This window comes from Haemorhous mexicanus, chromosome 14 (assembly GCF_027477595.1).
Source record: "Haemorhous mexicanus isolate bHaeMex1 chromosome 14, bHaeMex1.pri, whole genome shotgun sequence".
NCBI classification, from domain to species: Eukaryota; Metazoa; Chordata; class Aves; order Passeriformes; family Fringillidae; genus Haemorhous; species Haemorhous mexicanus.
The window spans coordinates 12,004,340-12,075,800 of NC_082354.1; the positions used below are offsets into that span (position 1 = coordinate 12,004,340).

Consider the following 71,461-nt stretch of genomic DNA (forward strand, 5'->3'; position numbering starts at 1 on the left):
CTTCTGGAAGAGGTGAAGAAGAAAGAAAACATAAATCCACATGTGATTCTTGCAGTGTAAGAGTCTTAGTATCCCTAGGAAGCACACTCATTGACACTGAAAGAGTAAATTAAATCCCTGACTTCCTGAAAACAACTTGGATTTCCTTCCAGGTCTAATAAGCCAGAAGGATTTTATATATCAGAAGTAGCTGGATGTTGTGAAGGAAAATTGGTGCATGCCCAGATCAGGTCAAACCAGTAGCACTGTTAGAGGGATTAGGAAATGTTGTCTCTGCTCCATTAGTGTTGGATATGGAAATGCTATTCATGGCATGTACACGTGTTGTTCACAAGCACCTGTTTTTATTTACACTGGAGACATTCACTTTGCATTTTGGAACACATGAGCTGTTTTCACTTGTGTCACTGCATCCCTGAAGGAGGGTCTGTTACTTCTGTGCCAGTTCTGCAACAGAGCAGGTCAGTCTGTTTCAATGGGAATTGGTCACCAACTTCAACATAGATTCAAAGGTTAGAAGGCGGGAGTTATCAATAAACTCTGCATTTTTCCAGGTGTAACCTTGCAGCATTCTAGTTGCAGAAATGCAACAAGATGGATGGATTCTCATCTCAGTTTATTTAGCTGAAATCAGTTTAGTCACCAAATTTGATTTGACACAAACGAAGACACTACATAGTGATCCAGTAGAATCCAGTTTTCACCAGGTTAAGGAAGCATTTCATTGATTTCCCAGCCTGATGCATTTTTAGTTATACAATGCCCTCAGTGGGAAAATCTTTCAGACCCTCAAAGTCATCCCACAGCCTGAACAATGTTACCTGAATCATGTTGCTGAGAGGATGCCTCTCACTGTGCCTTGAGCCGTCCAGGTAATGCGCTGAGTGCTGACTTAGGTCAAGCTGAATGTTTTCCTGAGACATTGTGTCTCAGGAGCTGAGTCCCAAAAACTGTCACTACCATCGCATGAAGCTGAGTCGGGGAAGGTTTAGGTTAGATACCAGGAAAAGGTTTTCCAGCCAGAGAGTGATTGGGCCCTAGAACAGGCTCTCCGAGGAAGTGGTTACAGGACCAAGCCTCTCTGAGCTCAGGGAGTGTTTGGACAATGCTCTCAGGCACATGATGTGATTCTTGGGGTGTCTTGTGCAGGGCCAGGAGTTGGACCTGATGATCTTGATGGGTCCTTTCCAACTCAGCACATTCTGTGATTCTGTAATCACGCCACGGTTGTGCCTTCACAGCTGGGTTGTTACAGGTGTCTCAGACTGGAGCCTGTACGATTCCATGGACAACAAACCAGTAGGAAGCCTTGGAGGCGGCAGGGACTTGCCAGGCCACAAAGGTTTGAGAAAGAGCCAAAATTCTTTCAGTGTCAAAGTATTTTGTGTAAGGTGCTCTCCCAGACCAGCGCAGGCTTCGGGTGGAGGCAGCGCGTCCCGGCGGGGCTGTCCACCGAGCAGAGCCGCTCTCAGAGGGGTTCGGGCCGGCCCGGGGTGTGTGTGCTCCCGCGGTGCGCGGGACGTGGGGCCGGTGCCCGGTGCCCAGTGGGAGGCGGCGGGAGGTGGGGCCGGTGCCCGGTGCCCGGTGGGAGGCGGCGGGAGGTGGTGCCGGTGCCCGGTGCCCGGTGCCCGGTGGGAGGCGGCGGGAGGTGGTGCCGGTGCCCGGTGCCCGGTGCCCGGTGGGAGGCGGCGGGAGGTGGGGCCGGTGCCCGGTGGGAGGCGGCGGGAGGTGGTGCCGGTGCCCGGTGCCCGGTGCCCGCTGGGCTGCGGCGGGAGGTGGTGCCGGTGCCCGGTGCCCGGTGGGAGGCGGCGGGAGGTGGTGCCGGTGCCCGGTGCCCGCTGGGCGGGCGGGGCCGCCGGGGGCGGCGGGCGCGGCGCGGGGCGCGGGCGGCGGCCGGTGAGTGGCGGCGGGGCCGAGGGCCGGGCAGGGCGGGCGGGCACCGGGACGGGCACGGGCCCAACTCCCGGCACGGGCAAGGCTCCAGCCCGGCCGGCCCCTCGGCAGCCGCCGTGCCGGGGCAGCTCCAGGGCGGGCGCTGCCCCCGCGGAGCCCCGGGCCGGCGGCGGGGCCGGGATAACTCCGGCGGCTGTTCCCGGCGGAGCAGAGCGGCGGAGCTTTCCGTGGGACACTCTTGCTTCTAATGCTGTATTCTCGGCTCCCTACGGCTGCGAATGCAGAGGCTGGCGGCTACATGGGCATCCTCATCCCGAACTTACAGCCTTGCAGTCTTCCAGTGTCGGACCTCTACGTTTTATGCTCCAAATCAGGTTTCTGACCTATGATAGGTAGCTGGAGTTAGATAGCTGGTTGTTAATATGAGCTGGACTTTATTTTGTCTCTTACCGTCGGTAGTAGAATTGCTGGAGTTGGTGGCTGTCTCTCAGGTGTGAGGTCTTAGCACTGGTGTGGGGGACTGGGAGAATCCCTGTGATCTCAGAGCTTCTGTGCAGGAGTGACGTGAGAGAAGTAGCAGGGTCTTGTAAAGGGTCAGATCTACAAAGTGATGTAGAATGAAAAGACATTGTGTCATTTCTTTAGTGATTATTTTACTGATATACTTAATTGCTTGATCTTAACGAACAGCAGGAATAAAGCCTTAATCGCGTTACAACTTTGATGAATTTTCTGTGATACCTGTGCTTGTACAAGTCAGAGTGGCTGAGGTAAGGGCGAGTGCTTTCACCCAGGTGACAAGCTGCAGACTGGCTACGAGCACAAAATACCTGAGAACCCCAGCAAATCACCTGCAGTCTTTTCCATTTTCTAGTTCAACTCCTCTTTTGAAAATGCCATTCAAAGGGACCCTTTTCCCTTCCAGCCCTTGTGCTGTCCTTACACCACATCCTGTGGAGAGCTGTCTGAGTGGAGTTCTCTGCCTAGAGCTGTGTACTGAGCAGAGCTTGCCTGATGCACGTTTGGATGGAGTCTTACTCATTTCAGACCTGGTGTAGCAGACTGGAGAAATTAAGAGTTAGCTTAGCACACACACATTTGGTCCACTTGGTATTACAGTCACTGTGGATCTTTTACACTTCATGCTGTCTTTCTGGTATTTGACAGACACTGAAAGCAGTTACAGGTAACTTGAAGTGTACTGTTTGAAACCTTTAAAACAGAAAGGCAAGCTTGGTGGCCTTATCTTTTATTAACAGCTTCATGAATGTGAGTTTACTATTTCTTTTTCTCTCACACGATATAATAGATGATAATTAGAACTCCAGTACCTTTGCAGATCCATTGTAAGACAGAAAATGCAAATATATATTTATCTTGCTGCTGAACAACAAATACAATGAAAGCTTAATCCAGCATGGCATAAATTTTTGCACTGCTTGTTCAGGTGGTTGTTTATAGTTTGGACCTCGAGCTCTATAATACATGGACCAGTACATTGCTAAGGCTTCAGGCCAATTCCTGAAGAATATTGTACCAGCAAATTTATGTTGACTTAGTGAAATTGCTCATCTGTTTCCAAAGGATGTCAGCAGAAGACCTATCATAAGTAGATGACTTATCAAGATTAGCACACTACATAAAAGAAGCTACACTTCTCCAGACTGAGCTCCTATTTAGTCACAAGGAAATGCAGCCTTATCACATGGGCAGCGTGAGGTTTGCAAGGATTCCAGAACTGTCCAGTCCAATGTAGAATTTGAGTACATACTGCAAAATTAAAAGTTGACTTGGTTCTCACTACAGTATAAGAAAGTGCAAAGCACTTTTTACCTTGGACTTGACCTGACTTGACTCAAGTTTAGAATATATTTAGATATTTAGGGGATTTACTTATGTATATAAATGCTTTTTCTAATATGCAAACCCAAATTACTTGGATGTTATATGGACAAAAAATAAATCCCTCAATTTTTTCCAGATCACTGTGAGTTGGAAGGCTTTTCCACATAAGCTGTTTGCTTATCATTCTGTCAAAGATTTAATGGAAGTTTTCAGAAAATGAAATGTCAGATTCCTGTGAGCACAGAAATGGAGACATGCCTAATGCAGATTGATGATTCAAAACTCTTTGTCCTTTGGAACCTGTAGTGCAGGGTTTTTGACTGCATTCAGACATTTGGGAAGTAGATCCTCTTTTAGACTTCTTTTTAGCTTTTCTGGGAGCAATTAAGTGCAGAAAACTATCAAAAGTTAAATTTTATCACTTAAGAAGTTTTATTTGCACTGGTTTCTGTTTCAAAGTTAATATTTTTTCTACTTGTAATGGTTCTAAATTTGCTGGTCAGGGAATTTACTTCACACAAATGCACAGCTATGTTTTCTTTCTCCAGAAGACAATGTATGGCAGTCAGAGAAGAAACCAGAAGTTGTACTTGGTCCAAAGACTTGCTCAATACAGACCCATTAATTTAAATCCTAAGTACATTTATTTGGAGATCAGTGGGTACTTAGAATATTTCACAAGAAAGCAGTAGCTGCAAGTGCAAATACTGGAATCTTGCATAAGCATTAAGAAAAGGGCTAAGATGTTACTTAGTTTTGAACAGCTGTGAAAATGGGTACTCAGGGAACAATAATTTGTGTGTGTGTGTGAGTTTGATAAATTTAATACAAACAATCACATCTTTAGCTGTTCCTGCTAAAATCCTCCAGAACTTTGACTGGAATGTTTCCTGTATCTGATACTGTTGAAGTGTGTTAGGCGTTCATTCGTAGGTATTTATTGATTTGTATGAAGTCTCTCTATATATAAATGAAAAGGAAGTACACATGGTATATGTTAAACTGGGGAGCTGATTTTTTTTTTCTGCTGAGGATTTTCAGTAATCCTTATGTTTGTGCTGTGGACAGTGTGCGTGGTGTGGTTGGTCTCAATATCTTTAGTTATGTAACATAAACATCAAGCTGTGCTGTAAGTCAAACAGGGGACAAAGCAGTGGGACTGCAGCCTCTGTGGTACATCAGTCTGCAAGCTGACAGCTGTGATCTGAAGAGCTGAACTTAGTGGAAAGGGTGTCATTGATTTTAATGAGCTCTGGATATGGCCCAAACTCGGGAATCAGTGGCTTGGTTTTATTGGAGTGGCACCAGCATCATGTTGAGTCATGTGTGCACAGGTACATAGACATCCTCTTAAAGTTGAAAAGGAGTGCCAATGCCACAAGCAGTGATGCCATTTGTATTTCATCATTTTCTTCTAAGTGAATCCAAACACACTGCATGAGATTTTGGTACTTGACACTGGGTTTAGTGGAAATGGCAATTCTCATCATTCCCTCAGATGGGTTTCTATGCCAGTTCTTCTGTCTAAGTTCAATCTATTGTGTAGTTTAAACATAAACAGATTTCTCTCCATTTGGAGAGGTTTATCTCCGTGTCTTCAGCTTCTGTGTGTAATGGGAAGGAGTGCTGCAGGTTAGAACTTGAAACCACCTCTTTGGCGAGCAGCAGACACTCACTGATGTTATTAACAAGGATTGTTTCAACTGCTACTCATCCCTGACTGCTGCTGACTGTTGCAGCTCTCCCCCAAAGTCTCGTAAGATCTCATCAGGTCGTAGCTCACACAGCCAAGTGATCATGCAAGGCTCTGAACATTATTCTGAGTAACCAAAACTGCAGCAAAACTGCCAAAACACATACTCAGTCACAAAGCTTGAAAGTAGGATCTTTAATGATTCAGAAACTCAAAATGAAGAGAGCACCAAATATTATTTCCAATATACTCACTTGTTTAGGCTGTCTCCCAGTTTAGCTGACTCAGGAATGCTGAAATTGGGGTGGCTGCACTATTTTAAGCTCTTAAAACTGTAGGAAGTAATGAGGATCTTCTTGAAATTGCTGCTTAAAAGCCTGTGGGGGGAAATGGAGCTTAGTGTGCATACTTATTTTGCTTACAGCTTTGACACCCTCTTTAGGGCTAACCTCAGCAAAATGCCATGTCAAGGAATCACACAGCCCATCCTGTCATTTCACTGCCATTCTTGTCATCTGCTGCTCCACTCGTTTTTCTTTCTGCTGAACATGCATTTCTTAGAATTAGCAGATATTTGCCCATAAAAAAGGCAGCCATCATTCACAGGAGTCTGTTAAATGTTATTGGTACAATTGGCAGCAAATCCCATTATAGTGCCTGTAGTGGTCAAATGTGTCCTTTCTTTTCTCCCAGTTAATGCTTCATGAAGCCATTTTTGTATGCCACTAGGTTTAGTGGGAAGGGTAATTGCCAGCAAACAGAGGGTTAATGCTGCTGGATTTGGCTGGTCCATTGCCAGTCTTTGCTCTTTTTTTGTGACTTTTTTTTTTCCTTTTAAAAGATGTGTAGCTTGGTGGAGTTGAGCTGCAGCCCTTGCCAGGAAATATGGGGACATTTGTGTCTCCCAGACTCTTTTCCCAGTTCTGTCACTCACTGCACATGGCTGCAGCCAGGTAACAGAGATCTAAAGGTCTTCCTCACAATGTCAGGATAGATGTTATCCCATTGTTCAAGAAGCTATTTGTATTTTCCGAAGTATTGATAATGACAGGAGGGGGAGGTTTTGGAGAGGATGCATTCTCTGGTCCTGTTGTCTCTCCAAGAGTGTCAGGATTTCTGAACTTTCCTAAATTTACTCTGGTGTTTTATGTGATAATGATTTCATTATCTCAGGAGGAGGAAGTGAAAGGACAAGTGAAAGGAAACAGTAGAGTTAGGCTGTGTGGTTTGCTTGACATTTGAGAAATGATCCAAGAGTTTCTCTATAATTTTAAACTATAGACCTATAGTATAACTTCCCAGAAACCTGTTGGGAGCAGGGAGTGTTTATCTCCAGGCAATATATGGAGTCCCTTGAGGACTTAATCAGTACCATGCCAGGAAGGATCAGTTATATTGGCCTCTGTTATGTCCAAAGCAACTATTTCATGAGAGAAGCTGAGTTTGTGTTCTTGGGTGGGTGTTGATAAAATCTGTAGAAGGGGTAGGTGATGTGTCAGCTCCATGGTGCATGGTGACAACTGCTCCACTTTCTGTTTGGACCTGCAGTGTTGGCTGCATGAATACCTGGGTGGAAAGATCAACTTAGTAGCAAGGATGATTTGCCACCTGATGCCAATACCAGTGGATCTCAAGTATGTTGTGGTGAAAGGTTAGCTATAGAGGCTGGAGTGGTGAGGCTGAGAGTGGCATTTATCCTGGGAAAGCTGTAGGTATTCCCTGAACTCCATGGTAAAGCAGAGAAATCCTACAACAATGAACTTAATTTTGGCATGTCTCTTAGCTGCAGCTCTTTTGGCTACCACTGATCCTGGGCTGGTAGACACATCCATCAGCTCAGCAAATAGCTAAAGTGTGTGCCAGGCTCTGTGGCTGGGAAGGACCAAGCAGAAATTCAGTTTAAACATGTGATGATGTGACTTAGTGACACAGAACTGTGGTTTATTCAACAGTTTAAGGTAAAATTCTTCTGCAATTAGCTTATTTCCTGCCTCTGGGTATATATTAGATATTTTCCCTTCCCACTACTGTGAGGACAGTGCCAGCATATTTAAGAGACAATTGGGAGCACAAGTGGATATTTAAAGATTGCCAGAACTTGTCTGAGTAATGTGTTAGGCTGCTGTGTAAGAACTCTGATGTGCTAAGTGTCTGCTCTGGTGAAATTGGCTCAGTATCAGGTATTTTTTGTTATGTGATGATTTTAAAACTCTCGACATGCGGGGCCAAATTATGTTGTGCAGTCACTGATTTCTAATTGAACTCAGCATTTTGGTGCCAGTATTCCTGTAAAGTTCCCATGGCTGAAGGCTGGCTAGTGAACTTAAAGTTATCTTGGATATTTATAGGGTGGCTCTTCCTGAAGGGTCTTTCTGCCTGTCCTTATTGAGCAAGGAATCATCGGGGAAAGGCTCTAAAATACAGTTTCAGTCACCAGAAACTTTTGAGTTCAGTTGCAGTTTATGGATTCTGGAGCAGTCACTGAATTACTTGTCCTCAGTTCTCCCCATGGTATCTGCAATATGAAATAATAAATACATTTTGTGCAGAGGGGCACAGGTCTGATATCTCACAGATATCAAGTGGTAGGAATAAATTTATTGTTACTCAATATTTTCACCTATTTTGCTGATTGAGGAATGAACCAGGTACTGTATTCATGCCTTTATGCAGAAGAAAGGTAACAGAGAAAACACTGTGTTACCATTGCATACTCATTTGAGTGAAATGTCAGGAGTATGCAGTTCTGAGTTTTATTTTTCTGTTTATTTCCCCTTGGAGAAATAAAGCCTGCAGGCAGGACATTGTGGGACTTCCCTGCCTTTCTCTGAAGGTTAATGGTCACCTTATCTTTAGCCTTGTGTTTGCAGGCATTGGAGTCAGCCAGCCTTTTCCCCAGAGCTGTGCTTCCGTGCTTTCCTGTGTTATTGCTGAGATGGTATCAGAGATGAGCTCTGCTTCTCAAGTTTGATTTCAGTTGCAGCTGGAATCCAGGATGTTGATGGTTTTAGGAATATTATTCCAGATGTGTGAGCCCCTGGTTCTCCTCCTGCTTATACCTGTACAAACAAATAGAAGTAAGTCTGTCGAGGAGGTGGGCCTACATTAGTGTTAAACTAATATACATGGGAAGTCATTAAGCTTGATTGCTGCTCACAGCACAGGCATTAGTGGCAGCCTTGGTCTGATCTGTCTGCAGGGGAGCTTGGCAAGAGTGCTTGGAGGACATTAACTGGATCTATCCCTAGAGGGGAATTTGGGAAGAATGGTGTGTAGAAAACTCATTTCATTACTCACATCATCTCAGGATATTTGTTTAGACTCAGTAACTGTTACCTCTGATGTTTGACACTCAGAGCAGGCAGTGCTCCATGTGCCTGTAGCTACACACTGTGTTCTCACATTTCTTTCCAGATGGTCTCGTGTGTTGGTGCCTGCCTGGACACTGAGAAGGAAAAGTTGTGTTGTTGGAACTTAATATTCTCTAACATGATATTTTTTTAAGTCAGAATGTGCAGAAATAGAGCTCCTTTGTTCAACTTCTGCACCAACCCCACCAGGACAAAAGAACCACAGTTTCCCAGTATATAAAATATTGACCATGCTAGTATTTTCACAGGAAATACCAGCTCTTCCACTGTGTAAAAATAATCTATTTTTCATTCAGATTATTTAAAATCTTAGATTTTAGATTTATGGTCCTGGATAAAAAAAAGCAGAGATGTGAGAGGCCTGGTCTGTGTATACAGGGATTCTGTGACTTATCTAAAAATAAATTGCATATTTATATGCAAATAAGTCCTTGTAGATTGTAAAAGGTCAAACAAACAATTCTATTTCTGGAGCTGTATTATTTGTCAGGCAATTGATATTTTCTGTCACTGAAGTCTGAGGTTACTTCTGTGATCCTGTTGCAAACTAGGGGAAATTACCTTTTGAATGACACATGGCCTGACCTTCATCTCCAGTTAATCCAGGAAGAGCTCAAATTTGGCTGGAGGGACATAAAGGATAGATTTAGAGTGCCAGTATTTTTCTGGCCATATTTGAGAATTCAGTAATTCACTGGATAACCCCATACCAAAGCTTTTCTTCACTTCTTTCTCAAAGGAGAAGACAGTGTGTTTGTGATAAACTGCAAGAAACAAAATTACCAAATACTGGAACAAAATTACCAAATACTGGAATCAAAGAGGTTATATTATTGCTGCAGTCTTTGAAATATTCTTGTTATTGAAGGAGATTGCAGGAAGTCCCTCTAACAGGGAATGACAACAACAAAAATCCCCCAGATCCCACATGTTATACACAAAGTGTGGAAACACACATTATTAGAGCAGCAGAGAGTAATTAGACTCCAGAGCAAGTATCATGGCAAATTCTTCTGGCATGAAGAATTTATTTGTACATTTATAAATAAATGCATGAATAAAAAGCTGAAATAGTGCATATTTGGATGCCTCTGACTGCACTCTTGACTTTCAGTTTCACAGACAGGCTTTGACCCTCATTTTCCTCATAATATTAATCACAGATGGATGTACAAACTCTGCAAGGCAGAAATCCTCTTATCTCCACTTCTTTGTTGTCTGCAGACTATTGTGTTGTTTCCAACCCTGTTTGTTTCAAGCTCTGATAGTGCAGCTTTTAACAGTGATGTGTGTTTAGTTGTTTCTTTACAACTGGAGTGTTTTCACAGAAAATTTCCAAGCCTGGCCAATTTGCCAGCCTGTAAATTTCACTTGTAGGAAAGCTGAATCCCTTTCTCCTTCAGCAAAGTGCTCTTGAGAGCCACATTTATGCTGGCACATTGCTGCAAAGTGTTGCGTGGGGTACAAATGCAACATGCTTTAAGGAACACACAGAATCCTCATGCCATAAAACCCAGGTGGCTCAAGGATCAGTATATGATGGCTCACCCTATCACAATGTGACATTTACCTTGCTAAGAAGTCAGTCCAGAGACACCCAAATATACTGGAAATCTGAAATGCTACGGTCATCACTTTGGTGTAGGATTTTTACTCCTACCTCTAAATTTGTTTAGTGAAATTCTCAAATGAAAACCTTTAGTCCCTTTCTGAAAATAAATTTTAAAAAATGTAAACCAAACACCCCTGCTTAAACACAGTTTGTGAAATATGTGATTTCCTTACTGTGTGACCTCTGTTTCCTTTCTGCTGCCATGCAAGCTTTGGATGAGCACTTTGCAAATGTGAAGTGTTTGCAGACAGGGAGCTGGGGAGGGGGCTGCCCTTACAGATCCAGTGGCAAGAGGCTGCAAGAAACACAGCAGCTCTGTTGGACATGAAATATATTCAGGATTGCTGGTTGTGTGTGTAGCTCCTCACACCTCAGCTCTCAGGCTGTTGGCATGTACCCTGGGTATTTGTAATATTTGTGTGTTTGAGTTTCCTCCATTGGATGAGTGACTGCTGTTGGTTACTTCAGTTGAAGAGTTGACTCAAGTGCATGTGAAACAAATAGCTTGATGATTTTAGGAGCTGTATTTTGGTGCAGGGATTTCTCAATGGTTGGCTGGCTGGACCTTGCTCAGTCTTGCCTCCCTTGTTCCCTTTAGAGAAATTAAGAAACTTGTTGGGAAGTTTACCAGGCTCTGGGAGCTTGCTGCTGCTACCAGTGTGGGAGGGCAGGTTGCCCCTGGGACTGGTTGTTCTCCCTGCAGGGAAAGTGAGGCAGATTTAGGTGGGCAGTGATTTGGACCTGCAGTGATTTGGACATGCAGTGATTTGGATCTGCAGTGATTTGGATGGGCAGTGATTTGGACATGCATTCATTTGGACATGCAGTGATTTGGATGTTCAGGGGGCTGGTGCAATGTTGGGCTGTTGAGGGAAAGCCATGACAGTGAGTTTGAAGAAAGACATGATTTTCAAATGAAAGTAGGCCTAGACTGGGCTATTTCAATCAAGCCAAGCCACAAAATTTAGAGGAAATCCAGATCTGATTGAAATTTCAGGTGTTTAAACTTGCTGCCTTCCCTATCTTTGAAGAACCATCTTTACTCTGCTGAAGTCTGTGGTTATTTGGTGTTCCTCTGCCCCCAGCTGAAAACAGCTTCAAATAATTAACTGGCAGTAGAGCAGCCCATTCACTTCAGCACTTGACAAGTGAGGAGCAAATGTCAGTGCAGTGATGTCTGGCTCTCAGAGCAGGTACAGCTCATACCTGCTTGCTTGCACTCATTTGCCTGTGGACACAGAGCTGTGATGTTTATCAACATCTAAGATTTCAGGGCTGTACCCAAAATTCTCAGTGTGTAGCCATTTGAAGCTGTGCTGGTGATCAAGAGGCAGAGGAGTGAATAATAAATCTAGCATGATGTGCCTTGGAGGGTGATATGAAGATAGAGAATCAAAAAGTATTAAATCCTGAGGTGGGATAATTATTTTTAATGACTGTTTACTAGTCTGTGCTTCTTAGAAAGTAAGGGGGTTTTGAGATGGTGCAATGTGTGTTGCTAGCTGCTGGTTGCTGAGAACAGGACTATGTCTGACCTGAATGGAAGTCAACAGATGGAGTTTTGCATGTTCAGGTAAGTAACTTCAAGACAAAAATGCATGAAAGAGAAAACAATATTGAAAGGAAGTAAAGACAAGCCATCTGAAGAGGTCTGGAGGCAGGAAATCTGCTTTATGTTAGCAAAAATGCTGATTTTTTAAGCTTCCAGGCTGTGTTCTATGCCAGTTAAAGTGATGAAATTCTTCCAAAGTCATCAGGATTACACCCTCCCACTAGCTTTAGGGACTGTGCCTTCCCACTGGAAGGCCATTTGATCTTTCTTGATTTTAAAAATAAATGTCTCCTTAATTTCTTACTGTAATACAAATGTTTCTGTTGGCAGCATTTTTCTGAACAAAATGCCAGGCAGATTTCAGCTGCAGTCCTACATCCAAGGTTTTGTGCTTTAAGCCAGTCAGAATGTTTCTCCAGTAATCTCCAGGAATTTCTTTCCTGGTGGTTGTTGCCCAACAACTGAAGCCTTGATTTTACTTTTTTTTTTTCCTGTGGGCTTTGTCTGATGGATGGAGATTAATGCTCTCTAGTGATCCTTTTTCTGCTGGGATTAAGGGTTCAGTGTGAAGTCATTGTGACAAGTGCAGTAATTCCCAACAGTGAAACTCCTTCCAGTCCAACTTCCACTAGTGCTACTGTATTTTTACTGCTTTGTCTTTTCCCAGGAGACAGAAAATGTGTTATATCTGCTTGAGGTCAGCTTTGATCTCCAAATACAAATGCACTCTGATGATGACATTGAAGCTGGCTGCTTGTTGAGGCTTTTGCTTTCCAGCTGAGTGGGAAACTAGAGTAGAGAATGATTTGTTTCCTGTTGGTGATGGCCCTTGCACTTGTTGTCATCTGATATTTGTGTGACAGCTTTCCTTTGTCTAGGGGCCTATATAGAAAATTGAGAAATGGAGTTGTCCATTCATAGATGTCAAACTTCTGCACTGTGAGGAAACTGCTGTAGCTGAGCCACTGATGGGACTCCTCACCAGAGGTCCATGTCTCAAGCTACATGTGTCTCTCATGAGAAAGGTGTTAAAGTATTTTTTCCAAGTGTTCAGAAAGGACTTCTCCACTGTAGATCTGGTATTTCTACTAAATATCTTTAAGAAACTCATATAAAAATACCTAATAAAACTCCCTCCTACTGGCTTGCCAGACCCAAGTATTTAAACACTCTGTACCAGCTGAGAAATACAAATAAATGTGGTTTTCTTCTGATCTTCTAGGAATGAATGTAAATCTTTGCTTTGCTGTTATGAGAGTTATGAACCTCCTCCTTTGAAATAGCCATGCAATTTTTAATTAGGAGCTGATATTCTTAGCAGGCCATGTGACTGCAGGAGCAGGCTCAGGCTGCTGCTGCTCCCTCCCTGTGTGCAGGCAGCCCCAGCAATGTCCTGCCTCCTCTTTGCTTTTACCTCAACAGAGGCCATTGACAGCCACGATGCAAATTCATTTCCATATGAATTTAATGCAATGTAATGCTAGAAATGTGTACAGCTATATTGTCCCCAGGACTTGGGTCACCCCTGTGAATGAGGCTCCTTGAGGTTTGTGTTCCCCCAGCATTTGCCTGTTCCCACACCCAGTGAGTGCCTCCTTAGCTGTGACAGTGAGGAACAAGTGTTGGTAAATTGGCAGAGGTCATCACCAGGCAGTAATTCTGCCATATGGGTGTGCTGGCTAATTTCAACTCTAGAGCTTTTTGCCTGGCCTTGCAATATTGCAGGCATGCAGTTGTTTGGGTTTTTTTCCTTTTAATGTGCAGAATAGCTGGTTAGAATAGATTGTGATTTACAGTGAACAGGATAATGCCTGTTTTAAAAGATCCTGTGCCCCCCTTTTGTGCTGGAGAACAACTACAGCTTTTAGTCGTTATTTCAAAGATGTTGCAAGTATTTTCTGTAGCTGTCCTCTGTCTAAAAAATAACAATAACAATTAATCTCCTCAGGGCTTCTTCACATCCTCATTATAACCAAGCCCCTCACTAGTCCCGCAGGGAGACGGAATCCAACGCCATATGGTATTTTACACTTCGGATGCTGTGCGTACCAGTGGCTGGAAGGAGACAGGAAAAGGGGGAGTTAACAATTCATATCCTTTTATGGAGCAGGCACAGCCCTCCTTGGACCCAGTTCAGCAGAGTCTGAGCGCCTCAGATCAGGAACTTTATGTGGCCAGGGCTGCTGCAGCACGCCGGGCTCTGGTGCGCGCCCGTGGGCGAGTGGGGAGCTCTGCACAGAATCCCTGGGCTGGCATCCCCACCCTGGAATGAATTAAATGCACACACACCTCCCTGGAAGCACCATGGCTGGGTTCTACGGGTGCCTGAAAAGTAAAAAGTAAGTGCCACGCTGAGCCCTCCCCTGCACCTTCCCAAAGGGAGCTGAGTCTAGTGGGTACTTTGAAATTCTGTCTTTGTTGTGTTGCAGCTGCAGAGTTGAGCAAAGTGGGTTTGCCTTGGGTCTGAAGTGCCAGCCTGAGCACAAAAGTGCAAAACATAAATCCTGGCTAAACTATTCGTTTGGTGAAAATTGGTCATGGTTTTTTTCTCCTTCAGAGGTATAAACATGAAATATTGGAAAAGGCATTAAGAACTTTTTCCTGTTTAATTATAGCAAGAGGGAAAATTCCCTCTTCCCTAGTGATTAGCTGTATTGTTTCTATATTCACACAAAAAAAGGAGAAATACAGAAATTCACATTGACTTTTAAAAAATGTTCAGCTAGAAGTCTGGCGATAAATGCTCTTTAAGAACTTGATGAGCTCAGTTTTTCTATAAGCAATATGAGGTTTGTTTCTGTAATTGCTCCCTGTTGAGAGATTTGGTTTTAAATAATTTTAAAAAAATTATTTTTTTTATTGCTTCACTGGCATGCTCTGTTGGAGTAGACTATCAAGGGAAAAGAGAATGAGGGAATGCATGTTAGCATTTGTGCTTTAAACCACCATGAAGATGCATTCTGTTTTTCCTTTGACATTCTCCCTGCTGAGGAATGGAACAAAATTTCCTGCTGCCAAACCTGAGCAGTGGTTTGATCTTGTTTTGCACCAGCAGACTGCAGAGGGCTCTATTCTTGCACCCGGTGAGAGATTACAGACAGGGAACATGCACAGTGGAAGACAAGTGAAATTGTGTCTTGAGGCTTAAGATGTGAAAACTGATAGTTAAATGTGTGGGTATGTCCTGGATAGCAGAGGGAGGAAAATAGTTCAAAAGTGGAGCTGGTAGTTGACTCCTTTTCCTTCTCCCAAAGGTTGATCCCTCACACCAACAGTTTGTCTCACATTACTCTGGTGGAAATGTGCATTTTCAAAGGCACACCACTCCTACTGGATTTCTGTCAGCATTTCCATCCCATATTGCCTCCTTTCCTCCTTTGAAATTTGTGACAGGGAATTAATATTTGGCAGAGAAGTTTGATTTAGATAAAGGGAGAATGTGCCATCAGAACTAGAAAAAGGTCTGTGAGTGAGTACTGATGAAGGTAGGTGGATTGGCACTTGAATTGACAAAAAGTAGTAAATTTACATTGTTTGATTCCCCTCCCCCCTCCACGTCCTTCAGAATCTAATGTACTTAAATTTGAAATTCAGAGAGAGGCTATAGAGGCTGGACAGATGAAGCTTTTTTACATGTGGTAAAACATCTCTTCTTTCCTGGTCAATCTCCACTTGACTTATGAGGAACAGGTTTTTTTTATTCAACAGATTCTTCTTTTGATATTTTTCAGTTAGGTCTCTACACTTGATATATATGCACAGGTTATAGTCCTCAGCCTGTTACTTCAGCCCTGTGATGTGTTCCCAGGTGAATTAATGCAACTACTAACCCTTTGCAGTCTTCACAGATTTTATGTGCTGATTTGGCTGTGGTTATTGGCACTTAAAATGAGTTCAAGACACCAGTTGCAGAAATAGTGATGTTTTTAGCCTGAGATTAATTTTCAATGAAATTTGTTTGGAGTTTAACATGAAGTATTTGTCTTTCTGGACAAATGTGTCCTTGGAACCACTTCCCCACATTCTCGCGTGGTCATTTGACCTGCAGGAGTTAATTTGCTTTCTGAATGAAAGTTCTTTTGGAATGAAATTACTTTTATGCTTTAATCAATTGGTTTGGATACCAGTAGGAATTCGGCCAAAGTGACTTGGAGCTCAGTGCTTGCCAGGAAACCTTCCATGGACTTTGGGGAAAGGTTCCCTCCAGGGCTTTGAGCTGCTGAGTCCAGCTAAAGCACCTGGAGTGTTTTAAAATCTGCTTTAGGGAGTGCTCTCCTGTGCTGCTGGCACATTTATCCCACTGCCCCACATTTCACAAGAGGAAGCCAAGGCTCTGCCTTGGTACACTGTAATAAAAAAAAAAAGAACCCAAAGCTTAGTCCAGGTAATTTTTCATCACAGTCCCAATTTTGGCTGCTATTTCACTGAAATAAAACTTCTAAATTGATTTCATATTTCTCTTTAACCAGCATATGCAACCTGAGTAATCTTGAATTGTTCTGCTAAGTTTACCATCACCCTTGTTGCAGAGTTCTGTTTCTTGCTCCGAGCGTGGTGCCAGAAAAAAAATATTAAACCTGAACAAATATGATCAAGTTTCCTAAAGCCTATGGAGGAATCTTTTCATGTGCTCCTCAGTTTTTGGGACTAGCCAAGTATGTTGTTATGAGCTGAAAATGTGGTTGCTTGAATAGCAAGGTTCACTGATGGTCAATGCAAACTGTCAATTTCCAAAGATAAATATAGTGTGTTAGAAGCTATATAAAATATTTGGCTGAAGACTTTATGTGCCAGCTCAGTCTGGTTTCTATAGCAGACTATAAGAAAATGTATTTAACTGTATTTAATGTGGTCACCCAGGATTTCATGGTGCTTTCACAACCAATCCAGAATTATGGACATTTCAGCTTAAGTGTCTTCTGCTTTGCCAAGCTTTGCACTTCCAGTGGGGTATTGTGTTCTTTTCTTATATTCCATAATTGTCAAAAAATGCTGATGTGCACTTCTATCCTGCAAAGAAGTTGAGCATTTGGGTAAAGCAAGTTGGTCAAGGAATGCATCAGTAGGATTTTCAATATATTTCTAGATTGTTTGAGATGAAAGCAATTGCCAATCTAAAATGATGTTATGGCCATGAAATTGAGTAAAATATGTTTTCTGGGTTAGCTGCTGTTGCAGTATTTTGTGTTGTTGCCTGCTCAGATAAGTGTCAGGAGGAGCTTGTGGTGATTGCTGGGTTTATTCTGAAGATGGTACAGAGCTGTCCACCTGATGGATAGGCTGTCTGTTCACTGCCCCTGCACCTTCACCCCAGCCTTCTTGTTGAAGAGGCTCATAGGGGACAGTGGAAATCCCAAAAATCCTTTTGTCCTTGCAGCCAGTTACACTTTGTACAACTTTCACATGTTTGTGTGTTCCTTTGAGCCTTTGGCTCCCCATCCACAGCCAGCAGCTGCTGCTTTAGCTGGGACAGTGACAAGTGGATGGGAAGTGCTTTAAAGCTCCTCCAACTGCTACTGGAGGAGCAACTTGGCCCGGGGCAGGCTGAGCCTGTTGGCTCCTCTCTGTCAGCAGCTCATCGGCCTCCCCTGCCTCCCTCCCTTCTGGAGGCTGCGACTGCTGCAGGGCTGAGGAGCGGCGCTGCTGCCTGCAGGGAGTGAGTGATGCATTGCTGCTGCCTGCAGGGAGTGAGTGATGCATTGCTGCTGCCTGACTGCAAGGAGTGATGACTGGCTGCAGGGAGGGATGCATTGCTGCTGACTGCAGGAAGGGATGCTTTGCTCTTTGGTACTGTTTTAGACATGAAGCATCTCTCCAAGAGTCCAGGGCTGTTTAAAGTGAGACACTGAGTTCCCTGGCCATCCCTGCCTGTGGCATGCCCCAGCTGGCAGAAGGCTGGGCAGCTTTGGAATCATTGCAGGCTTCCTGGGAGCTGTGGCAGAGTCACTGCCCCTGTGATGACCTGGGATCTGTCTGTGTGGCTGATGAATTCAGGAGAGGTGAAATGTTTCCCTTAAACTTTGGTATTCTGAAATATGTTTGTTTCTGTAAATCACTTTAGCATGTTATTTCACAACAAGAGCAAGAATCCCTCATTAACAACCTTTCAGTGTTGGGGGATTTTGAGATGAAAATATCTGAGTATGATAAGTGGTTTCTGCCCAGCAAAGCAAGTTCACCTGTGCAGAGACAATCCTTGGATCAGTTTCAAGAAACTGGTTTTATGGAAGGTGAGAGCTCTCCCCACTAAGCCCAAATCAGGGAGTGTGAGCTGAGGTAGAAAGACTCCTCAGGTGTTGTGAGTCTCTTGGAGGCATCTTTCAGTACTCAAGCCATGAGCATGTTCCTGTATTAGGCAATTACACAGTGTTTGGATACCTGTGAGCATTTTGTCTTCAGCCCACAGGAGTCATTGAGTGCTCTGTCTGGTATGAAATGTATAGAGACTTAAGTCCTGTTTTCTTATTCAAAAATAGCAGAGAGGGTGAACAAAAGCAGTTTGGAGGTGTCAGAGCCATGGCACTGCAGGAAGTTGGGCACTGGTAGTACAATGGTGCTGTATTATTAACCAAAAAATCAACTACTTCTCTTTGTGATTCACTCTGTTTGACTCATCTTTGTGCAAGAAGTTCAGTTCTGCTTTAATACACCAGTGAGTCACTCCCATCTCCTCATTCTCTTCGTGCTCCTCTCTGGATGGTGTTTGTTTTTGCAGCCACAGTGGTACAGTGTGTTTGCTGGCTGTAGGCAGAGGAATTCCAAGCAGGCCTGTTTATTTGGTTTCAGCAGAACAGCCCTTTTGCTACCACCAAGGTTCTGAGTATTTGGCTGATATGCTGTCAAATTGACCTCCCCTGCTGCTTGTCCTGCATCACTTGCAGTGGAGCAGAAGCTTGGGCTGGGACAATCTGCTAAATGTGATTTTCACTCTTCTGCATCCTTTGACCATCAGGGTTTTTTTGTCTACATGATTTTGCCAGACTGAGCCATGAAAACATCTTGTCATAATTTTCCCTTGTGTTCTCTTCTTAGACAGAAACTTCTGCTGCTCCAAGTTTCTAGCTTTGTACCCCTAGAGCCAGTTGGAGAGATTAATTTGTCATTTCCTCCTTGTGCAGAGTTCTACAAAATTTTAGGCTTTCACATCTGCTGTGATGTGAAGGCCTAGAATTGGATGTAAAAGCTGAAATCTGATGATATATGGGACAAAAATGCAGTGGGTTCAGGTTGTGCTTCCAGCAGATAGCCTACCTGAGCTGGTGTAGGGCAGCTGGAGCTGATTACCAGCCAGATTTGAGGAAATCTGAGATAAGTCTGTCCATTGGGAAACAGGAAAAAACCCAAGGTTGATTCCCTTCCACCCCCCATATTTCTCCTGCTGTAAGAAAACAGTTGAGCACAAGGTGTTGTACATTAGTGTGGTTCAAGGTTATAGCTCTGCATTACATCTGTTATAGTCTCCAGGTTTGTAAAACTATTATGGATTAAGTAGTTTTAAATATTATTTTGAATACAGCAAATATTTACTGCAAAATCTCATATTTTTATTTTGCTTATCTTATTATTTTATTCATAATTATTTTTTTCAAGTTTGCAGTTGGCCTCCCACTCCATTGGGGGAGTCACTGTATAAACAAAGAAAAAAAATCCAGTCAGTTGATATCCTGTCTGATTTTGCTTGCAGATGCTGAGCTGTCACTGCTCATCACTGTGCCAGTAGTCAAGGTTGTGCCAACAGCCCAATGTTTCCAACACAATGTGTGTGAAAAAGGCCACACACATAATTATTCATTTCTTTAGCTGTACTGTTACACCTGTGTGTGCTGCTGCATTTGGAGAAGTGTCCAGGTGCCAAGACATTCTGTGCTCTGTTGTGTCCTGTCTCCATGCTGTAGCATGTTGGTATCTTTGTGACTGTTGTGCTTTAGCCCCAGCAACTCAGCCCTACAACAGCCACTCCCTCACTCTCCCCTGCTGGGACTGGAGAGAGAATCCCAGGGTAAATGTGAGAAAACTTTTGGGTTGAAATCAATACAATTTAATAGGTAAAGCAATGTCATGCACACAAGCAAAGCAAAACAAGGAATTTATTCCCCAGGGCAGGCAGGTGTTTAGCACCCCAGAGCAGCAGGGCCCTGTCACATGTAATGGTGACAAGAAGGCAAATGCCATCACTCTGAATGCCCCCCTTCCTCCTTCTGCCCCAGATTTCTGTGCTGAGGATGAGGCCCCATGGTCTGGGACATCCCTGGGGTCAGTTGGGTTCAGCTGCCCTGGCTGTGTCCCCTCCCAGCTCCTTGTGCACCCCCAGCCCCTGGCTGCTGGGGTGGGCTGAGGAGCAGGGAAGGCTCTGGGTAAGACCTGCTCAGTGCTAAAGGAAGCATCTCTGAGTTATCAGCACTGCTTCAAGCACAAATCCAAACCACAGCTCTATAGCAGCTGCTAGGATGAAAATTAACTCTACCTCAGCTCAGAGCAGGGTGCTCTTAGAGGGAATTGTAGCACTCTCAGTCAGAGCAGGGAACCCTGGCTGTGCAGACAAAGCTGCCTGATCTTGCTTTCTAACCACCCATCCAGAGCCAAGGTGGCATTCCAGCTTCAAAATTTTGTGGTGGTTGTTCCTTTTGGCCTCTGAGATTCAAGGATCTGGTGTTAATTAGTGAACTAAATGTCTGACTTGTATTCATGATGAATTCATTCATGCTTATACACTCTCAGGAATATGTAACTGTGCACTTCTGCTGGGGCTTCCAGGTATCACTCATCTAACAAGGCATTTGTGATCCACACAGTAGCTCTGGTGCAAATGAGATGATTTGAGTGGTCTAGCTCAGAGTTAGGATGGAGACACTGTGGTAACCATCAAGCTGTCTATGTACAGACCTGACAGAGGTGTGGAGGAATTGTTTGCTGGTTCACTCCAGCAGCCAAACTGCTTTCCATCATTTCAGTTCAGTGAAAAGAATGTTACAAAAGCTTAAATTAAAAAGATGTCAATCGTCTTCTTGCTTCCTTCCTTGCAGCCTTGGCCTGTGAAGATCTTACAGAATGTCTGTCCTCCTCTGATTCTCTCCCCCACGTGCCTGCTTGTCACCACCCCACCTTGCAGTTCTTGTCTTTGGTGCCAGTTTCTGCTGTCATGAACCATCTCTGCTCCCTGATGCTGCTGGGCCACTGCCTTAAAGTACAGATACTCCATTGGTGCAAAACAGCATTAGCTCAGATAATCTTATTTTAGATGATCCTGTTTTAGAGAGGTATTTGTGTCTGGAATCCCAGAGAAGTAGGATCCCTTTTTAGTAGTTGCTCATGCTAGAGCAAAAGGTCAGGAGTTGCCCTTGGGACAGAAAAGGCTCAGGAACTGCTCTGAGCACAAGGATGATCTCCCTTGGCTCCAAGAGTTCTCCATGTGCTTCAAGACCATCCTAGTTCAGGAGCTGCCTAACTCGAGGCTCTAGAGGGAGCAGAGCAGGAACAGCAGGAGGTTCCTTTAGGATAGAAGAAGGGAGGGAAACCATCAAACTTCACACACAGCTCCCTCTGCAAGCACAGAGGCTGCCTCTGGCCTTCCCTGATCAGGAGTCAGAATTGCAGAATTGCAGAAATGCCCAGGGGCAGTGGGAACTCAGGGTGAGCCAGCCAGACACTGTTTCAACTGGAAAGGAGCTGGCCTTGTTTTTATTTGTTGTGTGTACAGGCAGTAGATACTGACAAATAGGCTTTGGGACTTCACATGAAGAGAGATTTCCTGAGCTCCCTGCCAAAGGCAGCCTCTGAGACCACAAAGCCTGTGTTTTATTTGCTTCTTTATAGCCAAAAGATGGCTGTCTGGCTTTATGGCATTTTGATCTTCAGAGTGAAAAATTGTAACAATTTCTCCCAGAATTTTCTGTTTGCCTCCTCCTTTTTTTTTTTTCTTTTTATTTAAATGCATTTTGAATTCTAGGCCATTAAATGTCTTTATTATCTCTTGTCCTGAGAACTTTCATTGTATCTGAAGATTCTTCCCCACCCCCCCCACTATTTAAGCAGCTCTTTAACCAAAAGTTGAGGGATAAGTGACTGTTTTGGAAAAACCTTGAAAAAAGAGAAAGCTTTAGATATAGGCTAAAGCTCCATGTTTCAGTTCTGGTGTTCAGTTCTCTATTGCTTAACCTCATTTTTCCTGCAATAGTCAGACAGCTTAGTTTGGTGTAAATGCCTCCAGACTCTTTTTTTTCAGGCCCGGGGTGTAATGATCCTTCCCAGTTTCTGAGAATAACCTACTGGCAATCACTGCAACTCAAATATGGGGGCAAGGCAGATATGCAGATTACTCCTGTGACATTTCAGAGTTTTTTTTGTGATTTACCTTCTCTGTGTTTCTAGCGCTTGTGTCAGTCCATACAGCTCCAGCATGCTGGTCCCCTGCAGCAGAGGTGATACTTCACTCTCCCACTGGGCTCATGAAGCTTTGCAGGAGCTCAGTGTGACCATGGTGATTCCACAGGTAAAGAAGCTCATGGCTGATGGATTCATAACCTGGCTCTTGTTAGAAATCCAGTAATTTGCCCTGCTACTCAATGATAGAGCCAGGAGAACCAGTGAATTTACCCAAATCCCAGCCCAACAGTCTCCATCTGCTAGAATGTGTTCAAAAGACAAGCTCGGTCTCATAGATTTTGCTGTCTAAACTAATATTTGTCACCTTCAGAATTTGCAGATATTGGCAATTTCCATGAAGTTTTCTCAGGCTCACAGTCCTTCAAGCCCCTGTAGAGCACGCTGAAGCCAGCTGATGGCAAACCTCTTTCCTTTGCCACCTTCTGCTGATCCCTACAGAGCAGCCCATAGGCTCTGCACACCCCAGGTCAGATCCCAGTCATCTAACTTTATGCTTGAAGGCTCCAGGGGAAACAAAATTAATTAGGAATTTGGAGGGGGGGTAAAAAGCACATACACAGGCTGGAAAACAGTGGCTAAATATGCCCACCTCCCAATCTGGGATGGAAGATTGCACTTACGTGTTGAATTTACCACTTGGAGGGACAGAGACAGTGAGCTTGACTTTTATTCCCATACTTGACTCTCTGACACCTCGACTCTGCTGGCATGAGGCATGTCTGCTGTTCAGTGATAGTGGCTTGACATTTCCTGTTGCTTTGCCTTGAGACCATTTCCAGAGGCTGTGATGCACTCTGGGAGCAGCTCCCAGCTGGCAAAGGCAGCCTTTGGTACATCCCTGATGATCTTTAAATGCATGTTCCTCCTCCTCCACAACTACTTGAAATGTATCCCTGTCAAGTGGATCTGAGGGTGTCTCCTGCTGCTGGCAACTGGTTCCTTTGGTGTGGTTGCTGGAAGGCTTTGCTATTCTTTTTCTTCTTTTTAGGAAGAGTGGGAGAAGAACCTCATTCCAGCTGTTTCCTGAAATTTCCCCAGTGTGTTGGTGTGAAGAGAAAGAATTACTACATGGGAAAAGCTTACTCCTATGCTAATGTCAAGTGGTGGAATTTAGCTGGGTCATTTATTGGCCATTCCTTTAACATGGAGACAGTCTGGGGCCAAAATCTTGCTGTGGCTTAGATCATGGCTATGTTAGAGCCAGTCTTGATTTGGGCAAATTTCTGTCACATTTCTCTGCAAATGCACTGTAAAATCTGTGATAAATTATGATTAGGGATGAGCTATCAAGAACCATTTTTCTTGGCTTTTGGCTAGCAGGTTACAGATATTTGCTGTATGGTCTGAGCTGATGCAAACTTGCAGCAGAGACCTTGCACAGACAGCAGCTACCCAAGATCCTGCAAACAAGCAGAGCAGAGTAACTGGGTGCATGAGGACAGCCTGAAGTGGCACAAAACCAAGTTAATCTGTCTAGTGTGGGTGCCAAGTGTTCCAGAGCTCTGGTAGCTGGGACTTCACTTTGGCCTCCTGAGCTGAGTACAAACCAAAGCTGCCCTGCTGCTGGTACCTGCCTCAGGTTTAAGGCACCAGGTCTGTGCTACAGTCAGTCCCCACATGCAGGGACACCACAGTTCCCCAGTGCTAAAGCAGCAAATGGCAGGAGTGCAGGGAGGGGAGATGGGGCAGCAGGGACAGAGGAATTGACTCTCTCAGTTTCTGGACTGCTAACAGAGAGCATATGAATTTTTCCCATTTACCCTTCCCCCTTCTTATCCTCTTGGCTTCTCACACAATTACAGAATGAGTCTGTGTGACTGTATGAAAGGCATTTCCTCCTCTTACTTTTTTTTTTTTAAAGTCTGCTTCAGCCCACCAGCTGCTTTCCATTAGTGTTGCACACACACTCACTAGGAGGGCAGGACATAATGCTTCAGGCACTGTTGAACAGCAGAAATCCTTCAGAACTGCTGTCAGGCAGAGGCTTCTCAAAGCAGATTGTAGCAAACAAGAGTTCAGCACATTGGGACCTGTCTTCTGGAGAGCCTTCACGGAGGAGCCAAGGTGTGGGGACAGAGGGGGGTCGGGGGCATTGTCTGAATGCAAGGTGTGAGAGCTGGGGACACATCTCTCCATGGGGATGGTTGTTGCTCTGGATATTTTCTCAAGGTTAGGAGCTGAATGCTGTCTGTTGCTATGGGGAATTATGACCCCTGCTTGATTCTGAGAGAATATTTTTTTTATATTAAATATTATCTAGATGCTTATCCAGACTTCCTGGTGGATACTACTGCTGTATTTATTATTTGTGATCCTTGCAAAAAGACCTTAAACTTTCTTGAACTATCCCTCCTTCAGTGGAAATTACAAGATCAATATTCTTTAACTTCATGAACTCTTCCCCTCCCCACTACCAGTGGAGAAAGTAGCAAGAATCCTGGTGTAAACTGCTGTTTGTGCCACTCTTTTACAGCTACATTAAACAGTCATGGGAAGGACCACATGGGAGTGACCCCATGGGAGATACCAGCTAGGGGCTGGCAAAAAAACCCTGGGAATTCCCTCCTAGAAACACTCCATTGTAGAAGAGCACAGTGGGATCAGCTGCTCAAGGTCAGATCCTGGTTCCCCCTCTCATGTTGGATTGCACCCTCTTTCAACAAAGCTGTTTTGTTGAATCCCACACTGTTCAGCATGTTCTGTGACTGTGGGCCTTGAAGTGCAGCTCACTCATCTCATGGAGAGCAAAGGGAGCTTTGGTTGCTGAGTTTCTGATATACTCAAGGGATGTGAAAATTGAATAGAAATCCTGCTGGCTTTGCTATTGCTATGATTGACTCTGAAATCCTGTTCAGTGAAGTTGCAGAGGGTAAACTTTACTTCACTTAGCTGTTATTGGAGTAATGAATTCATTGATAGCTTGTTGGGCTCCCAGAGAGGAAAGCCATCAACTACATTTGGTCAGAACAAAATCCTTTAATGTGCTTTAATAAGAGAGAAGAAAATTTAACCTCTCATTCACCTTTTGCTGTAGAATGTAATCTGAATATTAAACTATCCTGCATTCTGTGTTTGTTTGAACCTTGGTTTTCAGGAGAAATAGAGGGGCTTTCTCTGAGGTCCTGTAGTAGCTTGAAGTGTGGTCTGGGGGAGGCTGGCTGCAGGGTGGTGACCTGGAGGACCAGATGGGGTCCACAGGCTCCACTTTCCTGTGCTGATGCCTCTTGCTGTGGAAAGTGTGTGCCCTGAAATCTGGACCATAAGCTTGATTTCAAATAATTTTTGTAGCATGGAGGAAATTGGTCTTTAAAAGCTCCAGGCAAAAATTTCACCTCTTTCTCTTGGCTGCTTGCTACTGTCTGTCTTCTATAGGCCATGAAGATGCTAACTGAATGCAGTGCCTTGCATTCTTGAGGCTTTATTTCCTCAAGCATTTATTTGATAAGAAAGAGGCTGTTCAGGGTTCAGCACCTCCTTTGATCTCTCTGTCATAAGGCCTTGTGGAATGCTTATGCAGAACCATGACTGAAGCTGAAGCACTGAAGGTGGGCTAGGAGCTTGCCTGCTGTGCAGTTTCCAAGTCTTCTGCTCCACTGGAGAGCCAGCAAGGAGGCTGTGTCCCTTTTCTGAGGCTGAGCAGAGAGCATTTCTCCTGGACCTTTGTTGAAGGCAGGAAACTCGAGTCCTGTACAAAGCTAACTTCCCAGGAGTCCTTAAATACACAAACCAAGCAGTGAAAGGGAATTGTCTTTTATTCATTTGGTGAGATTCTCTCACCCCTCTACCCCCCATGTACATATTAAGTCATGTGTTCAGCTCAGCAAAGCAAATGGTCAGAACACCACCCTGGAACTTTATTTCTTTTTTTCTCTGTTTCTTTTCCCTATCACTGCCCTCCCATAGAGTACTCCAAGTATTTGTCCACTTGGTTCAGTTTGCAAAGGGGAGACAAGGACATTTCTCCTGTTCCTGGAGATTTCTTATTACTTTTCAGACTCATTAGTTCCTGTAATGAGTTGAAGGGCTCTGAGTGAATGCAGCACAGTGGGGTTATCAATGGAAATGTTTTATGGGATGGCAGAGAGAGCCTGGAACTAAACATCAAACCAAGTGAGGGTAGTGGTGACTAAGTTCCAATCTCTGTTTTGAAGGTAAAGCAAACCCTGCAACTTTGTGGGAGTTTAACTGCTTTAAAGCACACCCCAGCAAAGTGAATGGGGGTCTAATAATGTCAGAATTATTTTTGTGATTGCATCTACATAGGAAGCCACTCTTTGCAAGTAATTAATTAATTCACATTTGTGGTAATCCAGCCCATCATGCTGTGCAGGGAGAGGCAAACACTGTACTTTTGGTAAACTTTCAGTCTTTTCCATGGCCCTACATAGGAATTGATGCAGTGGATTTACTGGCCATGGCTGAGTCTGGCTTTTGAGGGGGGTGGCAGATTCAACATCTTGTGTGCCCTGTACCTCTGCAGCAGGAGGTCTGTGCACATACTGGGATTGCAAATACTGTTAGAGAGAGGATTAAGAACATATTAGAAAGGTGTAGACTGGGGAAATGTACCCACTCTTCCACACTGAGGAGAAGTCTCCTGCATCCCCTGCAAGCATCTCCTCCCAGCTGTCCTGTGGCACCTCAGGAGTGTCAGAAATACTGCTCTAAAGAGCCACTTATTTAACCTGATATTTTCATCACTGGAAATCAATACACAGACAGTATTTGCTGAAAACTTTGTCTCTAATGGTGTGATGCTCTGGGAGAGCTCACAGGGGGTTAGCACAGCTGATTGCACTGGATGCACAGGGTATTGATACGTCCTGACACTGTGTCTGTCTGCTGTTATTGAGGCCTGGCAGTGGTGGATGTCTGGAGCTTCGATTGCTTAATGCCTGTGCACTCACACGTGTTTGTATTGATGGGGTTTTGTCCTCTTTTTCTCCATGACACTGACCTCCAGGCTAGGGTGTGTGGCTCACAACATTTGCTAACTCTTCTCTGTAAAGTACAACTCACTGCCACCAGAGTTTGAAGTCTAAATGCCACCTAATTGCTGACTTTCCTCCAGGTATGTCATCAGGTTTTTAATGATGGAACCTCCACTTTGCTGGTGGAATATATACACCATATATTATATGGGTTTTTTCCCATAATTCAGCCACTTCAACTGACTCAAAGCTTGAGAAAATCTATGATGTTCAGTTCACTGGAAAAAGATTATGAGGTTCTAAATGGGGCACCCTTGTAGTTGACATTTGAGCTCCATGTGCCCCAGAGAACTCAACTATAAAATTGAGTTAATGCTGGAGCTGATGTGACTGTGAAGAAACTGCCTCAGAGCTGAGCTGCTTTGCAGTTGTAGCTCTACTTGTGTAAAAGATATACCAGTTGGAAATAAATGCTTGCAGTGACAGTAAACACTGCAGTCAAAATATCTTCAAAGGCTGGAAGGATTCTGAGTGAGCAGCTGAGATCATTGAGTTAAATAAATGTTGAACTGATGCAAACAAATCTGGATTTGAAAGCATCAATTTTCTCTTGCTTTGGTTTAAGTGAAGGTGGAAAAAGCAGAAGTTAGATATCTAGATGAGCCAAATTCCAGGTCCACTCACATTCTGTGAAAATAAACTCGAGTCTGGAGACTTGTCAGTTTATCCTTGTTAATTTGTTGAATGCTTTCTCAATATTTTATTTCAAATGCATTTCCCTTTACCTCAGAAAAATTTAATAGAGTGTGTATGGTGTATAAAGTCGAGAGAAAAAATTGGAACCAAATTTCTTTTTAATATAAGGAAAGAGTCTGTAAGAAAGTCTACTGATGACTGCTTTAAATAAAGTGTGCAGGAAATACAAACATTTTCATAGATCATTGATGAGACAAGGGGAAAAACCGCTGAATGGTTATGATCATCCTGAAGGAAACTTAGAAATCTTTTTTTTTATTGCTTGTCAATATTGTCTGACAATTGTTTCAAGAACAACCTCAGTGCATCTCAGTTAGGAAAGATGTAATCAGTCCCGGTTGTTGCAATGAATTTTTCATTAGTTTTTAACCAGCAGAAGTGAGATTATTTGGAACTAGATTGTGCTGCTGCTCTCCTGTGCCCAGTGCTCCCAGGGGATCTGTTTGACTGCACTTTGCTTCTCTTTTAGACCTCCCCAATTCCTCCCCAGAGCCCAGCAGCTTTACAGTTGCCATGTCTGTGTGGCCAGTGCAGGGAATGCTTCACTCCATGGCCTCTTTTGTCACAGGAGCCCTCCTGTTCTACCTCCATGAGCTGCTCCTTTCTTTCCTCTGACACACACACCTCTGCCTCTGAGTTTGTGCACCTCCTCTTCTAAGGCTGTCTGAGGATGTGGGCTCATAGAAAGGTCCCAGTGCTTTTGGGCACGACAGATTTTAGAGTATGTGGGTGATGCAGAAGAAATGGAAGAGTTTAGTGATTGGCCAAGTTGGTACAGAATCACAGTCTTGTTTGCTGTTGAGATACTTGACTTGGCTGTACTGTTACACCACTGAAGTGTGGAAAACTGTTAGATGAGATCTATGCAGAAAAGAGAGCAGGATTTGGTTGTACAGATTCTTCTCTTTGACTCCTGACAGCACATGGGAACCTCTACTCATATAAAAGTATCACTGAGGTACCTTCCATAGCAAAGGACAGTATTTATGAGCTGCCCTGCTAAACTGTCACATTTCCATTGTTGCTTGACATTTGTAACTCCTGTGGTCTGCTGCTTCATTCCTTTGTCTGTGACAGACACCCGTTTGGAAAATACAAAGTGGAGCCAGTTACCACTGAATGATCTCAAACTAGGCTGGACTTCTGTTTTCATCAGGGAGGAAGATGATGCCATCTGCTAATTTGGTTGATCAATAGCCCTGCTGGCGATAAGGTTTCAGAGCTTGTGGTTAAAAGCTGATTGCACTGCATCCAAAATAAATTTGATCTATTGGTTTCCACAAATGTAGCATAGCCTGGAATGATGTTTCAGTGCTGATGCTTAACTGGTTTTAATGATGATGACAGACTAGACTGGTGCCTGCTGTGAGCACGCTGTAATGCATGAACCCTGGGCAGCTGAGCACTTCTGGTTTTTACAGTAGTGTGGAGCTGTCACTCCCTAGCAAAGGTTCATTATTCTAAGACTGGAAAGCATTGCAGTGTTTGCTGAGCAAGTGTAGTGACATCTTTCCTAAAAGCAAGCTTTGATTCTGGTCTCTTAGCAAGACAGAGGTGCTAACAATGATTAGACTGGATTATTAGTTGTGGCTGGAGAAGTAAGTGTCACTGAAAAAATGAAAAATTCAGTGGCCAAAGTGCACAAAAGTGTGCAAGGTATGTTTGTGATAGCCATTTGGGCATGTAGTTTTAGAAAGGATCCAGCTATGTTCTTTCTTCATGCTGGGTGGGACCATGTTCTGCTGGGGAGATGGACTAAAATTAAACTGACCCTTTCATCTCTGTTTCAGTGAGTATATAATGGCCACGAGGCCCACAGAGGTCACTCAGCCACCTGGAGACACAGTGGAAGAGTTCACAGGTAAGCAGATGTTCTCTGAATGTACAGCTGAGTTGGGAGATTTGTTTTCCTCAATTAGTCAGGTCTGTAGTGACCTGTTTTGCAGTGTTGTTTTCTGGGGCCTTCTTTTGCAGTGTAAAGAAAATTCTGTGTGTCTCTGTCAGCTGTCAGTATTATGGAAAAGATGATTTAATGTGCAATGCTGGAGTGACATATCCTGTTGGAGAATATTCCTTTTGATTCCGACCTGGATTTTAAAAGCAGGATGTTAGAGCTTGAAGGGCTGATTGTTGTGCCTGCATTGATGGATCCTGCAGAGGTGGGAGCTGAGCCTGGTAACAATCCTCTGTCTGGGGGAGCTGTGTCAGACCCCCAGCAGCCTCTCTCTTTCTCTGCCTCTGGCCACAGGCAGCCATTTGTTACTTATTCTTTAATCTGGTGACATGGTCTGATGCAAGCAGTGTGAGGGGATGGAATAATAGGCAAGAGAGTAAAATATCTTGCTTCTGCCAGACTTGTTTACATTAAAGGATTTCCCCTTTGCCAGTTTGAATATGGGGAATAACATCATGCCTGAAGCATCCCTGGAGAAGTGGCTGTCACACCATTTGATTTTTCTCTCTTTTCTTTGGCTAATGTTTTGCAATCATCTTAAGTGTTTGTGTTTTAAAGGTCATCTTGCTTTATCCTTTAGAAATACATTTGCCACTATCAAAATATTGTTAGAAAAGATAAGCAAATGGCAACAAGACTCTTAGTTGAACTCTGCTTGGCAGATGGATAGAGGTGAAGAAAGTGTAATGATAGATGCTCAGCACTCTCTTGTTTCTTAGATTTACAGTCTAGTTTGTCACACAGTCTGGTGCTATCCCAGCAATATGGTAAGCTTGTGGGAAGCCCATGCATGAAAATTTTGTATTCAGGTTCACTAAAAGATTCAGAAAAGAGATCAAATTCTGACTTGGGTGATAAGAAAAGCAGGACCTGGCTCATGATCTGAAGTGTTGGCTCTAAATCCACCAGGAATATTTCTGACCCTAAATGAGCATTTTAAATAGTTAAAGGCTGCTGTGCTGTCGCCAAGGAGTTCAGGAGACACTTGGCTGGACCTGGACAAAGCCATTTTAGATCTTCTGTTTACTTCCAAAGGTAATGAAGAATTGCCTCAGCTCTCCCTCTTCATAATTAGCTCATGATGTAAAGGCTCTAGGAGGGTAAAATCCCCACCTTCACAGCCCAGTCAGTTACTCTGATTTCTTGGGGTTTGCCTTCTTGTCTGTAGTGCAAGGCTTCCAGTGCATGCTGCTCCTTCTCTGTGGCAGGAACCAAAAACTGTCAGCACCCAAGGCTGGTGGTACTGAATTCCATGATTTTATTGCCTGTCTGCCAATAGCTGGTATTTGCATGAACAATCAGGACACTTTCTGAGAATCTTGACTATAGGTTGGGATTTTTTTTCCAGGTGTTTTTAACGTTGAAACTATCTAGTCCTTGGATTTGAGGGAAACAAAAGATAGAAAATACTTCCTGAATGCACCCTAGGAAGTCAGAGACCTTAGGAGATCCCCAAATGAATGGTTTAATTTGAATATGATCACTGACCTCCCAAATCAGATGTTCCCTATGCTTTTTGCAATTGCAATTTTTGCACTGGAAGAAGAAACCTTTTATTTTCTGTCTTGTTATAGGGAAGAACTATTCAAAGAGCAGAAAGTCCTGAGTTAATTCTCTCTGTGCACAGGAGACACAATGAAACAGGCAATAAAAATACAGCAAAAAATACAGAATTCAGAAACTTTACAGAGAAAGGAAAATGCTTGTTCCTGCTTCTTTTCTGTTATAGTTGGCTAAAACATAGCATAAGCAGCTAATTTTTGGAAAGGCTTTTCCTTTTTATGGCAGTAACCTAGAAATTTAGTATTTTAATTTTAATGCCATAAAACTGAAGAATGGCAACCATAAGATTTCAAAAATCACCAGTGGATGAAGCGGGAATAGGCATAGTTGATTGAGCTTGGATTTTTGTTATGCAATGATTTTTCTTCCATTTTAAGTATTAAGGTCCTCTTGTATTTTATCAGTTCAAGTATCAAGTACCAATTTATTGTTATGTTGGGCTGCTTCAGAGTGCACTGAGGTGGAGGCTCCTTTAGCTTAAAGGTGGCATCCTTTTAGTGGTGTGCAAAACCAGAGCAGAGCTGTTCCCAGCAGGAAGCAAACAAGAGCATTGTCTTTCTGAGCCATCTCTTTTTTTGCTGAGTGCTCCCTCATAGAACAGTCCCACAGTTTTCATCTGCATCCAGCCCTGAGTGCCTGGTAGTGATTTGATCTTTTTTTACATAATAATGTGGCAAGTGCCAGTCTCTGGAACTGCAGGGAAACTTGCTGTCTTCTCATTCATCTGAGGCAACAGAATGTTTGCAGCTGAGCAGAGCATGGTTGAAGAGGAGTTATTGCTGGAGGGGATGTACCCCACACATCAGTAATAAATTAGAGTCTAGAGGAGGCACTGAAGTGACTGATGTGTCTGCATCAGATCCTCTCTGTTGCACAATGGTACAAGTGTTGTCCCATGCCAGCTGGGGATTTCTCCTTGGCAGTGTTTGGAAATCCTTTCTGTAGCCTCCATTCCACAGTTAGCACCACTTCTGATCTAGAGAAGTGTTTGGAGCAGTACCTTGGCAATGTTTGCTTTTGTGGCAAGACTTATGTCTGTTTCTCTCAAACATCCTTAGGATCACTTCTTATTGTGTGGTGGGTTTTTTGGTGTGGGTTTTGGTTTGGTTTGGGTTTTTTAACACTCTCCCAGTCCTCTGGAAACACCAGCATCTAATGAAGCTCATCAATAATGCCTGCACTAGAATCCAGCTTGCTTTCTGTCTGTACAGCTGACAGTTCACCAATGTACATGTCCTTGTTTCTCATTTAGAGAGCTTTGCAGTTGCAGAGCTCTTTGCCTGTCTCAAAGTTTGTAATGTCATTCTTTGAGTCATTGACTGTGTAAGAAGACATTGCAGAACTGATAATTTTGGGGACTGCTTTCATTAAACTCATTAAACTTTTGTTTTGCCTATCTAAGACAAACCAGATCAGCTTTGACAAGTTTCCTGGAAGAATACCACACAGATTGTCTAGTTGTGGATAGGAGAGACAGGAATGGTCAGGATGTGTTTCTAAAGGCTCTGAAGCTCACACACAATGCTTGTTCAACTGGAGAGGCTCTGTGTGCCTGCTGTGTGACCTGTGTTCTCCTGCCAGTTCTTGCTACAGCTGCAGCATGAAGCTCATTGAGCCCTCTGGGAGCCTTAACAAATCCCAAACCCTTGGGATCAGCTCTGTTGCCTGGGCCACAGCAACACAACCTGTGTGTTTTCTGTGGCTGCCTCATTCACTCATTGCCTGATAAGCAGCAGTAGAAGATAAAAAGGCCTTCCACTGATAAACCCTCCCCAAGAGCAGCCACATCCCCCTGTTATTGTGAGACTGCAGTGAGAGCTCACTTTCCATGGTTTGAAAGATGCTTTGGTCTCAGGAGCAGCCCAGGTCACTTGGAGAGCAGCTGCAGGTCTTTGGGGGCTCTGCACAGGGGTGGGGACACTGTGGCAATGTCCTTGTGTGTCCTGACACGTGGTGCTGGCACTGGGCTGAGGAGCAGGGAGGAGACAGGGGGAGTAGATCTCAGTATCATTGTTTGTTTCTCAAAGTGGCCACTGTCTGCTGCAGCTGTGTGTGGCAGTTTCAGCCCAGATAAGGCCCATTGGCAGAGGTCCCTGCACGTACAGGGCACACGTTGAGACAGAGCATCACCAACTAAATCATTGCTGCGAGAGAAAATAATTGTCTTGAAATAATGCCCTGCTTATGCAGGAATCCTCCAGCTGTGGGCACGTGTTATGCCAACTGCTGTAAAGTATTAATTGAACAATGAAGCTGGCTCAGCTAAGCAATGATGTTATTGCTCTGAGTATGTATTTAAGTCAATCACAGGGGTCTTAGTACAATAGCTTGGCCCAAACCACTCAAAGTGACCCCTCAGTGTAAGGGTCAGGGACAAAATGCAGGACTTGTGTGCTGAAAGAAAATATACATAAGAATGTTGAATTATCTTAGATCTTATTAATAATAAAAGACCAGTGATGTTGCATGGTGGGTTTTTTACTTGTTTTTGTATTTTCATTTGGACTATGGAAAATCTGAAACCAAATTATCAGTTTTCAATTGTGTTCTTAGGGCTGCTCTGTTTGGGGCTTTCGTGTCCTGCAAGACAATGTCTTAATTTAAGTTTGCTTCTTTGTCCCTGAAGGAGTTGTTGATTTTATTGTGCGACAGTTGTTTAATGTGGAAACATATATTTTGGTTTTGGAGTTTATTAATTCTTTTTCCAGTTTCAATCTTTTTGCCCACGTTGAATGTCCTTCAGGTGCTGTCTCCTTAGAGCACTGAATGAAGAGTAAGCAGAGCTAAACCAAACTGAATACAGAACATTAATACCTAAGGACAGTGACAGCAATTTTTATTGAAAATACACCAAGCATGATCCCTGTTCAGTTGTAGATAGATACATTCTCTACATAAAGAATATTTTTGCATAGACTGGAACCTAGATAGGCACCACTATTGTCAGCTTAATGCCAGTGTTGCTCTATAGGAACCAAATGTAAGAATTGAAGCTTCACCTTTCACTGGACTCCAGCACTGAATTATTTACAGAGGAGCTGACTGAAACTGAATGGGCTGCTCCAGCTTTGAGGCTTCCTCCAGGATTTAAGAGATAACATTACCCAAGGTAAGCAATACCACCAACTTTCCTAAATTTTCTTCTTTTTTTCATGCTGCAGGAAAGAAAAAATCCAAATTTCAGACTTTCAAGAACTTCTTTGCCAAGAAGAAAAGGAAAGAACCTCCACCTCCCAGGGGAGAGAGTAATTTAAAACCTTGCCAGTCCAGCTGCGATGTCAGCATCGCTGTGCTCAACACTGCTGCACTTCATTCACCGGGGGAGGCTGGGTAAGCTGCCAGGGAAGGAAAATAAATAAAAGTGGACCTCTCACAGCAGTAGGATGAAAGCATGAGTTGGCCCCTTAGGAGCAGCCTCTGTCCAAATTTGTGCAAAACAAGCCCTAATGCTGATGAAGGAATTCCAGGAATTTCCTCTTTCTTTGCTAGTGCTTGGAGAGTCAGCCTGGAAAGGAGGGGGAGGGCAGCCGGGGCAGGGGTGATCCAACCTCTCAGTCTAAGAGCCCAGATAGCCCAGATTGCTTTGATTGTTTTTAGTGTTTGAAATCTGCCTAGGAGGGTCTGATCAGCAGCACCTCTACAAGAAGAGGATGGTGACTGAGTACTGAGTACAGAGAAGACTGTGAAGCTGTGTGGGTGTTTTCAGCATCAGTGATGCCCTCTGTCATGGCTGCAGTAAAGAGAAAAGTATTTCTGGTATATTATCAGTGCGTGATTGCTTCTTTAACTCTCTTACCTAGCCCTTTAGGCACCGATAACAACCAAAGGGCCCTGGTTTTTTGTCAGCCACCCCTGGAGGGCTGTGCATGTAAATGAGGTTTGCCAGTCCTTAGCAGCATTTCTCAGCTCCCTGAATGGTGTTAGTTCAAAAGCATGTCCTTTTCTCAGTCAGTGTGATACAGGCTGTCAGCACTGCCAGCACTGTGTCACTAATAATCTTTAGACCAACAAACTACACAACTACTGCCCCTAGAGTCCCATCATTTCTTCTGTTTGGTGGGAAGCTTGAATGTTGATACACAGGAATGAATTGAGCATTTGTATAGGGAAATCAGTGTGGACAGGCAATGGCTGAAACATCTGGGCTTTAGTTAGTGCATCCTTAGCTTCAGCAGAAATATACACACACATACACATATGCATATACATATACATATACTTATACTGCCTGGAATTACAGAGGAATGTAGATTTGCACATAAGAGACTGATCTGTACTAAAGCTGCAGTTAATTCTATATTTAATCCTATGGTTGGTTTTTTTTTTTTTTTTTTTTTTTTTTTAATGCTGGTGACTGCCAGAAGAAAATACAGTAATTCTCTTGCCAACACATCTGATACATATGCAGAGAGGGAAAAAAAGACAGAAATCTTGAACTGGCAGTCTCAAGAACAAAGAGACCTCAGCCCTTATGGGTAAAGAATCCCCAGATGGAAAGCCAAATACATCTTAATGCACATGCATTCTTTGCAATAAATAAAATATGCCAGCTAATAGTGAACATACATTGCAGTAAATAAAAGCTGCATGACTGTTTTTCTTCATGCAGTAAAATTGTGTCCTGCCCATATGGAGTACCCCTTGTACTGAAAAGGACTATAAAATCAAACACAAAAGGATGGGATGGCTTCATTAATGATGAAATAGGGCAAGTGCCTTGCTTGTGTGTAGAGCTGCTGTCCTGTAGACTTACACAGACATTAACCATGGTGTATAATGGGAGGAAGCACAAACTCTGACCTGTGCTGTGAGAGAAACAGCTCTGATTGCCTTCAACACAACATAAACTTAGAGCAAATTTATTTTGCCCTGCTGTGAGGCTGTGTATAACTGCAGACTGACTGACTACACCTTTGGGGCAACAGAAGGGTTAGTTCAGCAGCTAGGGGAGGTGTCTCTGGAGATGTGAAGAAGGGGGATGCAGGAGGAAAAAGAGTAATTTGTTTGGGGTTTTTTACATAGTGCATTTACTTAATGAATGTTCAGTCTTTCTCAGCTTCTAAATAAAGAGAAAATCTATGGTTAGCAAACAGCCTATTTTACTTCCTTGCAGAAGAACTTTGACATACTGAGTTTCTCATGTCAGAGTTGTGTTCCTAATCATCCTCTGTTCCCCAGAGCTAAACTTTCAGAGGCAAAGCATTGCCTGTGCAGCATCTGAGCCAAGGAATCCTTGTAATTTGTATTTGTTAATAGTCTCATGGCCAACAATGAGAAAATATTCTATGATGCTTTCCAGTTCAAGACTGGGATGAAATCCTGGTAGAGGCTATCCTTGTTGTCTTTTGGACAAAGAAATGTGCAAATAGTACCTGCCAATGCTGGTGGAACTTGGTTAATAAATGATTTGGAGCCTTCCTTGTTTTGCCACTGAAGTGCAAAATTTGGTCTGCATAACTTAATAGCCCAAGCCCAATCAATCTCAGCTAATTACAACTCAGTTAAGAGCTGCTGTGGGAACTCATCACTGCTTCACTGGGCTGACACCCAGTGAGCACAGAAACAGAGCAGGAATGTCTTACCTAGGCACTTTAACCTGGCCATTGATGGGTCTGTAACTGTAGCCATGAGCACTTGTCCCATTTACATTTTTTAATACACTTGGGATCTGATCATATTTAGGATATGGGTGAATGCAACTGGTTTTATTGCTGGACACGAGAGGATTTGGGTCAAGTTTGTTAACATATCAAAGTTAAATTTTCTGCCCACATTTACAAGAAGGGAAAAAACAATCCACCATCTTCGGCAGGTATGACACACACCAGGCTGCAAAAGCTCTATCCTGAATGTCTCATGTTATCCACACTGCCACCAAAGAAGGACAGGGGACTCCTGTGGTCCCTTTCTGCAATGTAGACCTTTTTTAGGGTGGTTTGCATCCACCTAACTCCTAACATGGGACCTCATCACACTGGACTCCCCCTCTAGTCAGCAAGCTGACTTGTGTGTTCAGTGCAGATGCTGAGTGCACTGCAAAGGGACATCTGCATTTGATCAAATGTGTTCCTCCTCTCTTCTGAGTATAAAAGAAGCAAACAGTGACTGTCTTAAACATGCATAAATCTGAGGTGAAGCATGATGCATCCCACTCTGGCCTCTTTGTCATCCTTCTGTCCTGGTGGTGTGGGGATGTACCCAGTGCATGACCACTCATCCTCCTTCCATTCCAGGCCCAAGGGTAGCATGGGAAACAAAGCCTTGTCCCATGACAGTGTCTTCATTTTGGAGTCTGCACCAGGAAACGTGACAGGTCATGTCTTGTCTCAGGAAAACAGACCTGGAAGAGTGAAAGCTTTACAGGTGAGAACATCATCCCCTCATCAGTAGTGCTGCTTTTTGTCATCTGTCTCCCAGGAAAGACTGTTGCTTGATTCCTTTTGCTGTGTGCCTTAGGATTTTGCTGACTGAAGTGTCTAAAGCCACATTTGCTACTTTTGCATCTACTCTGCCTCTTGGAAGCTGAATTTTTGAGCAGTCCTGGTGCTTTCAGCCTTGCCCAGGTCTCATAGTGTGTGATGTGAATCCAGTTCATGAACTCTCGGAAGCTTTCTTTATTAAGTGTGTCCTCTTCCAAGGGGATTTATGTTCTTTACTTCATAGCTACTGATTTTGTGTTAAAGCTAATAATTTATACTGTAGTGAGTCCCTTACACTGTTATTCTTGATACATTATTTGTGTTACTCTTTTTGGCAGTTCTGGCTCAGATGTTTTCACTATACATGGTAGTGCCAGCGGCTGTGGAAAAGTGTGTGGGATGATGGATATGTCAGGATGCTCTGACAGCTTTATTTATATGTTTATTCTCCTGATCTCTGCCAGCAAAAGATACTGTATTCTGCTGGGTCATTTCCTTCTTCCAAGGCAATACTGAACCCTCCTTGACAGCTCCCTTATGAACTGTTGATTATATTAATTGCATTTCACCAGCAGCCCAGCTTGGAACACTCAGATAAAAGTTTAAGGTTTTTCCAGAGACTGAATAAAACTGCTTGATAAGGAGCCAAAGGTCATTGAAATTCCTCCTTTGCTCAGTGTGAGCTTCATGTTGCAGAAGACAATTGAGTCACATGTAGAGTAATAGAAGATGCACAGAGGGACTTGTTCCTTTCTAAGACTGCAAAACAGGCAAAGCTGTTCTATAATTAAAGGAGTAGCAGAAGAAAACATGTTTGTATATTACAGAGCATTGTTGGGGGGAAAAGCTCTTTTCATGCTGTTTGCAGTCCACTGTGCCCTCTCCCCATCCATCATCCTGCATAGCAATGTAATACTGCCAGCACTATTTTTGTAGCTCTGACAGACAGGCTTTTTCTGTGAGCTTGCTTCTTGTCAGAATAAAAGCCAAGCACTAATAAAAGCAGGTACTTTCTTAGCAATGTAAATTAACTTCTACCAGTAGAAGACAGAATGCAAATTCAGTTTCCCCCACACCACTTTGCTGTCTGCATGTAATAAATTTAATAATAAATCTAAGACAGACAGGAAGTTGTGAAGAGACCAAAGCAAAATTGACTTTCTGTCTTTTCCTTCCCATTAAGTGCACACTTACATTGTTTGCCTTGTGTTGCCCCTATATCACAGTATTGCAATATAATGCCCATAAATTGCAAAAGGAAGCTGTTGGAACTGGGGCACTGGTGTTCTAGACATTGTGCTACCCTGTGTGGCAGCTAGATCTATAGGAATTATAGATTCATCTTGCTGAATAAGAGTTGCAGCTTCTTAGGTCTATTTTACAGAGGTGTAAATGACTGCATAGATTGCAAGAAAACACAAAGCTAGGCTTAAAATTACCCAATATGGTTTAATAAGCAAAGAAACAGAAAAATTAAGTCTGCATGTTTATCTTGGAAATATTCTGTTGAGAATATTTTTCAGTTTTCAGTTGAAGGACAAAGTTTGTGTTCAGACCTTGTTTCTATTCCAGCTTTGTCACAGCTGACAGACTTAAGCCAAGAATTTTAGTAATGGTGTTTCCTGAGATCTGAACATTTTTAGTTTGAGGGAACATCTGGCTGCTTGTGAGTTTGCAGACTTTGTTGTATTTTTCTAGGGTCAGGGCCGGCCAGAGCATTCTTTTGTGCAATCCTGGAAAAGAATCCCCACACTCCTTTACAAACAAAGTTGTTCCTGGCTGCTGTTACCATTCTTGCTGTAGACATGACCAGGATGTGATGGTGGGGGAAATTAACAAGCAATTCATTAGGGTGGACCAGAAATGAAATTAATTTGGTATTGTATAAAAATCGTGACTCAGCTAATTGTGTGGGAGAGGGTTGTAACAAGCTCTCAAATTTGGAGGGGCTTTGTGAGGGAAAGGTGACTCCATGAACCTGGGATTGGGAATGCTGACTGGCAATACTTTGTGTGACTAAGTACCTAAATTTATGTGACTAAAGAATTAAATCTGGACTCTTGAAAGTTTTTAATTTAAATGGAGTTAATCTGTAGTAAATTTTCTGGAATGGTGAAATTTCCGTCTCCTTGTGTTAAATTACTGAAGAAAACAGATTTTAATTTTAATTTTATACCAATGCCAGTTTTAATTATGGGTCCTTGATGAATGTAGCTGGATAAAATTTTATTAATGGCTCTTTTCTTTAAATTGTCTGTTACTTCAAGTTTTTCTGTTGACTAAAAGATTCTGCATATCTCATAGGAGCATCTGAGTTGCAATGTCCAGAACCTCTTTAAATTTTACCATTGAAAGTTTATATTCTGTATTTCAACCACAGCTTCAGTTGCAGCAGAATGTCAAACTTGGATCACCTCCTCTTGTTATAACTGGGAAAAAACTGGAAGATGCAGGTGCTGTTTCTGAAGATGATGGTCTACCTAGAAGCCCTCCTGAAATTTCAACCCTTCATGAAGCTCTGAAAGATTCACCAAACAAGGTATAATTGACCATCCATACAGAAAAGAGAAAATCTGCCTAGAGAAGGGGAAGACCATTTTGTTTGTTTGTACATGATGGTACAGATCTGTTAGAACCAGAAGAAATTGCCTGGATGGATTGTGGACTTTTCACTCTGAGCTATACCTGGAAATTGACCCTACAAATACCCTGTCTGGGTGCAATTTGCCATGCTTTTATGGGGACCAGGACTCTGACTTTTATCATAAGCAAATGTGGGATTTCAGACTTCAGTGAACTTGTGAGAATTTGTAAATCTGATGATTTTAAAACAATAACCCAAAATAGCTTTATAAAATGTACTGCCTCCTGTGGTCAGCCTTCCTGGTGTATCTCAATGCAGGAGAAATCTCCCTTGCTTTATGTTTGATGCTAGTGAAGAAATTAAACCTAATGTGTAAGGCAGGGACCCAGTGACCCTTCCTTTATTTTTCCTCTTGTGTTTTCTCATAATTAGCACTGGATATCTAGCTCAAGAGAATTCAGTGTGACACTTCCCTTGACTTACCCTCTTCCTCCTTTTGTCCCACAGTCCTCCAACCCTGTTCAGCGTCATAGCTCTTTGAGTTTAGGAGGGACAGACAGTGAAGATGAACAGGTAAATAGCTCCTTTTCCTGCTAATGAACTTCCCTGAGAAGGCACACGTGGAGTCTGTATGGAGCCAGTACAGTAATTTTATTTTTAAAATTGATTCTGGGTACAGTGTATCCTAGGAAACAATTCTTTTAGAGTCCAGAGTGAGGCAAATGACACTTGAAATGTACCTCTCAGGGTTGTCAATAAGAAATAAAGACAGGCAGAAATCTGTTGGTAGGTGGGTTGTGTGAACAGCACAGAGGCAGCACTGTGACTGTATGAATCCATAAAGTTACACAAAACATTGGACCAGGCAAAGCACTTTAATTCTGCTCCCATGTCCCAGGGCCTCCATACCAAATAATCACACCTTCCCATCAGCAGAGGCTTGTGAGCAGTGCCCTCCATCTCTCTTATCATGGGAAATGATTGCAGGACCAGCCTTTCCTGATGGCAGGTATTCCACAGGAAAGGGTGTGTTTTAATTTGCAATTTTCTTTGGATAATAAATGACCATGAGAAGCAGCAGGTTCTGCTCTCAGAACAACACAGTCCTTGACCAGATTGGGAAAATTTGCAGAGGTGATATTTTTTGATGTACCTTGACAGTTTTTGTAGATGAGATGTGGAGATGTTTCCATGATCTTTAAAGCTCCATCAGCATATGTGTCTGAAATGCTGTGTTATATCCAAAGCTTAAACAAAACTAAACTGCAAATGCCAGGCACAGAGCATTGGCTGTGTGTCACCCAGCTTTGTGAATGAAGCTTCTTTGGCACGTCTGGGACATTTTGCAAGTGTTCCAGAAAGTTTGGTCTGCATTTCAAAACTGTAGCAAAACCACACAAACTTCACCTTTGCACAAACATTTCTGTAAACCCTTTATTTTGATTGCACAATCCTGGGTTACTGCTGTTCAGTTCCCCAGAGCAGCATTGCTGTGAGGATGAGATCCACATCACTGTCTGGAAGATGGTTCTGATATTCTATTCTGAAAAGCATTTGATTTTCCTGAAAGTTGATATTGAAAGAGAAAAGCGGCTATGGCAGCTTTCTTGGAGATAATAAGGAGCGAATATCCGTGCCACTCCTGTGGCTTTTAAATAATGTATTTCTGCGGTGGGTCACGTTACTGCGATGAAGAGGCAGTTGTACAAACGGCAGCAGTGTCTCCTGCTGGTGTGTGCATAAACTGCAAAGGGCTTTGCAGGTGGGAGCTGGGGGGGGACAGGCTGAGGCTCTCCCTGTGACAGAGACAGGTATTTCTCCTTCTGTGTTCTGTACCGTGTGTTCAGCTGAACACACCGACCCCAGTAATCTCTCTGCACAGATGACTTTAGGCATGCCTTTTAAAATGAGGATTTATGCTCGAAACTACAGCCACTTCAAGCTTCTGAAATGGAACGAGCTAACACAGGAAATGTTCCAGAGACGCAGGGAAGTAAAGCAAAACATCTACAGCATTGTATTTCTGTTTTACAGATACCTTCTGGAGCTTCCTCCAGGCCCATCAGTCCTTTATCCTCTGCCACTCAGGGGACCCCCATGCCCCAAGGCAGCAGCTTCCTTCCTGTTGATTTCACCCTCCCTGCCAGTCCCCTGGGCTGCCTGGACACCTCAGCAGCCAGGCACAGGATTGCCATCAACCCTCGCAAACAGAAGGGCTTCACCAACAAGCACCAGCTGCCCCTGCAGGTGGGTGTTTTCTGCAAAAGAATCACTGGGCAGAAGGAAATGAGTGTGAGTTTTAAATTGATATTTTAATCTCTTTTTTCTTTCCTATCCACGTTCCTTTACTTCTTCCATTGGAAGAAGGGAGAACACCTCTTTTGCACCAACCAACCAACCAACCAACCAACCACCAACCAAAAAATACTCTGGAAATTTAAATATCGTGGAAACTGAAAGACCACGATTTTTGTTTTTCATTATTTATCCAAAAATTGTGGGTTATGCTTCATTCATAAAAAGACTTCTGGTGTTTGAAAAGCTAAATGTCAGTTTTATAGAGGCCTAAGTCTATTTTTACAAATCTAGTTTTTAAGTAGAATAGTACATTACCCACAGTGTTGGTAAATTACAGGAGGGAGGTTTTGTTTCTGTGATTTGAGTATTCATAGAAATGCATGTGTATAAACTACAATTTTTGTGCATGATTCTTTAATTAAAGCCTCTTCACTTCTTTAGGTGGAGCAGCTGGAAAATGAAACTTGTCTTCCTGCAACTCCAGAAAGGAAGGGAAATTCAACAGAATTACTTGAGAGTGACAAACATAAAAGCGATTGGGAAGGTAATGAAGACACAGGTATTGCTACTTTGGGTGCTTGAACTCTTCTGCATAGCACTGACAGGACCTGTTTGAATTGTTAGTCCTTCCAAACTAGGCATCTTTTGGTTCTATAACATAAAACCAATCCTGGCTGCTGAATTGTTGTGATGGAAAAAGTCAAGCACACTCAACAAAGTGATGCTGAAGTGGTGAACTTTGAGGGCAGCACTAAAAAAACTCCATGAGCTGAAAGCATCATTTTCAGAAGCACATGTCCTGCACAGCTGGCTGGACCTCAGTGTGTGAATCTGAGTTCCTTGACACTCAGAAAAACCTTAACCACAGCATTATATGTTGTGTGTGTCAGGTGACTTTGACTGGCTTCTGTTTAGTGGATCTTCCTTTGCCACTCACCCAGAGAGAATTTTCCCAGTCATTGTAGGTGGCTTTTCTAGGCACACACATGCAGAAATATCTAGAGAAATCTGGCTAGTGGTCTTACAGCTAAGGGTATGCACAGGAAACAGCTGAACAGCAGCTAATGAGTACACCTGAAACAGACAGCAACTTTCAGTCACTCCCTGGATTAGGTATGTTCAAACTGAAATTTTATTAATCTCTCACTGGGACAGCCCATTCCTAAGTAGGCTCTGAACAAGCTTGTTTATCAGTCAGCAGTGCCCAGACATGGGGCATTCCTGTTAAAGGACTGCACTATCTGCAATGCATACAGATGGAGTCTGAATTGTCACCTTTAAGTGCACACTCTCTTCCTCTGTTCAATACAGGATTACCAGCCCAGGTGGGACACTGTGCAAAGGGAGATGGTTCTAAGGAGACACCAGGTGTAAAAACTCCCACTGATGCTGCCCCTGGCTCTTGTGATTCCACACCTGTGGCAGAAGACCCCTGTGCTTTGCTGCAAGAGGATGGGTGCCTTCCTGGTGTGGGCCATCACTACAAAGGAGCCACACTTCTCCTGAGGCCTGAGCCCTCTCCAGTGAACCTGCAAGGACACCACAGTGCAGGAGGGATGAACTCTGCAGATGGGGCTGCTCATGAATCAAAAACACATCCTCCAAGTACCAGTGATGAAGTACCTGGACTTCCAGAGCTGCAACAACTTGAAGGAGAAGCTGCTGTGTCTCCAGACGTGCCAGCAGCTGACCTGATTAGCAGGGGTGTGGAAACATCTGGCATGGATATATTGCCAGCAGTTGCACCGAGTTCCTCAGTAAATTCTGTGGATCCAAACATTAAAGCCCAGGAAAAGGGGGATCCACTGTTTAGTGGCAAAGAAGAACTCTGCTTTGGTACTGCTGGGAATCATTCCAGCCATGCTGTCTCAGGTGTTGCACTGGGTACTCCACAAGCTGCAGTAGCTGATGCAGAGTCTTGTTCTGACATCAAGACAGTGGCTGATTTGAGGTCTGAAAAGAGTTCAGTAGCAAAAAATGACAAAGAAACTTGTGAAATTATGGAATTTCAGTTATCCAAGGACAGTGTAGAAAAAAAAATAGACCCTGCTGCATCTGTCTCAGAAGCAGTTTGTGTGGTACCTTGCAGTAAATTGGAAGTATGTTTTAAAGCAGAAATTGTTCCTGTTTCAAAGGGTAATCAAGGCAGTCAACAGGCCAACACATCATGCATTTCTGATAAACTTTCCATCGGGTGTCTTGCCTCTTCAAGTTTGGCTGGCTTGAAGAGTAATATATCTTCTGATGCTGACAGTAAGGTAAGCACTACAGCTTCTCACCGAAAAACAGCAGAAGGCAGTCAATCATCAGACGAAAATCTAAAGAGTCCACTGAGGGCTGCTTCTGCTAAACCAGTCAGATTTACCATTGCACCAGCATGGCAAAGATCTCTCTCAGGGGGTTCAAATTCAAAGGAAGATTCCTATTCCAGAAGTTCTCCAACATCTCCTATAAGACCAGAGTTCTTTGAAGGATTGGCAAAAGAGCCCACACGTTTTGATGCAGTTATGCAGGAAACAGCAAAAACCAACTCAGATAGATTTGATGGAGATTGTAAGGACAGAGATCTGCACTTGAATTCTTTTGTGGAGTGGGCTGACCATGAAACACAAAACTTTGAGAGCCCTTTTGGGGTCAGACTAAGAAGAACATCCTCTTTACTAAAGTACAAGAACGAAAGCCGTGTAGAGCCTCCAAAGCTGCTGCCCTCAGCTGCTCCAGTTGCTTCTTCTACTTCACTCAAGGAGGATCAGAAATTGATGGGCACTGGGAAGCCACCTCCAAGCCTTCCTGTCAACACAAAATCAGTTGTTAAAAAACCAGATCTCCTAGAAAACAAAAACCCTGCCAAGGCAAGATCAGAAGAAGGGGCAAAGAAGCAAAATGGTTATAAGCCTTCAGGTATTTGTGCTGTATTTGTATCCAAACATTGTAGAAAACAGTGGTCATGTAAACAGTCTTGGCAGAGCAGCACAAAAAAAAAAAAAAATTAAAAATCCTCTTGGCTAAGAACCAAATTCAGCCTTGAGTTCATCACCACTATAATTTAATTGGCTTGATGATTTGGCCAGTCAAGAGAATTCTTGGCTTATCTTAATGAAGGGTGAGTTCCAGCAAGAAGAACAACAGAATAATAGCTTAAATGCCTCTGAAACATTTCTGGTATGAGGTATTTGTGATTTGTAAAACTTGCTGCAGTTTTAGTTAAAAATTCAGATGGCGGCTGCTCAAACTTTAACTAGGAGTTGCATTAGGTGAGATTATTTTTTTATACAATTATTTAATTTAAAATATTTTAAAAGTGACAAGGAGGCCTGTATTTTACTGCCTACATGAAAAAATCATTACTGTAGTACTCATTTAATCTGCAGTGGAAGGATGTTGTTTCAAAGGCAGAATCCAGTTCACAGTGATCTCAGTGGGACATCTGCCATAAACTTAGACAGAAGCACAGTTGAGTCAAAAACTGGAGAATAAACAGAAAAAAAAGTTATTGCCAAGGACAAAATCATCAGGGAAGGTAATTTTATCTCCACCATGTTCAAAGGGTGTTACAGATGCTGAAGGATTTAAAATGTGAAGCACCAGCTTCTTTAGACTGACTTGACCTAAATCCCTTCTTTACTTCAAAAATGCTTATTTTGTAGAAAAAGTCTCTCCATATTTGGAAACTGCTTCCTCTGAACCAGCTTGGGTCTCCATGGCAAAGCTGAAACAAAAGGGTTTCCAGGACCACCCTCTTGCCAAAGAACATAAAGATGAAGACAAAGCTTTGGCCAAAGTGGATCAAGGGGAGGTAGAGTACCAAGTAATGCTGCATGGGTGTGAATCCCGCCCCAGGTCACCTGGGTACTTCTGCAAACTGCTCAATATTGGCTTCATGGGAGGTGTGTTGTGAGCACTACCCAAAGAGAGCTTTGCAGGTCTGGCCTCTAAAACACTGAGACAGACAAGTGATGCAAGTGAGCAAACGCCCGGGACTGCACTGTCACAGGATTCCTTTCACAGCTGGATTTTCCTATATCTTTCTTTGCACTGCTCAAACCTGAACCTTTTCAGAGCTTTCTCATTGCTCAGAGCATGTTTATGTAGCTGCTTTGAGTTGCATTAACTTCCTCACTGCCTTCTCCCTCCCTCCTACAGGATGTTCCCAGCCATCCTTGCCTGGCTTTTGCTGCATTTCCACAGGCAGGTTTGAGAGGTTGCCAGGGTGAGCTTTATGAGTGCCCATGGCTGGCAGTCAGTTGCATTCTTTTCTTCTCTCCTCATGCTGCAGCCAGAGATGTGTGCTGGTGAGAACACTCTGAAGAAGAAGATGCCTTCCAGCTCTCAGGACAAGAAAACACAAATGAAGACTGGTGTGTCTGCAGCAGCAGGTATTCTTTTTCTTTACATAGTGGCTACAGTTTGCAGCAGTAAGTGGTGTGGGTGGCAGGGATGGGGGAAGAGAGACACCGTTTTTATAATCAGCACACTTTATATAAGGCCTATTTGGACCATGTTTTTGGATAAGTCGACATAATGGCTTGTTTGCTCAGCAGAGAGAGCAAGTGAGGAACTCTTATCTCCACTGCCAGTTCATGAAATGGCATATAAACAGTCTGGTGATTTATTACTGGCCAAGATCAGTACTAAAGAATAGAAATTGAAGTTGGAGAGTGTCCAGAAGAGAGCAGCAAAAAAGGTCAGGTCTTCTAGATCTCCGGTCAGCCAGGAAATGCTGATAGGAGTGGAGTTGTTTAGTCTAGAAAAGACAACTAAATTTTCTGCAGAGAACAAGACTTTTTAAAAAACAAGGTTTTTATGGCCAGCATGAACTTAAAATGCACCAGGGGATGTTTAGCTTAGATGTTAGGAAATACTTTCTAACAATGAGAGCAGCAAGGCACAGAAGAGCGTGGCTTGAATATGGCCAGATGTGTGGAAGAGATAAACATGTATCAAGAATAATTTGATAAACATGTATCAAGAATAATTTATGTAGAGTCAGTTTCACCCTCAGGTGAACACAGAGGCTGGAGGGCCCCTCTCCTGAGCACTTAGCTATGTTTCTCTATATTAAAGATGCAGGGGAAGAGTGTGACTCACTTGGTGACTCACATTACCTCTTCCAAGGCTTCCGCTGGGCTGCAGCTTCTCCCTCCCTGCTCACTCAGGGCGGTGCCAAGCCTCAGCAGCACACTCCAGCTAGACACAGAGAAGCCAGTCCTTCAGCTGTAAAAGCACATTGTGCTAGCTGAAAGCTACTGATTGCAGATACTGCCCAAGTGGGTAAGAAATGCACCACGGTGCCAGACCTGTGGCTTTTCCACTGCAGATTCCTGCAGCTGAGACAGTGAGAGATGCTGTCTGGAAAGAGCCCATGCACCTGGCCCCTTTCTTTCCCTGTGTAACCCAGCAGCACCCAGAGTTGCTGTACTAGAGATATTTGGCAGCACCTCTGTGCTACTACCTGTACTAGTTATTGCTAGAGCTGTTAACCATTTCTGAATCTACAGGCTCTACAAAATTAGCTTTCACCCTTACCACAGTAGGTGACTGGCTCAGGGTGTTTGCACCAACACAGAAGCTCTGATGTTGGTTGCAGCTAATTTTGTATGTATGTGTGATTAAAATACCACATATTCTAAAAAGGAATCTGCTTGTCTTATGGTTTTAGGTGCAAAGTGAGAGATGGAACATAAACAGGCTGATTTTTGCTCAGATGAGGTCTTCCTCTGAAAGGCTGACTGGATTTCTGTATCTTGCATCATCCTAACCTTGGAAGCCCAGCAGCCTTTGGTCAAAATTCTGAACTCCACAAATTGCTCTGCTACTTGTTCACTAGAACTTGCAGTCTTTGTGGTGCTTACAGCAGAATTACAAGTTTTTGGGGATCACCTCTTCCCCAGAATTGGCCTGGTTTCCTGACATCCACTGCCTGTTTCCTTGCCTCCAGACGTAGCATTTGTAGGCATATTCTGGTGTCCCATGACTTGAGCATCACTAAAAGCTCTGACTAGTGCTGATGTTTAAGGAAAACTCTGCTCTTCTGCTGCTCAGAAAGCCAGGCCCTATCGTTTAGGAAATGTTCAGCACTATCTACACATGAGAAGGAAATTTGGAATCCCAAATGTAAACTCTTCTCTTCTCTGATTTGGTTCCCATTAGCCCAACGAGGACTTTGTCTAGTTGAAAGTGCTGCTGGTGGAAAGGATGTAGAGTTAATATCCAGAGGAGTTATTTGTTTGGTTTGTTGTGTTTATTATAAAGAAGGTTCTCTCCCAAAATGGGGAAATGATTTTCAAAATCAAAATTTCAGTAACCCTCGAATTCCTACCTCATCTTAGATACTGCTGAAAATTTCTTTTGTATGTAGAGCTGCAGCCTGGTTAATGGACAGTATCCTACCTCCAGTATTCTTAAGTATAGTTTGCCTCCTGCAAGAACTATCAACCAGCCAGAACTTTTAAAAGACCAGAGACCTCCTGAGTGAAAATGGGAACTGCTTTGGCTCTGCTCATGGAGTGTGATTAATGGAGCTGATGGATATTTTCCATTGATTTCAGTGCAAGCAAGACCAAGCTTCTTTTACTTGACATGGCTTAGACATTAAGTTTGAAAAATTTCAAACAAGGTGAATGGAGCAGGATTTTTCTAGATAGGAACTCAAAGCCATCAGAGAAGCATTGTCTGTGTTCCTTCATCCTTTGTGAGTATGACAGGCATCTGTTAGGCTGTATCAAGAGGGACACTTAGTACCACCTACCACCATAGCTTACAAGTGGAAGTACATAAAGCAGTGGTTTGATTCCTACCTGGTATTTAATATATTGCTGGAGCAATATTTGTGTTGGCAGTGAAGACTAAAAAAAAAATCTTTAAAGTCTTCTCAGTATTGGAAAACATAAACTTTTAACTCCACAGCAAGCCTGGGGTAATTCTTATCCTGCAGCTATTTTGTTTCTGTTTTCCTGCATACTCAGAAGTCTTATTCCTAGATTTTCTTGCTCTTGCAGGGCATAATTAGCCTGTGGAACTCCTTGCTGAGCAGTTTAACAGAAATCAAGAATTTGAAAAATTAAGAGATTAATTAACCAAGAATCTGAGTTGGACAAATAACTGGGGCTATAGTCTTCACATGCTTGAAGAATTTTGAAAAATGTCCTTCATTTATCTGGGTTTGGACACTTGCTGTTTGGACTGAGGAGATTACTTTTTTATGGGCACATTACTCACTGTTAGTATCAATTTTCCTGTTGCAAGGGCTGGTCCTCACCATTGCTGTAGCTGGGCTAGAGAGTGCCAGCAATAGCCAATTAATAATTGTTTTGTCTTATTGGTGAGTCACAAGCATTGTGGGCTGCAAAATAGTTTCTTTTGGAAGAAGAAAATATTATTGGCAGAAACTGATTTTTTAACTCTCCAGACTTCTGATGAGTGATGTGTATCTTCTCATGGGCAGGTAAAGTTGGACCAATTTCTCAGGAAGCATCTGTGGTTCCTGCTGTTGAAAAGGAAGCAAGGCACTCCTCTAACCTGCCAATGACACCCTGCAGTCCTGCTGAACCGCCCTGGCTGTCCCTGGCCAAGAAGAAAGCCAAAGCATGGAGTGAAATGCCCCAGATTGTACAATAGCAAATGACAGGACCATCCTTCTTTGCATTGCCAATAGCTGTGTTAACTCCACTTAATCCCTTCTTTACTGTGACCATTTTTTTTCTTTTGAGAAATAAGAGCCTTAAAACTTTTGATCAGACTGTTGTATATAAAGACATAATGAAGAAATGCCATTGTGGGCTCAATCTGATGTATTAGGAAGCTGAGCATTTCCTACTACCAGACACTAGGAAAATTTGATTCATTTTTATATGCTTACACATCTGATGGTGATGTTCTGAAAAGACATGCTTCAGGCTTTTGAAACATTTCTCTAGCAAAATATGTTTTTAAAGTTTCTTTTAAAGAAACCTGTTCTTTTAAAAAGACTGTACAGTATTTTGTAGGGTTTGGCTTTGAGCTAAGAAATTAAGGTATGCTTTAAAATATTCACAATGCTGGGCACTGACGCACCATGAGTCATGGACACTGATGTCATCACACTTCTTTCTCTAGGGCTCTATGCTGGGCAGCCTGACTCTGCTTCAGATTGTAAATGATCTCTTTTGTGAGAGCTGTAAGATCCAAGCACATCTGAGTTGGAGTGGTTCTGGCTTTTGTGTGATTTGAAGTCTCAGTGCTGATGGTCTTGTGCTTTGCTCACAGATACCCCCTGCAATGGCTCAGAGCTGCACACCTGTTCTCTGCCAGGCACTGGAAAACCACCTCACTGTAGCATGTGTCTGCTCTTAGCTGTACCTTTAGAAATCTGGGTAAAAGAAACATTCTACTAAAAAAATCCTTCCTTTCTTTAATTATGGCAAATAGTGACTTTTGGATGAGATTCCTCAGCCAACTGTCTCTCTTAAAGAGTGTGTTGGGGGGAGAACTTGCTCCTTAGAAAGTGGCATCTTCTTTTCCAGAAATGCCACCCTCCATGTTCATAAGGATGTATATTTAGTCAATTGTATGTGACAGTCATAAAAGGGGCATCTGCTTTCCTTCCTGTCTCATCAGTCTTTAACCATTAACTCAACATCAGTCTGAGAATGTGCAGCTGGAGCAGGATTATTCTCTCAGGACCTGGCCTTGCAGTCACTCAAACTCACAAAAGTTTTGCTATTGACTTTGAAGGATGCAGACATTTGAAAAATAAGCTTTGTGGATTGATGTTGGTGGCTTAAGAGACAGTGGCACTTACTGGTGCTTCCAGTTCTTGCAGAATTGCACGTTTATGTAGTTTTTTGTTTACAGTCAGTGCAAAATTTGAAAGCTGATTGACTGTTTTTAGCTAGAAAGTTGGTCAGAATTTTTAAAGGAAAATATTATCTATTGATAGGAGTAACTGCAAACCAAAGAAAATTGGTTTCAGATCAGCTCAAGCAAGACTTTAATCTTCCAGTTTTGGCCTGAATTTAATATGTAGTTTTTGCAATTTGAAAACAGTATTAACCAGGAGCTAGACTGTGATTTTTTAAAATAAAGGTGAAAACTTACTTGCCCAGGAAGGCTCAGAATCCATAGACACTATTTATTCTGGACTAACACCAGAAAGAATAGGAGTTTCACTTGCTAAGGAAACAAGGAGTGGCTTGGTAATTAATGCCTATTTTGTAACTTCTTTCTCTCTGCTTTAGGAGCATATATTTCCTTACAAAGAACTGAAACTTTTGTATTGCTCTGAAACTTTTGAGCATAATGTAACAGAATTTACTCAGCTATGATTCCTGGAGTTTGTACAGTTGTCATCCCACCACAAGCTTACTGACCCTGTGTAAAACACAGGCCTTTCTATATTTAGCAAACTGTCTTCTCATTCTGTTAATGTGGACTGTGATTCTTCACCCAAAGCACTGCAATGGATTCTATAATCTCTCTTTCCCTGTGTTTCCTTTTGATCTTAATATTGTTCCTGTCTTTTATGTTTGGTATGTATATATGTTTTTGTAATCCTTGTCTTGAAGGAACCCCTTTTGTATTCCATCCCCCTGTTTGGTTTACTATTAAATGCTGTTGCCAGTGATGATGATATCATTTCTGGGAAGAGGGATGGATGGCCCTCATTCATTCAGGAAGAAATAAAAAGAGGTCTTTGGTCAATATTGACTCTGTACATGGATAAACTGCATAGAGTTTGTTTTGGGGTCATTTTGTGTGACTTAAGACTGATCAACACAGTTGGTCAGACTAAAGAACTTTTCTAAATCTAAGTTTAAAACATGATGAGAGTGCTGATGGCTCTCCTGTTGCTCTGGAGTTACTGCTCCTTTGTGAAGGGTTGGTTTGAGGGCAGGCACTTGTGGTCATACTTGAAAATCCTTGTTTGAATGTGTTCAAAGAAGCTGCTCTAGGAGATTTTTTGGAGTGCTTTAACAAAGAAGGAAAACACTAGAGAATCATGTGATGTATATTTGAAATTCACTTGCATTCTGCATTTCTGCAGTTAATGTTTTCAAGTCTCTCTGCAACTAAGAGAACAAAAAGCAGGTAGAGAAAACATCAAGACTGAGTCTCATGTAATCACAGGAGGTTAGAAAATGGGAATATTAGATAAATGTTGAAAGATCAGTGATTTATTGTTGCATTTACAGAAGTTGGTAACTCTATTAGCATGGTTTTGATTTCTTGTTCTAGTGTACTTTTTAGGTGTTCAGAGTTTATTGCAGAATGTCACTGTGAGGTTTTGTGGCTCGGAATCTGTAGTGGAGGATGCAGGAAGCTGTCTCTGAATTCCCTGTGCCTGCGACTTGGCTCTGTGTGACAGCAGAGGGTGCTGGTGCCATCCCTGAGCAGCGCAGAGGGAATTTCAGTGAATGTTTGCCCTCTTACAATGAGAAGAAAGCACTAAACACCAGCCTTCTCATGTAGAAGTTTGGATAAAGAGGGCCCCCAAATGTATTATGTTATGTCTTCTTAAGGGCTCTTGTCTACAAGAAAAGATGTAATTTGTTTTGAAGTATTACAGTAGAAACTCTCAGCTCAGAAAAGCTGCAGTTCCTGAGTGTGTGCCACCTGCTCTCCTAAGTGCTTTTCAGATCAATACAGGAAGGATATCAGCCTGTGAGGCTGCTCTGTCCTTTAGAACTGTTCCTGGAGGAGGATAGATCTGAAGGGTACAGGTAATGACAGATGTGATTAGCAGTAACAAAAAAGGCAAACCTTTCTCTTTGTCTTTTCCTCCAGTGTTTGATAGCTTACCTACAACTTTCTTAGAGATTTATCCTGGTTATAAGATTTGACAAATTTGTCTCATCAGTCATCACCAAAATATTAGTAATGATGATGTGGAACCTCTTAGGGAATCTGAGCATCTGTTTAAGATTCTGACCTTGATTTGCTTGCTATACTATAGAATTCTGTCTCCTCTATGTTGTCAGGAAATACTGCACTCAAAGTATCAATATTTGTTATGTGCTAGAGCCTGGGATAGTTCTTGGTGCAGAGGTTCACTGAAAGCTCTGTTTGTCATTGAAAACAGCTTTTTACGTCTTTTATGGAAGTAGGCAGATGAAATAAACTGTAATTCTGGTTTTGGAACACAAACCCATTCATCTGCCCGGAACAAAAATGTTACTCAGGTATTTCCAGCTGGGTAGTTGAAGGGGCATAGCTTGATGAGGAGTGAAAGTTCAGCTGGAGAAATGAAAGGCTTGGAGTGGGAAGCTGCAATTCAAATTACCCTTCCACAGTGGGATTGATCTAAGGCCAAGGAAGGGCACTGAAAGGAATCTTTAAATAGTGATTTTTCCTGCATTTCTCTCTGCATGTAAGGGGTACCAGACCTTGTTGCTTTGAACCACATTAAGCAGGTGAGCACCCTGCAAATCAAAACCTGTTGTGAGCTGCTGATCAAGTCCACCCAAAGCAGCATTTTAAAAGGAATTGCTGTATGATCTGTGCATTAAAAATGCAACTTCTCAGGAGTGAGCTAAGCCAAACATTAGCAGCTTCCTCTGACTTGAGGGGCAGATTATTGACTATGGAAAATTTGAGATGCTATTTTTATTCTCATTGTGCTAGGAGTGATTTAAAAAGAAGCTATTTTAATAGCTGTTTATTTTTTAGAGGCAGTTCAAAGACGAAGAATCTAGAGGCAGATTATCTAAACAGGATTATTAACTGTCAGGTCTTGGACTGATCTGTAAGCCAAGTTAGTCACTAAACAAGAAGCAGGTACAGATATGGCTGAAGTGTGAAGTATTTAATTGATATAATTTTGTATGGTGTAGAACTAGAAAGAGGAAGGGATTGATTGGCATAATAACCTACATGGAAAAGGCTGTTTGGTACCTGGAATCCTCATTCCAGCCTTTCTTCTCTCTGCTTCAGAATATATTGCTTCCCTCTCTAAGCATTCTTACTTTTCATTTGGGGGATCAATTTTTAACCTCTTTTGTAGTCAGCCCAATTTTTAATTAAGCTGTTTTGTAGTCAGTCCCATTTTATGGAATTTGGATGAAAAGCTGACAAATGCCAGATCACTTATCAAGACTGGCAACCCTTGTTCAAAGTTCACCCTAATCTATGTGGTTAAACTAATGCTTCCTTGCATTTTCTCTATTATACCATTCTGACTCCAAACTAGTTTTGATTTACAGGTATTTTTCCAACACAGAAGGGTGGGATTAACTGCTTTAAAATTAGAGCCTTTCCACATTACTCAGGAACATGTTTCTGTGGCATTGAGGTAACTTCTTCCAAGTTGCACAATGAGTTCCCTGTGGCAACTGCAGCAAAGTATGGGAAAAGGTCGAAGTCCCGAGGCTGTGTTGTGTTTCCATAGAGCTGGAATTCCACGCAGCAGCCTCCCTGATGGTGTCCCTGGCAGTGCTGAGAGCTGACGAGGCAGGAGGGGATGCTGCTGGTTGGCTCCTCGCGGGTGGCACTCAGCCTCTGCTACATGTCCACGTCACCGGTGACGTGGGCAAGGGTGTAAAGTGACAGTCACTGAGCAGCAGTGCAGGGGTGACTTGCACCCCAAAGGTGCAGATTTACCAGCTGTGCCTGTGGGGTGAAATAACTGCACTGGACTTTGCGAGCTGTCGAAATATGTTTTATTCATACAGGAGTAAATAAAGTGACATTTCTGTCACGGCCAGATGTACAAATTAAGATAGTTCTACATTAAACTAGAGCTGTGTTTTAAACATAAGAGGCATTTACTCAGTTTGGATCCTGAGTCATGCATATTTCAAAGAGGAGGAATAAATATATGTTTTAGAACAGCATTCAATTCGTAAAGGGAGTTCTGCCCAAAAATTAGTGGCCTCATCTGTAGCTGCATGAAAAGAAATCAGAACAGAGCCTCATTTTGTGGGGGTTTTTCTTCCACTTTGACAGAACAATTTATTACATAAGCATCCTAAGTGTTATGATCCCTATAAAAAATAATTGTCTCCTTACTTTGCATTGTTTATAAAATAAGAGCTTTGGCCGTGTACTTCATATTGTGGTAGAATAATCACAAAATAATTGTGTGTAAAATGCTAGAAAAATGAGTATCAGTTCTTATTTGCTATTTATTTAGTAATTTCAGAGCATTACTTTCTGCTAATGCCCAAATTCTGCAAAGTGCTCCATCATAGTTCAGTGTGGGCTGAGGCTTGGACTGACCCTCTGGGGCCTGTCCAAAGGCAGATTGTGGGTCGAGTCCTGCTCTTCACTGGACAAATTGGATTAGGCCTCTTTTTGGAGATGTTTAAGAAAAGGAGAACAAAAAGCTTTCAGGAAAATGTGGGGTTTTTTAATAACAAGCCATGTAATGCAAATTCAAACAATATAATTCAGGGGTAGATATGGCATAGGCTGATATGACAAAGTGTAATGTTGCAATCTTGAGTCCAAGCATACTTGGATGGGAGAAAATTTGGGTTTTAGCAAGACAGGTGTGTTCCATTGAGTGTTTGATTAATCTGCCTCAGTGGGTTTTTATGGCTGCAAGCCACTGGTTTGGCCCAGTGTGCTCAGTTTACATACAGCAACTTCGCCAAAGTCACTGGAATTGACCGGAATTGAGTGAATGTAATTTGTTTATGTTGGTTTTTATCTTATTCCTTCCTTTTCTTATGGGTTTCACCTTTGAAAGCAGCAGCTCAAAAGTGAGAGTATACAGACACACTGCTCTAATTGAGTTTTAGAGTATGCCACTCCTTTAGAAGGGCAGTCTGTATCTCTGAAACCTAATAACACAGCAGAAGGAGCCGGGATGGCATGGTGGGACGCCTGGACCCCTCTCTGGAGACTCACGGTGTGGCAGAGCCTATTTCCTTTCCTGCTCGACCCTCTGTGCCCTGGTCAGCAGCCTGAGCCCCGGCTGGTGTTATGGATGAGTTGTTTCTCACACCGGGGAGCAGTGAGGCGGAGCAGGGGGCGGGGGGGGCCGGGGCCGCTCCCTCTGGGGCTCGGCAGCCTCAGCCGGGGCTGTCCCGGGGCCGTTCTGTTCCTTCTTTGTCCTGTTCTGCCCCTCTCTGTCCCGTTCTGCCCCTCTCTGTCCAGCTCTGTCCCTCTCTGCCCCGTTCCGCCTCGTTCTGCCCCTCTCTGTCCCGTTCTGCCCCTCTCTGCCCCGTTCTGTCCCGTTCTGCCCCTCTCTGCCCCGTTCCGCCCCGTTCCGCCCCGTTCCGTCCCTCTCTGCCCCCTCTCTGCCCCTCTCTACCCCGTTCCGTCCCGTTCTGTCCCGTTCCGCCCCTCTCTGCCCCGTTCTGTCCCGTTCTGTCCCGTTCCGCCCCGTTCTGTCCCGTTCCGTCCCGTTCTGCCCCGTTCTGTCCCGTTCCGCCCCGTTCCGTCCCGTTCTGCCCCGTTCCGCCCCGTTCTGCCCCGTTCTGCCCCGCTGTCCGGCGGCTCCGCTCCCTGCGGGCTCTCCGCAGGCAGCCGCGGCTCGCAGGCGCACAGCCCCGGCGTTTATTTACTCTCCCCCAGCGTTTCCCTCGCTGTGCTGATGTAACCAAGGCCGTTGCATAATAACCCGGTCCTCAAAGTTACTTTCTCTTGGCTTTTGCCGTGGGAGAGCGGCGGAGCGGGCGATGCCGGCGGTGTCCCGAGCCAGAGCTGCTGGAACAGCTGATTCCTCTGCTCGGACCAGCCGCTCGTCAGCCTTGTCCCTCTGTTTGATAATGGGAGTTTCGGAAGTCTGTGCACGCACTTGTGTATTGGCTGAGCAGAAAAAAACGACAATTTTCCAGAGAGAACTCCTGCTTTTCCTAGACTTCTGCATTTGTTTTTATTAACAGTATGGGTCTGTACCCACAGTACTGCAGTAAAGGTTTTTTATTTTAGGGAGTGACCTAAAGAGCATCACTCTTTATGCAGTTTTCCAAAGAAATGTAAAATATAACAACAAGGATTCCAGTGTTAAGTGGCACTTGGGGCTTTCTTTCAGATCTGAGGAGTAGCTCTGTCAGACAGGAACAAATCTGCAAAAGCCAATGGAATTAGTTTGGTCTAAATAAGATTATAATTGGGCCTTTCTGTTTCTGCATTGCTCAAAAATAAATCCCAGTAAACAACTTGAGGTCAAGTCTCCTCATAGCTATGCCAGGACTATGTTGAAACTGGGGGAAATTGCCCCAAATGAACACTGCCTGATAGCCTACAGCATAAAAATGGTTGAATATATATCTGTGTTTCCTAGGTAGCCCTTTCAGAACTTGACTTGTAATTAACAGTCCTTGTCTCTTACTGGAAATACTGTTTTGTTGGTTCTTTGACTTCCCCAAGTTGACATAGAGCAGCAGCCTCCTTTGCACCTCCACCAGAGTCACTGGAATTGACAGGAATTGAGTGAATGTCATTTGTTTGGGCTGTCTGTCACTGCAGACATTCCTTCCCCTGAGCTGTCCCAAGGTGGGAGATGTCACAGCCTGACCACAGCTGAGTTGAGATTTTGGTTCTGTGTGTTGTGGAACTGGAATGCAGAGATGCTGCTCTGGTCTGAGTTTGGAGCTGAACTCTCTCAAAGCGTGGAGATGTTTGGAGGATTGTTTTTGTTTTAAACCCATACAATTTTCTTGTTCTTATAGATAATGTTAATTTTGGAGTCACTCTATTAATATACAGCCTAATAGCAGAATAGCTGCTACTATCAACTCATAATCATAAATATTTCTACTAATAGCCCAAGCCTGATGTTCTGACTCTAATTAATCTGATTATGCTTAATAATAATTTATATTAATGCTTTGGATATATTTTTTTAACTGGTGAGGCTGCTAATCAGTTTTGCTAAAGTGGCATTCTCTGGGCTAGGGATTTACCTTGCTTGAAGGCAGTATTAATCCCTGGCTAAAAAGATGACTGTCTTTGTATTTCTGGAATCATCAAACTAACCTTTTTTTTCCCCTTTATTCTTTGTAGGGCAGTGATGTGCATTGAAAGAAATCAGTTTATGGGAAACAGTCTGTCTACAGCGTGAAAAATAGTTTTGTGGTAGGTCTTAGTTTATTTTTGCTTTCTGAAGTCTTTGATGAGTTAACAGCTGTGTGTGCTTAAAGCACAGAAATGAGAGCTCAACTGAATGACCTGTGACCATTTATTGTCACAGAAGCAGTGAAGTGCTTGTGTCTAATGCAGGCCTATGTTTGGAGGCAAATTTTCTCTGGCTAGGAAGGGCTGAAAATAGGAAGCAGGTTTCCATTCTGGGTTCCCAGAAGAATGTGTGTGTTTTGGCTCCAAAGAAGGCAGGGAGTAGATGTAGAGCTTTTGCCTGTTTTCTGCAGGACATCCCACTTCACTCTTGCCTGATACCTAATTCATGGAATATATTCTGCAAATTTGCCTTCTAGCACTGGTTTGCTAGGGAATCTTGTCCAGCATCTTTCATGTTCTGGTGAGACAAGGCTTTGAGAGACCTGCAGGACTTGTAGATGGTTGGCTTTGGGCAGTGTGAAATGATGGTTTCACCTCCAGTGCCTTTGCTGAACTACCACTGATGCAAACTGCCTGCACAGAATAAACCCAGTGTAAACTTTTCTTAAAGGATTGAGAAAAAAAGTTGCTCTCTGGCAATGAAATGCTGTTTTTATTTTAGGCATCTCAATGTATGAGTGAGGAAGTAATCTGATTAGCACATTTGCTAGAGAAATGAACCAATGGGAAGGTGAAAATATTAATAAAAGATAGAGTTGATTTATACTCAAACTGGCCTTTAAATTTGCAATATATGCTGTAAGAACATGCTTATATAACCTCTATTTCTATTCATAAAGGTTTATGTGGGTCTATATTGAATTATGCATTTAAAATTAATCCACTGAGGCAGCCCACTGAGATGCCACTTCTCATTTAGTAACTGCATTAAGGACTTTGTGCTTCATTTAGAAACTGTGAGGAGCTTGCTTTGTGCTGTGGAGAGGAACTGGCCTGCCAGATTCAGACTGGCTGTTATAGTCTTTAAAACAACCATTTCTCAGTCTGTCTCTTTCCAAGTTACCAGTAAATCTCTGTTCTTGACTTGACTCAGGCAGCTTGGCTGAACCTGACAGGCCCAACCGACCCGTGTCAGATTCCTAGAAAAGATTCATGAAGGTTTTCTTCAGGGCTTGGGAACAGCTGATTCTGCCTTTGCAAGGCTCTGGGGACCCAGAATGAACAGACACATATATTAGGGTTTTTTACCAGCAGCTGTAATTCAGATTTATTAAGTGTTTTGTTTGTGGAGCTTTCCAGCTCTTCAGACATTGCAAAAGGGTCAAGAGCTCTTCTAGATGTTTACATGGATTTTATTCTAAGAAATCTTAGACTCTCAGTTTGTCTGATTTGCATTCTTCAGAGTGCAACTATGCTGTGAAAATGGCATTGTGAGACTCTGGGTTGTGTCTGAACTAAACTTCTTTGGCTTAAAAATAAAAGCTTACTAGTTCTGCATATGCACACTAGTGAAAAATACAGATTGACATATCTGCAAAGCCTATCTTGTTGATTACAAAAATTGACTTCTTGTGGGAATGAGTGCCTTAATTGACTCTGGGCAAACCCTTTGTCTCCCTATTCTGCTTTTGGTTGTTATTAGCATTAAGATAGTGCTTTGTGGCCTTAGTTTAAAAACTTATGAAATACCTGGCAAGGCTCAGTTTGCATTTCTCATTCTGGGAACTGTGCTTAACTGCTAAAATATTCAAGTGCCTTCTGAATAATTAAGAAGTTAATTCTGTGAATACTGACACTGAAGAAGTTTTCTCTCATACAGAGTTGTATATCTTCTCTTCCATAGTTCCCACCACACTGCTCCCTGTCCCTTGTATTCTCCACCCCACCTTGCAGATAGTCCAGAGCCACCTGGAAGTTCACCATGTTCTCTCTGTGTGCATCTGCACGTTGGGTGATTGACTGGCAGGCTGAAATTTGAAAAGAGGTGGTAGAAATATTAAAAAAAAAATGGTTAAAAGTCTTGTTCAAAACTTCTCAGAGATGATGGACATGCAGGACCATATTGTAAGTGAAGTTCTGTATAAACCCAGGCTAAAAGTATAAATATTTGTAAGAAGAACATTCTCTCATTTTCACATTGTCTCCACTTACCAAAAGTGTTTTGTTTGCTGCTTTATTTCTGTGTGAGAGAATTAATATGTGTGATTTACTAGAGGGAAGCTAAGTTGGAAAAAGGGATTTTTATGTCAGTACAGAAAGTGCTTATTCCCCTGATCATTTTTATCTGCTAAAGGATTAAATTCCATAGTCTAGATTCAGCTGCTATAAAAAATTTGTCTCTTGCATGTGTGACTGAGCTCTACTACATGAAGGTTTCACTGCTGCAGGGTGTCACACAGCCAGTCCCAGAGAGGACTTTGAATATCAGGGTAGATACTTTAAGTGAAATGCAGAAGGTAAGGTAAATAACATCTATATATAATAGACAACATTTCAAAACAGTCTAGCCTTTGGCAGACAAGTGACAAAATTAAGACTGAAATACTCAAAGTTATTTAGGTGTCTCATTAATGCAATGGAGAACTGGATGTCTGAATATTTAGAGACCTGAAGTTAAATCAGAAAATAATGAACATCTTGAGGAAATTATTATCAGAGATTAAAATAGATCAGAAACATCTTCCTTTAAGTCTCACCATTTCAAGGACTTCTTACAGGTTTATTTGTGTTTAGATTAAGGGTAAATAAGATCATAAAATTAAATGTTCATTTGGATATGTGAAAAGCAACTGGTTGCATAACTGCTGAGTTATGAAACCTATATTTTTGTCCTCTGCATTCTGAACATCTGTGGCCTATATTTAATTGTAGTTTTCATCTTCAGTTTGAAGAAACAATGTTTAGCCTGAAGACAAAAGTGATCAGTGTAGTGAAATCAGCTAAATTGTGTGCTTGGGTCTCACTTGCTAATGGAAAAGGCATTTTTATACATGTTCTAACTTAGAAATGTTGTTCATTTGATAGCTTAAATACAGTTAAGACTACTCTGCTATTCTGAGCACTGTGAAGAATGAAGGTATTAAGAGATGGAGGGACTGTACCTCAAGAGGAACAGGTGCATAAGGATAGAAACATGGGGCCATATTGCACCATCAATTTTTAAGCAGAAATCTGTAATGATTCCAGTAGGGAGTAATTCTGGTAAAATATTGATGAAATTCTGGTAAAATATTCCATGGGCAGGAAATCAGGAAGTGTGAAAGGGGAAAATAATACGAAATGAAGAAACAAAAGGAATGAGCAACTTCAGAAGTAATACTCCTGAAAAGTCTGGAGAATGATACAGAAAGAAGGTTTTACATAGGGTGGCAGCATGATAATGTCATCACCTTTCCCTCAGCAGTCCACACAGCCAGAGAGCTTCTGCCCAGATTTGCAGCTGTGATCTGTGTTTTGCAGTTGGTCCATTTAATGGACTGGATGAGGTTTCTGTTTCAGTCAGCCTCCTTTTTCTGACATGTAATTCAAATCCAAATGCTAATCTGCATTTGTGACTCAGAAATCTCTGACATCCTTACCAAAGAAAGAAAAGATGGAGCCTTCATGTAGAAATAGAAAGGTGATGTTTGAAGGCTGTTTTTTAGTGTTTAAAATGGAGGTAGTCAAGAACTTCTGAGATGTTTGTGTTCAGTTTGCTTCCACATTATTGTAGCTGTTAAATTCAAGGTCTCCATAGGCTTCTTAGCCCATGTCTGAGTTGCAAATCAAGCTGTCTGCAAGTATACACTGCTGAAAACAAAGCAGGTTAAGAAGTTTTAATTTTAAAGCAAATTCAGTTGTTAGATGTAAATCTCAGGTTTCCCAGGTACAATCTTCAGGAGAGATCTTGAGGTAAAACTACAGTTTTCTCCCAGCACAGTGTGATTTATTTCCACAGAGGGAAGGAATTCTAAACTCCAGTTTCTGCCTGCACATCTCAGGAAAGAGATTGTTGGTTTGTCTGGCTGGGGATGGGCTGCTCAGTAATGAGGTCTTGCTCATAGCCATGCCATTAAAGAGCCCTACCAACGAGGTGTCCCAGTTAATTGAAGGTGGAAATATTACCCTCTGCTATTAAAATGTAACTTCTCATATTATGCCAGAGCCATAATAAGCATTTTGAGAGTTTTCTAACACATTGCCATTCATTTCCCCACATTGGATGTGTAGATTGAAAAGAGCACAAAAAAGGAGCCCTCGAACATGCGCCAATAACACATGCATATTTATGCAGCCAGCAGTTCCCTTGTTTAAGAAGAATACCCAAAGAATTAAATTTCATAATTTTCAGAAATAGCAAGGACATTTAAAGAGCATCTGTGGATTAGTCTGAGTAAGTTTGTTCTGTGAATTGCTTGAAAAGAAAACAGACTCTTCCTAGGTATTGCAACAAATTGTTCCCGGCACTTCAGCTTACCACAGTAAATGAAAATTCAGAGGAAGCAGCACAATATTGGATGAACCTGCTTCAGAACATTGGCTCAGGCCACAAAGCAAGTAATTAACAAGCTGAATGAAGCATTTAAGCCCACGCCTTATCATTTATGTAACTAACCTTTGAGTTTTGGACGCAGTGGTATGCTGCAGTGAAGCCTACACAGTGTTTCTTTTATGTGTGTGTATTGAGCAAATGGGAAATGCATACCCTGCCATTTGTTTTTCACATTTTCAGCACTTATCAGAGTTCTCTGGCTGAGTGATCTTATATTGCAAAAATGTACGCCTCTTGGTCCTTTTTTCTGTAGTGCAGTATGAATCTAGACAAGCCTCAGCCTTGTTGTGTGTGGGGGGATGTATTCTACTTTTAAGGGTGCTTCTGAGCTTGTTTAAAGCATCATTAGTAGCACTAGAAAAGAATTAATTGAATGCCAATTTTCACCAAAGAAGTGAGCAACAAAAAGAGTGATGGGGATTCTGCAAAATCCTTGTTTGTGGAGGCAGCCTTCAAAAACAGCTTTGAAAACAAATCGGGAATGCTGTGAACCAATGAGGTCTCAAAAGATGTAGTGTCCATCCTTGTCACACATCTGTTTTTCCCATCCTGAGAAATACTGGGCATGTTAGGAACGCTGAGACTGCTGATGACAACATCAGTTTCCTACAGAGTCGTGAGATAGAAGCGGAGTGTAACATCACCTCTGCACTTGGGAAATGAGTCATTTTGCTTATTAATGCTCTCACTTTTGTCTCTCCCTCCTGTTCTTTTCTCCATCACTTTATAACCAGACTTATTTGGAACTCTTGCGAGACAAATACCACTTCTCCTTGGCGGGAGGAAAATAAAATAGCATACTTAACATGGTTATATAACACACTGCTATGCATGCCTAAAATGAGGTCATTTTGATTAATATATTTATCTGGTGTGCAGCTGGAACAAGACATGTAATTGTGATTAAAAGACCTCCGTTTTCTTTAGTCTCTGTGCAATGGCCTTTGGTTTTTGTAACTAATATCCCTGAACCTGATGGGAATTAGCTGCTGGTTATGTCATAATTTGTGCCCTTGGGCTACGGTCCTAGCTTTCCAAACCTCGGAAGATCGTAGTGTGGAAACACAATTTCCTTCCTCTCTTCTTTCCTCTGTCAGAAGTTAGGTAAGAATTCTGCACTAATGTTTATTAGAAGTAATCCAGCCACATATGCATAGAAGGAGGAAAGGGAACAGGGCAAGCTGTGGAATTCCTTAAAGCAGGCAATGTTGCTGGATGATGGAGAAAGTAAAAAGATGAGATGAGTGATAAAGCCAGTTACAGTGAACCAGGAGAAAAAGTGGAGCAGCATGCTGCAAATGTCTCTAGTATCATCTGTGGGAAAGAGAGAACCGGTAGAATCTGCTTTTGGAACACAAGCAGATGTATTTTTCTTTTGGGATGTTGAGCTGCCATTCTTCAAAGTTCTGACGCATCCGGTTCTATTTCGGTGTGATGACTCCTAACGAGACACGTTAGGCGGCTGCTGCTCAGAAGCCAGCATTTAAAAACACTGTTTTTCTGTTCCACTCTTTCTGGCAAAAAGCTCGTTATTCAAGTACTTGCTCTAACCTTTAGTTACCCTGGTTGCATAACTGGAAAGCAGCATCCCACCATGCACTTCTGTGACCCAGTTGTGCCTTTCCAGTAGTGACTTTATGAGTTATGAAAGGTGTGTCTGCCACATTGCTACAGAAGCGTTTACTCTACTGACCCTGATTTCCTACATATTATATAGTCATTGTTCACTAAGGAGTAAAAACATTGTAAAAGCATGTGAAAAAAACCCTAATTCCGCTGTGTTGAAATCCCTGTGTTATGCCCTTTAGCCTTGATAGTGTTTGGACTTCTCATTGATAAAAAAAATACTTGTAGAACCAATTTTAAAATCATTAATGCTTCAGTAATCTTTCAAAATGAATTTTAGATGGTACATTCAGTACTAATAGTGGCAGTACAAATCATTGACTCATCCAAGGAAGAGCCTGAATAACAATTGCTTTGTTGAACTGATTTGCAGTCTAAATTGTGATGTGCAGCTTTCACATTTTCTAGACTGTCTGCAGACTTGCTAAAATTCTTCCACGTTATCGTATCATCTATTACCCTGTATTCTACTCATGATAAAACCTCCCTGTGGATGAGAATGAATTTCTAATGTCTCATAGAGCAAACTGTTTATTGCTAGCATTACTTTCACAAAATATTTCTGCAGCTCATAGGAAACACAAAAGAGACATGTGCTTGGTTTTTTTGCCATCACATAATACAGCATAAGTCAGTTATATAAAGTCCCTTACATAAATAGCTTAATTCTACTTTCATTTATATGGAATTATAAATCAAGAGCAGATCTACTGAAACAAAAGATGTTACACCAGCATAAAACAGGTATTGACAGCATGTGCATACTTTCATTATATAGATTCTTCCAGCCAGTGATTTTTGGGCTTTAGCAACTTGAAAATCATCCTGTGCTGAGAAGTAAAGTATTTAATATGTGTCAGCTGAAGGCTGGTCTTCATAGCAAAGCTTGTCCTTTCCATCAGTTTTTTAGTAGCCTCTGCACATTAATTTTTTGTATCAATATACAATTTATCTGTGTAGTTAAAATATAACATTACTCTTGTCTAGTAAACATGATGTAACCAGGTCTTCTGTTGTGTAGGTTTTAGAGAGCTTGATATTAGCGACTGATGATAAAAGCCTGTTTGAAATTCAGGAAGACCTTTAAAAACCCATCCTAGCCCTACAATAGTTTAGTGAAGCAGTTTCTAGTCTTCTTTGATCTATACATGTGGCCAAGAGGCTGAGAGATGGCATTCCTTACCTTATCCTTGGTTGTGAGTAGTATGGAGCAAAGACCAGGCAATCTATGGCTCCTACAGTAGAGGCTAAAGAATTGTTGAAATTAAGAAGTCAGCACCTCTTTTGAAGATAAAACTGTTGCCATTATACCTTTCACCCAGTCACTCAGAGAACCATGGCACATTAAGAGAAGTTCCAGGACTTTGTGGCATCTCATTTACAGAATAAAAACATGTTACTGACAGCATTTTGAAGCTGGGGCAGGTCACAGGCAGTCCCATGTCCCTTTGCCCAGTATGGCACAGGGTCCTGACCCCATGCACAGCAGAGTCAGCACAGGGTCCTGTGTCAGGGAACTGGGGAGCAAAGGCTGACTGGAACAGTGGCTTTCCTTTAACTGCTTTACAGGATAGAAATCATCCAAAATTGCTAATGATCATTTTAATATGAAGCATTATGTAAGTGTGGATGACTTTAGCATATTTCAAATACCATTTGAATCAATCTGTGTAGGTACAGTTATAAAACGAGGACATAGTGAGAAAGTAGTTGGGAAATATTTTGCTATCCTATATTTGGGTTAAATTCTGTTTCATATTGCATCAAAACCCTTCTTTTTTATAACCACTCTTAAAGCTTTTAAAACTAAAGTTATTACTTAAAACAATAGTTTAAATCAACACCTTCCCCAAAAAAGGTCCAGTTTTGATTATTTACTATTTCCTGATGAAAATACACTTCAACCAAAACTTCCTCTGATCAGACACCAATGTATTTTGTCATAGATAACAGAGGCCTTGACATAGTGAGTTGTAGGCTCACCATAGGCCTTAGCCTGTGCCCTGGATTCTGAAGTTAATGCAGAGCCTGGAGAAGCTTACATAAGAGGCCAGCAAGGCAACCTCTGACCCCAGCAGTGGCTGGGGCTCAGGCAGCAAGTCACAAGCATGCTACAACTTGCTTAAACGACAAGGCAAAGGAAGCAGCTCATACATATGTAACTTGCAAAACCAACTCAAATCTTCATATTTTTTGTAGAATAAACTCTTAGTATTAGGTTCATGAATAAAGGCATTCCCTGGCTTTCTCTGTGGAGTTGAGTTTGATAGCCCTATGGAACTTCTGAAGTGTTCATCACTGAAAATAGTCCTTTCATCACCACACAGACAGCTTAAATGTGGCTGGGATGCACTCCTGCCTCAGACAGTACATGAAAAGGTATCCTGGGGCACAGGTTTAAATCACAGCAACCTGTAAAGCAAATAGTAATGCAGCAGAGGAACCAAAGCCCACAGAAGTGCAGGGTAGTGCAGTAAGCCAGGCTTTCTTCAGCTCCCATCCTTTTTACTTTACCACAGCAACAAAGGAAGAGAGGAGGGGAAATAAAACCAAGCCCAAAACCCCCCCCAAAAAACCAGCAGCACCTGCTGTCCTCTTTTACAACATCTGAGGTTTGAACAACTTAATTTCTATGGTTTGGCTTCTTGACTTCAAGTGTTATTGTGTGACTGCAGGATAGAGGAGCTGTTCTTTGTTCCTTTATCTAAAAGACCTGCAAAAAGCAGCTCCCCTGGAATATTTGTTTTCCTATGTAGTTGTTATGCAAGCCAAAGAGTAAAGAAGACAAAAATTTTAATTAGGAAACAACTCTCCACACAGACTTTGTTGGTACAACATAGTTATAAGTACATCTACAAACACATACAGGTTCTTTGGACTATGATTTTTTAAAATATATTTTATATGACAATGCAAACAAATCTGGAAAAAAACAAATTACTTCAAACTTATGTAGAGGTAGCTGAACAGTATTCTGTCCAGTGATATGAGAGTATAACTTAAGTTTCATTTCAAGTTCATTACAGTGCACAAAAGGATGTTTTACAAACAAATGGAATATACAAGTCCACAAAACATTTTATTTAAAATGGCTTGATAGATATATTTCTGGCACTCTTGTAACCACATAGCTTGATGGAATTAAATTGGACAAGTATATGGTTCCAAATTAAGACATCTTACACAGATAGTCTTTTGCTCCTCATTTTTGTACTTCTCCCGTTCCTCATCAGGGAATTATAGAAGCTATTACATTGTTTTTGCTACACTTCTGCTCTGTAAACCTTTGTTCTGCAAACTGAATGTAAAGATTAAAAGCTGCATATGTTTCATATTTATAAAATATATGGCTATGACTATTAAAAAGCTCAAGAATGGCAATAACAGAATACAGGCACTTCTATGTGAGGGTTACTTTAGACCTTATGAAAATCCACCATCAGTAAGCACTTCACATGATACCTGGATGAGTAAGTCAACGTAATAGTTCAGGTTTTTATTATCCACCATTTTAATCCTGTCTAAGCAGATTAGTTTCTTTCTTCTTTCAGACAATATTTATTTAGCAAAGTGTTTCAAGAGAGTGACTTTGCTCAAACTACCATTTTGCTATTGCCATAAGACTTCAAGTGATTTACTGGGCTTTGGAAATAAACCCCAGCTCCTAAACTACATGCTGCACTAGTTACAGTTTCAGTTGTGAATTAAATGAGAACTAAGCAGGGGTTGAAAAGAGGGATTGTGTTCATCTGATGTAGGACTTGGGGGAAATGGGGAGCACTACTCTAAGTGCATACAGGTCCATGGGGTTTTTATGCACAAAACCCCTATAGATAATTTTCACTTTCTTTTTTAAATAAGTGTTTGTGAACATGTTCTCCCATTCCTAAACATTGCATTTAAATACAACTCCTGTCATTGATTTAAACACCAGTAAAACTTCAGCACCAAGTAGAAATCATTAAAAAAAAATTTCACAACAAGAACAATCAGCCATTGGAGTAATCTTCCCAGGGAAGTGTTGGATTTCCCAACATTGGACACTTGTAAGATCTGGCTGGATAGCCTGCTGGACCATCCTTGTCTAGACCATGCTTTTGCCAAGAAAAGTTGGACCAGCTGATCCTTGAGGTCCCTTCCAACCTGGGATTTTATGACTCAGTGAAAAGACCATCTAAACCAGAGCTTAACTCTAATCTAAACCAGAACTCAACTCTATGAAGCTCTTTCTCTACAGCACAGATTAACACAGATCTGCTACATCCTAATCCACTTTTTTTTTTTTTTTTTTTTTTAAGATTTAAACAATCTTTGGATTAATGAATCCATGCTTGAGGTGTTCTGTCAGTGAGCAGTGGTGCAGGACAGAAGGACGGCGAGCCACACGTCTGACAGCTGGTATCTCTTATTGCTACATTGTCATGGCAGATAGCAGCACTTAAAGTAATTACAGAAAAAAAGCAAGAGGAACTTTTACAGCTAACACCAGAATGTCACTCAAGACTGAGCATAAAGGCCTATGACACCATTTTTCATTTCATTATTAAAACTACTGAACTGCTGTCTAAGCAGCCTGTGCATTACCTGTGCCCCTACAACAATTAATCAATACTTCTGACCACACAGGAAAGGCAAGTTTAAGTCATAATTTGGTTTGTTGGTTTTTTTGTTTTTAGCAGGTGAGCAAGACTGGTTATAAAACTGGGTTTGTGTCTAGAAAAATGTGAGCAGCTTAAATAAAATATTCCCCCAATTAGTATTTATCTGATCAATGCTATTTCTATAATTAAACTGAAGGTATTTTTAAATCTGTTCAGCTGTTTATTCATGCCTGCGATAAATGTTGCATTTATATCCTTATACTTATTTATGCAACTGAAAAAATCAGTGGCAGTGTGGCAAACCTAGATTTTGTTATTTTAAACATCATTACTGAAACTTTACCATCTCAACGTCATGAAGGCTAAGGGTACTCCTTGTCCAGTTTTTCCTGGACAGGTTTGTGTTCCCTAGCATGTATCTTAGTACTGGTTTTCATTTCTGATGGACTTTGCAGACCTTAACCATTAATCTAGGATGTGTGGCCATAGAGCAGCCCCAGCAAGAATGCTACTGTACCTGTAGAGATGGAATTTTGATTTGCTGTGCATGCAGGTCACCTGTTTGCATGACATGCAGTAGGTCCAGTGTTTCCAGGCTGCAACAAATGCACTGGGTGCTCACAATGCAGGGCATGTACACAAGTCTCTGCTTGGAAATTCTGGCAGCTTTACTCAAGGCTAACAGAAAAGACAATATTCATCTTTAAAATCAAGGAGTCTTTCCATGACATCTTTTCTAAAACAACAAAATAGGCAGAATGAGTATGTAGAAGACACAGCGTGCAGGATAAAAAAATAATTACACCAGTGAGAAAACAGTTTAAATTAGGTATTTAAGCTCCTTTTCTCACAGATAAGAGTAACAAAAGTGGAAGCTTTTTTCCTGTGGGAGCAATATGAGACACTTATGCTCTGCAATAGTACATAATGGTTTGTGGAAAAATTGCATTTAATGCAGCTTCACTTCCAAACAAGTAGAAATCACTTTGTTGACTTATGACCACAAAATGCCATAGCAGGTGTCAGCCACACTCACTTGGTACTGTTCAGAAGATGTAGGTGCTTTTATACATTTTTTTATAGCATGCCAAATACCACTCATGGAGGAAGTGCAGCAATCCAGCAGCATGGAAGGAAGTTCCAGCATTTCCAAAGTAGCTCAATGCAAACAGGATACAGATTCCATGTGCACCACAAGGGTCAAACATGTTTGTCTTCCATTTGTTTCTTTGGTACCCTTATAAAAAAGTTCTACAGAATTTAACAAAAGGGGAACAAAGGTAGCTTTATGGAAACTACTTTTAACTAACAAATATTTCTGATGAGATAATGGAAAAACATGCAGAAAAGTTACATTAAATCCTACTGCATTTTTTTCATAAAGGCATGAAATGGCAGAGTGCTATCCTGCATAAAAAAACCCAAAGAAATTTATAGCATTCCATAACATTCTCACTTCATTCTGGTTTTTGCCACTGAAAGGGAAAACAGTAGCTTAGAATAAAGGCCCAGTTTTGCTCACATTGAAATCAGTGAAAGTCAAAATCAGATGGAGGCAAGAGCAGTCCCAGAAAGTGGTACACTATAAGCAATACAAGTAGCAAAACAAGTATATGAACTGTTGATTAAAAAAAAAAAAAATCAAAACCAAGATACTTCCTGTTCTCATTTCTGCCCTATTTTTACCTGCTTTATAGCTACAAGTAATCATGCTAAAATTCACTTGCCTTCCTTGGGAGATAACTATTATTAGCAACACTACCCAATCTCTTAAGAGAAAAGCAATGGCTGGGTAGAGATTTGAAGCTAAGAGAAACCTGAAGATTGGGGTGAAATAAATAGCATTTATTACAACATATTCCTTCTTATGTGACACAATCTACCCTCTCAGTCCTACAGTTCAAAATAAC

At 42.3% G+C, this 71,461-nt stretch overlaps 2 protein-coding genes across 6 annotated transcripts in view; one reads left to right on the top strand and one right to left on the bottom strand.

Moving 5' to 3' along the window:
* Positions 1-2,067: 2,067 nt before the first annotated feature.
* Positions 2,068-52,555, top strand: KIAA1210 (KIAA1210 ortholog). Of its 4 annotated transcripts, none has more exons than XM_059859308.1 (12): positions 2,068-2,267; positions 29,827-29,897; positions 34,715-34,883; positions 37,787-37,916; positions 40,353-40,511; positions 41,064-41,129; positions 42,591-42,803; positions 43,296-43,413; positions 44,166-45,755; positions 46,502-46,650; positions 47,131-47,230; positions 50,299-52,555. In XM_059859308.1, the coding sequence occupies exons 1-12, from the start codon at positions 2,254-2,256 to the stop codon at positions 50,469-50,471; spliced, it is 2,952 nt and encodes a 983-aa protein (XP_059715291.1). In that variant the 5' UTR covers positions 2,068-2,253; the 3' UTR covers positions 50,472-52,555. The 4 variants fall into 4 exon arrangements, with proteins under 4 accessions (XP_059715291.1, XP_059715288.1, XP_059715289.1 ...); XM_059859305.1 differs by lacking the exon at positions 2,068-2,267 and adding an exon at positions 14,097-14,305; XM_059859306.1 differs by lacking the exon at positions 2,068-2,267 and adding an exon at positions 14,098-14,305 and having other exon boundaries at positions 43,296-43,398.
* Positions 52,556-67,726: 15,171 nt separating this feature from the next.
* LONRF3 (LON peptidase N-terminal domain and ring finger 3) overlaps positions 67,727-71,461 on the bottom strand; it is a 19,886-nt gene continuing 16,151 nt past the window's right edge. For both annotated transcript variants that reach the window (XM_059859697.1, XM_059859696.1), the window contains one exon: positions 67,727-71,461. This exon is cut by the window's right edge and continues 1,359 nt beyond it. The gene's annotated coding sequence lies outside the window, so the exon portion shown is untranslated.

Bases quoted from the DNA above. Each gene is read 5' to 3' on its own strand.
- KIAA1210 (XM_059859305.1), top strand. From the start codon at position 14,244: ATGCACACACACCTCCCTGGAAGCACCATGGCTGGGTTCTACGGGTGC. The intron at 29,898-34,714 runs GTAAGCAGATGT...TTCATGCTGCAG, and splicing joins CACAGTGGAAGAGTTCACAG to GAAAGAAAAAATCCAAATTT. The intron at 37,917-40,352 runs GTGAGAACATCA...TTTCAACCACAG, and splicing joins GAAGAGTGAAAGCTTTACAG to CTTCAGTTGCAGCAGAATGT.